The sequence below is a fragment of the Physcomitrium patens genome, chromosome 25 (assembly GCF_059467195.1).
Source record: "Physcomitrium patens ecotype Gransden chromosome 25, ASM5946719v1, whole genome shotgun sequence".
Taxonomy (NCBI): domain Eukaryota; kingdom Viridiplantae; phylum Streptophyta; class Bryopsida; order Funariales; family Funariaceae; genus Physcomitrium; species Physcomitrium patens.
This window is the reverse complement of record NC_143434.1, coordinates 15,264,596-15,336,684: the sequence shown is the minus strand read 5'-3', so window position 1 is coordinate 15,336,684 and position 72,089 is coordinate 15,264,596. Positions and strand designations below refer to the sequence as shown.

The 72,089-nt window shown below is 33.7% G+C and overlaps 5 protein-coding genes across 23 annotated transcripts; 3 read left to right on the top strand and 2 right to left on the bottom strand.

Annotated features, from left to right (window-relative positions):
* The first annotated feature begins 14,526 nt into the window (after window positions 1–14,526).
* LOC112277433 (UDP-galactose/UDP-glucose transporter 7) lies at window positions 14,527–18,833 on the top strand. Of its 2 annotated transcripts, XM_090247451.1 has the most exons (9): window positions 14,530–14,684; window positions 14,860–14,990; window positions 15,152–15,210; window positions 15,407–16,207; window positions 16,508–16,671; window positions 16,856–17,180; window positions 17,389–17,511; window positions 17,706–17,968; window positions 18,217–18,833. In XM_090247451.1, exons 4-9 carry the CDS (start codon window positions 16,168–16,170, stop codon window positions 18,397–18,399), a joined length of 1,098 nt encoding a protein of 365 aa, XP_090103577.1. In that variant the 5' UTR covers window positions 14,530–14,684; window positions 14,860–14,990; window positions 15,152–15,210; window positions 15,407–16,167; the 3' UTR covers window positions 18,400–18,833. The 2 variants fall into 2 exon arrangements, with proteins under 2 accessions (XP_024365493.1, XP_090103577.1); XM_024509725.3 differs by having other exon boundaries at window positions 14,527–15,210.
* Window positions 18,834–20,070: 1,237 nt separating this feature from the next.
* LOC112277432 (uncharacterized) lies at window positions 20,071–22,668 on the top strand. 2 transcript variants are annotated; one of them, XM_024509723.3, is made up of 3 exons: window positions 20,071–20,333; window positions 20,629–21,596; window positions 21,707–22,668. In XM_024509723.3, exons 2-3 carry the CDS (start codon window positions 20,661–20,663, stop codon window positions 22,097–22,099), a joined length of 1,329 nt encoding a protein of 442 aa, XP_024365491.1. In that variant the 5' UTR covers window positions 20,071–20,333; window positions 20,629–20,660; the 3' UTR covers window positions 22,100–22,668. The 2 variants fall into 2 exon arrangements, with proteins under 2 accessions (XP_024365491.1, XP_024365492.1); XM_024509724.3 differs by having other exon boundaries at window positions 20,167–20,333; window positions 20,590–21,596.
* Window positions 22,669–31,717: 9,049 nt separating this feature from the next.
* Window positions 31,718–34,915, bottom strand: LOC112277272 (uncharacterized). The gene has a single exon (XM_024509405.3). The coding sequence runs from the start codon at window positions 33,603–33,605 to the stop codon at window positions 32,034–32,036; it is 1,572 nt and encodes a 523-aa protein (XP_024365173.1). The 5' UTR covers window positions 33,606–34,915; the 3' UTR covers window positions 31,718–32,033.
* Window positions 34,916–42,013: 7,098 nt separating this feature from the next.
* On the bottom strand, window positions 42,014–46,935 carry LOC112277148 (lipase). 8 transcript variants are annotated; one of them, XM_024509172.3, is made up of 11 exons: window positions 46,272–46,935; window positions 45,637–45,737; window positions 45,377–45,444; window positions 45,055–45,120; window positions 44,832–44,879; window positions 44,479–44,546; window positions 44,263–44,335; window positions 43,808–43,969; window positions 43,304–43,498; window positions 42,992–43,080; window positions 42,014–42,784 (listed from the first exon to the last, which is right to left on the bottom strand). In XM_024509172.3, exons 2-11 carry the CDS (start codon window positions 45,722–45,724, stop codon window positions 42,616–42,618), a joined length of 1,026 nt encoding a protein of 341 aa, XP_024364940.1. In that variant the 5' UTR covers window positions 45,725–45,737; window positions 46,272–46,935; the 3' UTR covers window positions 42,014–42,615. The 8 variants fall into 8 exon arrangements, with proteins under 8 accessions (XP_024364940.1, XP_090103710.1, XP_090103712.1 ...); XM_090247584.1 differs by having other exon boundaries at window positions 42,996–43,080; window positions 46,272–46,869; XM_090247586.1 differs by lacking the exon at window positions 45,055–45,120 and adding an exon at window positions 45,204–45,272 and having other exon boundaries at window positions 46,272–46,762.
* A 6,844-nt stretch (window positions 46,936–53,779) lies between these two features.
* Window positions 53,780–58,725, top strand: LOC112277459 (uncharacterized). 10 transcript variants are annotated; one of them, XM_090247326.1, is made up of 12 exons: window positions 53,780–53,902; window positions 54,007–54,093; window positions 54,417–54,571; window positions 54,873–55,745; window positions 55,932–56,065; window positions 56,401–56,446; window positions 56,656–56,705; window positions 56,998–57,039; window positions 57,276–57,395; window positions 57,530–57,611; window positions 57,865–57,936; window positions 58,125–58,725. In XM_090247326.1, exons 4-12 carry the CDS (start codon window positions 55,056–55,058, stop codon window positions 58,179–58,181), a joined length of 1,293 nt encoding a protein of 430 aa, XP_090103452.1. In that variant the 5' UTR covers window positions 53,780–53,902; window positions 54,007–54,093; window positions 54,417–54,571; window positions 54,873–55,055; the 3' UTR covers window positions 58,182–58,725. The 10 variants fall into 10 exon arrangements, with proteins under 10 accessions (XP_090103452.1, XP_090103450.1, XP_090103453.1 ...); XM_090247324.1 differs by having other exon boundaries at window positions 54,007–54,103; window positions 54,403–54,571; XM_090247327.1 differs by having other exon boundaries at window positions 54,007–54,103; window positions 54,403–54,605.
* The last annotated feature ends 13,364 nt before the right edge of the window (window positions 58,726–72,089 follow it).

The following is a 72,089-nucleotide window of genomic DNA, read 5'->3' as shown; positions in this document are numbered from 1 at the left end:
AAATTAAAGATCATAATAGCTTAATAATATTTAATATTAAAAAAATTCTATCCAACTCACATATGTTAGGGTTATTGTGGCTAAAAAAATATAACCTTCAAATAAATTAGGCTTCTTATAATTTTTATTTTTTGTAGTTTAATCTAAAATTTTGCCAGTCAAATAGAAATCCATAAGTTAAATACAACCAAATAATTCTTAGTAGGTACAAAAGCTTTTATGTATGTAATAAAAAAAGAAATAACTTTTGTTATATAAATACCATACTTATTTTTTTTAAAGAAAAGACTTCAAGTTGCATTCTAAGCTACTATAAAGATTATTAAGATATTTTTTATAAAAAAAAATATAGATATTCTTTCAAAGTATTGTCTCTATGATTGTTCCATTGATTTTTAAGATGGAACTCATATACCATTCAGGCCAATCCATAATTTATCACAAAATAAGTTGATTACATTTAAAAAATACATTGATAAGAACTTAGCCAAAATATAAGCAAAAATTTCTATCTTAAATATAGCCAAAATTTCTATGTTATTTTAAATTTCTTATAGAAATTTTTGTTATATTTATAATAAAAATAAATAAATAAATAAATAATCTTTACAAATATGTATTGGCTATTAAGGACTCAATAAAATCACCTTCAAAAATAGCTATCTTTTATCTTTAATTATAAGATTACTTAATCAACTCCAAAAAGTAAAGATTAATATAAAAAAAAATCTATAAAAAGATTACAACATAATATGCATCAAATAAGGAGATGTTTAGAAGACTATGTTTTGAACCAATTATGAGCATTTTAAATATAATGTCATGCCTCTTCAACTTAAAAATGCACCAATTATAATTTAACATCTATTAAATGATGTCTTTCTTAATTTTCTTAATGATTTTGTTACCTATTATTTAAATTATATTTTAATCTATTCTAAAAACATAAAAGAGTATAAACTTTATATTTTTTGCATGTTACAAAAATTTAAAGATATAGGATTATATGCCAAGATAAAAATTTTAAAAAATAAAAATAAAAATAAAAAATATGTATTTTGCACTATTTAAGTTGATTTCTTAGGATATATCACTTCAAATGATGGCCTTATGATAGATCCTAAAAAGATCCAAATTATCATAAATTAAAAGATTTCAAAAGCAATCAAAGATGTGAAATACTTTTTAGAATTTTCCAATTATTATCAGATCTTTATTAAGAATTTTTCTCAAGTTGTGGATTTTCTTACATATTTGACATATAAAGACAAACTTGAATGGAATAGAGAAGCTGAAGCATCTTTTAAAGCCTTAAAGATAATATTTATTTTTGCATCAATCTTATATTGTATGAATTTTTTTAATGTATTTTTTATGAAAACAAATGTATCAGACTTTGCTTTGAATGTAGTATTATTACAAATAAAAGTGGATGATTATCTCTTCTAAGTAGCTTTTTAATTTAAAAAAATTCCAATAACTAAGATTAACTATGATATCCATAATAAAGTACTTCTTACAATCATGGATTCATTTCAAGAATGGCATCATTATTTAAAAGGTGCTTTTAGTCCAATTATTATATATCATAAAAACCTTGAATATTTCATGAAAATATGTATTTTGAATTATTGCAAAACTTATTAGAATATTTTTTTTATCAATATTTGATTTTAAAATCACATATTGACTCAAAATAAAAATAAGGTTTATTAAATTATTTTTTAAAATAATTTTATATTACACCAAAAGAAAAAAATAAAAATTTTGATCAATAAAAAATAATTCTCTTGAATTTGAGATATTTTCATCTTTAAGCAATAAAATCAACATCAATTGCTAATTCAACCTTTGTCAAGCAAGTTTAATTAAGTATGTCTTTTGATCTTCTTATTTCTAATATTAAGAATAATTTTTTTCAATTTCATAAAACTTCTAAGTTTGAGTTTTAAAATAATCTATTTTATTTTAATGAACATTTAAATACTTCAAAAGATAAAGCATAATTACGTATTCTTTATGTTCTTCATGAATTTTTAATTGTTAAACATGTGAGTGTAAATTTTCACTCCTCAATCCAAGTTATAAGATGGCCTTAATTAAGAGTTTCTTGTAATTGTTGGTGTGAAGTGAAATAAAAAAATAACAAGAAACAAAGAAGAACAACCACAAAGCAATTGAAATAAATGATATGAAGCAATTACAACACTCAAAACTAAGTTACAGTTTGTTCACTATGTTTTCACCTAATAAAAAGTAAAATTAAAAATTATATATTTAGATAGGTTATTTTATTATCTTTTCAATGATATTAGAAATATGTAAATCCGAATTACTATGAATAAGTTATGAAGTTTTAAAGATATGAAGTATTAAAGATATGAAGTAAATAATTAAAAAATGAAGTGAAAATATTTAACCTCAAAGATAACTTGCTTATAGATCAAGGATTCGAGCCTCACCAGGGCTCACATGTAGTATATAAGGATGTCTAAGAAAGGCCATGAGGCCTTAGTCTTATCCTCCTAACTACCTTCAAGGTGCTACAACCCATATGGAACTTGTGCACTCCCCTTCCTACAAGGACTACACTAGCTGTTGGGCCTCCTATTTTCTATTAGAAGGACCAATATTTTTGCAATTTTGACCTCACCATGATGTTCAAAAATACCCAATTAGCTTGAGAACCTCGTGTGGCCTTCAAATCTTGCTCCATTTCTTCATAAAGGCTTCCAAAGTGGTAAAACTCATTTTTATCAAGAGCTTGAAAATTATTCTAAAAATTCCTAAAAATCTCTAAATAAATTCTAAATAAATTCTGAAAGATTCAATAATATTTCTATAATTATAATATCCATTTAAAGCTACATTTTCCTACCTTTATTATTTTTGATAATAATAAAAATAAATTTAAATCTACTATAATTCCTATTTTTTATATCAATAATTAAATTGACATGAGGTTCTTTCTCATGCTTCTTCTAACTACTAATATTTATAGTTTTTATAAGTAGTACATATATATATATATATATAGAAGACCAATATAAATATTGGTCTTAATAATAATTCTTAATATTCAACAATAAATAAAAATACTAAACCATCAAAGATAATTGCCTCTAAGACTTACTAAGACTCCATTTCCACTACTAATATTCTAATTTTCTATTTTTCTAAGGATTTCTACACTACTCACTATATATTGTGATTTAAAGTATTCTAAATGCATATTTTTATTCTAAAACTATAAGTGAGTCAATTTGATGACTCACAAAATACTTTAATTATGAGAAGAGTTTGGAGCTAATATTGAAAGATTTTTGGTGGCCTCAAATGCACAAGGCAATCAAAGACTTTATACAATTATGTGACATTTGTTCAAAATCAGAAACTCCTCGTCATCAATTTCATAGATTTTTTTAGCCATTACCTATTCCAAAGCAACTATAATATTCTTATTCCATAGATTTTATCTTAGATCTTCCAATTTCAAGTTTTTATAATTCTATATGCATAATAATGGATCATTTTATCAAGATGGTATATTTTGTACTATATACAAAATCTATCATTAATAAAAATAAAAATAAAAATAAAAATAAGATTTTTATGATATTATCTATTATTATAATAGATTGTTCAATGATATTATATTAGATAGAAAGACTCAATTTGTATCAAGATTTTAAAAAATTCTTTTTAATACTTTAAAAATAGATATAAAATTATCTTCGATATTTCAACTTTAAATTAATGGATAAATGGATCTTGTAAATCGAGTTTTGGAATAATATTTGAGGTGTATTATTAACTACCAACAGGATGATTATACAATTTTTTAATCATTGAGAAAATTTGCTTATAATAATATAATATATTCTATATAATAAATATTTTTTTTAATAATTATGATTTCATCTAGAACTTGATGATTTTGACTTTTCAAAAGTTGATAATTATATAGTGAAAGATTTCAAAAATTATTTATTTGAGTTATATACAACAATGAAGGTATAATTAAAAGAAGCTCAAGAACAAAAAAAGACCAAAGCGGATGCCTATTGCAAGGAGCAACCTTAATTCTATGTTGGCAATAAAGTATGATTATTTTTTTGTAATATTAAGACTAGTTGCTTTTGTGATAAGTTAGATTATCATAGGCTTAGAACATTTTTTATTTATAAACAAATCAATCTAGTTCCTTATTGATTATATCTATCAAAGTCTATGAAGATCAATCATATATTTTATGTATTTCTTCTTGAGCCATATAAGATAGTAAATATTATGGAAAGAAGTTAAATATTATCTCTTCTTATACATGTAGATAATAATCAAGAGTCTAAGGTAGAAAAAAATTTAGATTTAAGGTAGAACCAAAATAACTTGGAATATTTTTTTCATTGATATGGATATGATTTTATTAAAATTAAGAACAAATTTTAATGGTCCTATAAATGTTTCAAAGAAGGAAGTTACAAAGGCCTCAATAATGATCAAATAACAAGGTCGTCTTTCTACTTTGAAATAAGATACTATCAATGATTAAGAAGACCTATCAACTATCATCAAAGGGAACAAAAATTAGAGTATGTAGCAAACACGATGTTGGGATAGAGAGAATTTGTTTCAAGCAAGCATTGGGCTCATGACTCTCACTAATTGCTCAATCAAGTCTTGAGATAAGAAAGACCAAGTTCATATATATATATATATATTATAATTTTAGGAACAATTACACCAAATATATAAGTCTTAAGTTTCCAAAAAAATCCAAAATATGATAAAAAAAAAAAAAAAAAAAAAAAAAAAACTCTAAATCCTTGTATATCCTTATGGGATATTATTCTCCAACTTCAGAAACTCATATCTTCCAATTGGACCATCCAAACACAATCAAATTTTACATGAAGTATTAATGTACTTCTAACAACTATCACAAAAAATTTCAATTGTAAATTCATTGTGGAACTTAAGATATCACCAAAATCCTAACAATAGCTTTAAATCCTAGTTTTTATACACCCTCGTGCAAATTTCTTCATATCTCACAAACTAAACACTCAAATGCCACAAATTTTATATGTATAGCTTCTTAACACAATAATCCACCTTTTTTAAAAGGTTTGAATCAAAAATTCGTCTAAAAACTTAAGATATAACTCCTGTTACTATGAACAAAACCACTTAGTTATTGCGTTTGATTTGGATGTACTAACTTTAACTCTTTATAATTTCTTCATCCAAACTCCAAATTCATCAAACAGTATATGAAAATTATAGTTGAAGAAGTGTTCTCTCCAATCCTAGTCGCCGATCTATCATTGCTCTCCATAAATGTATATTATGCCCCAAAGAGTGATAATAGGTATGAAATTGATACCTTAACTTTGAGCACTAATAATTCCTTCATAAAAACTCCAAATCATACAAAATTTGCATCCAATCCATATTCAAAAATCTAAACTTGATGACTCTAGCCTCCAAAATTCAAATGACTTTGAAAAAGAAATCCTAATCCCTAATAAGGCCTTGGACAGCCTCCTTGAAGTCCATCGAGCATAGCCTTCGACCAATAGAAATAAAGATCTCCATTCCTTGCCTTCATCCAACCATGCCTTGCTTTCATCCCACCCAATAAGCCTCCTACTAGTTAAGATTTTTTTCTTTAGGCTCTAATCTCCTCTCAAGGCTTCATACTAAATATTTAGGTCTTATAATTTTTTTTAATGCTATAATTAAAATAGATAAAATTCAAAATAAAGTTTTTTATATCTAATCTCTTTAAATTAATCTATTAACCATTCTAACATACATCAAGACTTATGAACATATTATATGTCTTAACTAATTTTTACATACTATAAGCAATTACATTACGACAACAATTCATTGCATCTTGAACTTTTTCAACATATGATGTCCATTCCTTGTCGAACTTGTGCTTAAAAGGAAGGATAATATCACAAGCATATATATTTATTTAAATAAGAGATATTAGGTAGAAGATAAATATAAGTAGATTTGATATTATCTTATGGTGAAGCTTCTTAAAAACTTTATAGATATGTATTTGACTTTATACATGTTTATAGTTGATTGGTAGACTAGAAACTTAGCCATCAAGTTAATCATGTGTTGTATGCATGAGTAGCTTGTACTACAAGCTAACAATGTGGTACTATTGTATTACCTAAAATCTACTTGAGAATGTATTAGACAACTTGCCATAGAAGAAAAAATAGAACTTACAATAAGATGATTCTAACAACTCTAATAAAATCTTAAACAAACTTCAATTAAATTATAAAAAATTTAATCAATCTTTAATTAAATCCAAAAAAAATCATGAATTTATAAAAGAAACATTAAAAAATTATAAATTAATTTTAATAAAATATATTAAATAAAATAAATCTGAAAGAAATATCATAAATAAAAATTCTAATTGAATCTTAATCAAATTCTAATATAATGCTTAACAAATCCTAATGAAATACTAAAATAATCTCAATCAAACTTTAATGAAATCCTAAATTTTAAATAAATCCTATGAAATCCTAAATAAATCTTAATCAAATCTAAAAAAAATCTAATCAAAGCTTAAATCCTAATCTTAAACCGAATTCTAATGAAATCCTAAAAAATTCCTAATCAAATCTTTAAAAAATTCTAATTAAACCTTAAATAAATCCTAATCAAATCCTAAATAAATCCTAATCAAATCTTAGATAAATTTTAATTAAATTTTAGTCAAATCCTAAATCCTAATTAAATCTTTAAAAAATCCTAAATCTTAATTTAAATCCTAAAAAAATCTTTAATCTTAATCAAATTCTAATCAAATTATAATTAAGTCTTAGATCCTAAATCAATCCTAATCAATCTTTAATCAAATCTTAAATCTTAATCCCACACCAAATTCCAATAAAATCCTAAATCCTAATTAAATCCTATCAAATCCTAAATAAATCTAAGAAAATTATAAGTAAATTTCAATCAATTACTATAGCTATTTGAAACCTCAATAAATATTAATTAAATCATAGATCTTAAATAAAAATTTATCTAAACTTTAATTAATAAGTAATTAATAATTATATAAAATTTATAAATAATCAAATTTATTAATTAGAAGAATAGCTCTCAAAATCTCTTAGTCATTAATTGCCTCTTTTTTAGACTTGAATGTTGATCCTTCAACACTTATTTCTCCTTGAATCATTTAATTATTCCAAAAAATGAATTATAAATAGATATTCAAGTTCTAATTATTCTTATTAAATTTTTCTTCAATCCAACTAAATAATATTTTTGGATCTTGGAATCACATACTAACCATAAATTTTTAATTTTTAAGATCATAACCTACAAAAAATCTTCTATACTTCAATCTGAATACTTGATTGATCTCAAATTTTTTACACACATTTATAACAAATATAACAAAAAAGTGCTTAATTTTCATTCATTTACATCTTACAAAACTTAAGAAATTCTCAAATTTATAATCATATTTCTAATTTTTAAAATTTAAACCTACAAAGTATATTACAAACTTTGAAAATTCTTCAAAATTCTAATATTAATCCAATGCTCAAATCTATTCTCAAATCATGTTCTTTAATTTGCAATAAAACCTTATTCTTTAAAACATCTCTTTTCATCTCTTATCAAAAAATTCTCATATCCAACTTTCAAACCATTTTTTGTCAATTTATATAATGGCCTCACTTCTTCTACTAGGCAGAAAGCCATTATTCATTCTATCATTGTAACTCCACTTTATAATAGCCTCTAGTAAAAATCTTTTAAATGGTTAAGATCTTCAAATTTTTTTTATATCTTTAGTAAATGGTGTTCCATCAAACTCTCTCAATTTTTTTCATGATTTGCATAAATCATTATAAATTAAATTGCCTTCTTTTTATCTTGACTTTTTATCCTTATATAGGCTGAATCATCATCTATAATCTTTGTTTCTATTTTTATAGCAATAATATATGATTTTTATAATATAATAGAATATATAGACATATCTTATACAAAGAAATTTTGTTCATGATTAACATCTCTTATCATCACTTTAATATTTGGACAAGTTCCATATAAATCTTTGTTTGAATTATTTTTTGATCTTATCATCTATCTATGTTTAATATTAATAGGCCAATTTTTCTTTTTATATAACTCTTTTGACATTAAATTGATTTTGGAACCATGAATAATTAATACTATAATAGGTTCTTCTAACTCTCCTAATTTTATTAGAATTTTCATAATAGCCCTTGCTCAATGATTTCAAAAATAATGACTAAAAGCTTGAATCACATTTCTTCTCTTATTAATCTAATTCATGAAACATCTCTAAAATTTTGCATTTCATCATTTTTGTCTATACTGCTTCTCATTGTCTTTGCTCTTTGTACATTTGATATCATAGTATCTCCTATATATTATCTTTTTTTCTTTATTGAATTAATAATAACTTCATAAAATTCATGCTTTGTAATTTTTAAAATTTTACTAATTATAAATTCAACCTTTCTATTTAAAATCCATTCTTCTAATATCTTCTTCAAATTGAGCAACCTTAATATCCGATTGTAATTTATAAGTAAGAGCCTTTGCTTTGTCTTTCACAATTTTTTTTTGTAGAAATATTCTCTATTTCTTCTTCATGCATAGGATTCTTTTGTTGTCATAATTTTTCACGTCTTATAGTTCTTCTTGATGGTCCTCCATTATTTTTATTTTTATTTTTATTTTTTATATTAATGTTTCATATTAACTCCTTGCAATATAAGCATAAATCAATAATCCATCTATTAGATCATCTTACCCAGTAATTTATCAAATTTTATTTCCAATACATTTTAAATCATCTCTAGTAAATTTTTTCTTTTCAGCAGAAGTCATTGTATTTACTACAAAGAATTAGATTCTCCTGAAAACTCAAGATGTATGCTTAAACATTTGCAAGGATTTGCTTCCATCCAATATGTTCATGCTTTATTGCTTGAGATTTTAAATAATTTTTTTGTAAGTACCTTCATTCCTTATTTGTCAAAGTTTGTATCAAATTTTTTTCACTGTCTTTTAAATATATCATAACATCTTTAAAAAAACAACTCTTTTGTATAATGCCTCTATAAAATCTTCACATTCTCTTCTTAAATGATCCATGCTATTACATCACATGCACCTATGCACTACATCTTTCATTGGTTCCAACTTCTGTCTTATTGATATTCTTAATGATAAACTCTTCTTCTCAAGTTTTATAAATTTTATTAGTAAATTTTTCATCCTTCATATGATTTCATTAATTTTTATTTATTCTTTATTTGATATAATTCTTAAAGATTGAATCATAGACATAGGATGGTTAATAGGCATTTTTACCTTAGATGTTTGCAATAGTCTTTTATTATCCATCCTATCATTTCTTGTATCTCTCTTTCCAAGTAATCCTATTACCTCTTCTACTTCCTTCTAATTTGTTATCAATCTTTCTTCTTCTTCTTTATTTTCAAGAAAAATTTCCAACTTCTCTTGCAACTCTCTATGAGCCACTTGAAGAAATAAATCTCCTTTGCTTGGATCTAATAATTGTCTTTTTTTCTTTAATAAATGAAAATATTAGCTTTCAAACTCTTTTAATTATTTTGTTGCATGAAGATCCTTCTTAGATCTTTCAATCTATTCAAAAAATGACTTTTTTGTAACTTGATCACTATCTTCTAAGAAAAATTTATCCTTCAATGCTAGAAAAAATTTCTCCTATGAACCTCTAAAATGTCCTATAATAAATTTTACTTGATTTCTTATCTTTGGTACAAAGGCTAATCTAAATAATTGAACTATCTCTTTCCTAGAAAGACAATTCAATTCTATTTTTTTTACATAACATCTTAAATATTTTATAATATTTTTTCCTTCAAATTATTCAATCTTATCTACAACCGCTTGTAATGCTTTGTTTGTCATATCGTCTTTGTAATTTTTAACTTGTTGTTATTGCATAAATAGAACAAAAGCCTCAAACATACTTGTAGGATTAGAATCAAAATATATACCTTATTTTCTATTTATAGCTCTACTTTCAACTCTACTTAAAGTATCAATTAAAGTACCACCTAAAGCCTTCCTTCTGTTCTCTTATTTTTTTTTATAATTCAAATAAACCAAAAAAAATTCAAACACCTTCGACCTCAAGCTTTTGATGTTGGATTCACCAAATTATGTTGTATTACATGAAGTTTGCTTAAGAATGTATTGGATAGTTGATTGTGGAAGAAAAAATAGAACTTACAATAAGATGACTTTAATAACTCTTATAGAATTCTAAACAAACTTCAATTAAACTATAACAATATTAATCAATTTTTAATTAAATTAAAAAAAGTCTCAATAATTTATAAAAAAAAATCAAAAAAATTATAAATTAATCTTAATAAAATATATATAATAAAGAAATATTTAAAAAATATCAAAAATAAAAATTCTAATTGAATTCTAATCAAAATTTAATATAATCATGAATCCTAATTCTAAACCAAATCTTAATTAAATCCTAAATAAATTCTAATGAAATCCTAAGTAAATCCTAAATTCTAATCTTAGACCAAATTCTAATCAAATCTTAAATCTTAATCCTAAATCAAATCCTAATGAAACCTTAAATCTTAATTAAATTCTATCAAATCTTTAAAATAACTTAATAAAATTTTAGGCAAGTCTTAATCAAATCTTGAGCAAATCCTAAATCCTATTGTTAGACCAAATCCTAATAAAAATCTCAAGTATATTTCAATTAATTACTATAGCTATTTGAAATCTCAATAAATATTAATTGAACTATAGATCTTGACTAAAATTTTACTTCGATTTCAATCAACAAGCAATTAACAAGCATACAAAATTTAAGAAGAATTGGATTTATCAATTACGAAAAAAGCTTCCAAAATCTCTTGATTGTTGGCTACCTTTCTTCTCCAACTTGAATGTTGATCTTTCAACATTAAATTTTCTATAGATATTTCAGTCCTAATTGCTATCACCAAATTTTACTTCAATCCAAGCAGCAGATATTGCTAGATCTTAGAATCACACATTGACTCTGAATCTCAAATTTCTGTGACTATAATCTATAAAAATCCTCATGTGCTTCAATCTAATTTCTCAATTGACTTCAAATTTTTTAAAGACATTTACAACAAGTACAACAACAAATTGCTTAATTTTCACTAATACATATCTTAAAAAACTCAAGAAATCCTCAAATTTGTAAATGTATTTATATTTTTAAAAATCTAAATCCACCAAGTACATTATTAACTTTGAAAATCTTTCAAACTTCTAATATTAATCCAAATGATATGAAATCAATACACAAAAATCTCACCTCAAGTCTCCTCTCAAATTCTATTTTCTAATTTGCAATAGAACCTTGAAGTCACCATAAGTACATAGTTTTGTGCCTTGGGATCTGATTTTGATCTAGATTGACAGTTGGTCCTCTCTAGGTATCAATTTTTAGTAATTTGAGGTAATTTTTATTTTAACATATTATTAATTCTTTTTTAAATATACTTATATCAATTTTTTATGTCATTTACTTTGATTTGGCTCATTTATTCTTCTATAAAATAAATAGAAGTTCCTTCTATAAAAGGCAGTATTAAGACTAAATTTTTTACTACCTTTTTATCATTTATTTTTATTATTCTACTACATCTTTCTACTAGGCTCTTCTATAATGACTAGATATTTTTATTTTTCACTATGTAGTCATGTTACTATATGACAATGTACATATAGGAAACTTGTCTTACAAGTTAAAACATGTGTCTTGCAAATTAAACATGTCTTGGAGATTTTACAGGATGTCGCTATGTAGCTTCTAGTTGAATAGTATATATGAAGGCAAGAATAAAGTCTTTTTCATTCTTTTCAACACCTTTCTAATCTTTCGTCTTATTTTAAGACTTTCTAATCTTCTTGTTTTTAACAATAGCTATTCTAATTTAATATATTACCATTTTTGAGTGATTTTTTAACGTTTTTAAGTGACGTAAAAGTATATTGAGATTTTTTTCTTTGAGATTTATATCCTTCACACAAAAAATATATAATTTTTTGAATCTATTTGAAAATCATCATTTGAGATGATACACTATAAATATTTCACTTATAATAGAAAAAAAATTAAAAACTTAAATTATTACTTTTATGAAAATAAATTATTAAATATTTAATTTAAATATTTATTAAAAATAGATTCAAAAAATAATTTATATCTTTAAATATTGAATGATTATAATATGTAGAATTTAATATCTTATTTTTTATCATTTTAATGGCTTTAGAATCTATTAATTACTTATTATTATTATTAAATGAATATTTATGAAGTAATTATTTTATAATTATTTATCATTATTAAAATAATTATCTATATATAATAATAAATATATTTATTTTTAATTATAGTTTTTATAAAGATTTGATTATATTAAATAAGTTGTATTTATTATTATTCTTTAATATTTTAAAAAAAAACAATTAAATTAAAGAATGTGATTTTTTATTATAATTTTTATTGTTTAAAAATTTTAACAATTTTTTTGCATATTTTGGATTTATTATTTCTAAATTAGATATTAAAAAAATAAAATATATTATAAATTTTAAATTATAAGGCTTTATCCAAATTTTCATTTAATTATACTATTCTATCATAAGTTTGTTTTACAAAAAATTTAATTCATGAAGAATTTATATAAAGCCAAAGTACATTATAACATCTACACTCTTTTGATAATGTAGATATATATACATACTAATTTAGAGTCTCTTTTGTCAAATAAAATAATTATAATTGTTTACATATCTAAATCTTAAAATTTTATGTATGTATAGATGCATGAAAAAATAATTTATTCTATTGATTTTAATAGTAAATAATAAAATAAAATATATTTAAAATAAATAAAAGTTAATTCTATCAATATAAATATTTACAAATTTGAATTTGTTTAATTAAAGATTAGTAATGAATATTTTTTGTTTGTTTGATAATATTTTGTAGCATTGAAATTTACTTTGAGGAGTATAATATATTTTATATTTAAAATATGAGCTTCAAGACCTCTAATCTATAGATTTTTGTCTAAAAGGTTATTAAAGCAAACAAACAAAACTTAGTGAACTTTAAATAGTAAAACCTGCTACTGTGAAAAATACAAGTAAATTAAGAATTCTTAAAAATTGACGACTAATTAAACCACTATTAATTTTTAGTTAATATCATATTGCTAAGAAAATTCATTATAGTGTGTTTTAAATAATTCTGATAAAATATATTAATTTCTTAAATCTAAAACTTTACAAACTTTTTTCAAACTATAGTTCAAAATATAAAAATACTGTTTTTTCACAGAGAAGGAGTCCATCTGTTGTGTAGTGCTCAAGGTATAAGCACAGTACATTGCAATAGTTTAATCACACAACTAACAGCTTTTGAACTGCTTCTTAGGTTGTAAATAAAAAATAAAACAATAAATCACATGATGTTGAAATGAATACAAATACGAAATAACGGTGGAGCTTCTTGTATATAGTATGAGCCACATTGTATTGGAAGTTTTTAGTGTCGTGGGTATTATGAATGATTTATTTTTTTAAAAGAATCCCATCAATCGCCTTAGGTATTTAGATGTGACAAAAATAATGAATAGGCCTTATGTTTTTCAAACCCCTTAAAAACGAATATTGAAATGATGTGCAGAAAGTGAAGTTTTAAAGCATTGGACTCTTTTGAAAAGAAAGTAAAAGATGAAAGCAAAGTTTACACTGGTTTAGTGTTTATTTTCATCATAGATTCATACATATTACCTAAGAAGAGTGAAAATTTTAAGTAATTAATTACCTGAATGTTTACTTAACTATAGAATTAAAAGATCACACCAGTGTTTATATGTTGGATAAACTAATGACTTTAAAAAAAAGGCATATCAAAAAAAATTCATACATCAAAATAATTATTTTAATAATTAGTATTTTTTTAATTAAGTAAGTAATAATTTAGTTACTTGCCTATCTATTTTCATTTACAATCCAAATAACATATTATCATGATTAAATTCTTCATGCACTTTCTTAGAACATAATCTATCTAAACACAAATACAACACATAAAAAACTAAGATTTAAATATTTAACCATATTTAACCATATTCTATTATATTGAAAAAGAAAAAAATCACATATACAAACTTTGATCTATATTCAAAATTTGTAAGTATCTCTTTCTTTTGTTTCCTAATGTGATGAAGAAAAGCTCAGGATGAAGGATGAATGAACGCCATCAGCGGCTGGACGACGAATGAAAAACATCCATCGGCGCGATAACGAATGAAATATCATTTGATGGATGGATGAGACACACGTGAGCGTGTCGGGGGGGGGGGGGGAGGGGTTTTGCGAGCAGGCGGTGGTGCCGCGCGCGCCACAATTTGCGAGGAGAGGCCGTGGTGCCGCGCGCCGCATGGTGCTGAGCTCGATGCAGCCTCTCCGAGGCAATGTCGAAACGGACCGAATTCTCGCGAAGTGCCCATTTCGCCAAGGAACGCTCCACCTTCACTGTGCAGCTCTTGTTTGAAGCCTCTCATGAAGTGGTACTCGCCTGGCTAGGGTTAATAATTCAGACCCATAGGATTGACTGGGCGCTGAGCGTTTGAATTCGAGCCTCTGGTTTTGCGCTTCGAGCTTCCTTTGTGGAGGTGTTCAGTGTCGTGTGGTTGTTGTTCTCGTGCTCGCATATCCAGGCAAATTGAATTGTGGTTTCTACAGTGGTGTGAGTGCAGACCTGGTTTTGTAGTGCTTGGGCTCTGTCCTTGCGATTGGAGGATTGCCTTTTTATTGTGAGTCAGATCCAGTACCGTAGAGGCGTAGTTAGTATATCGGTGCAGCTTTACAATCATGTGAGATATTCTTTGTGCAACCTCATGTTCTAGAGTTGGAATTTGATTTTCGTCCAATGACGATCAGTTTTGCTACTTTTGCAAAAAGTCTTGAATCACACGCCGATTGTATAATCTGGAGATTTTGTTTCTGATTTTTTTATCTTTTAAGCGTAAAACAGCCCGCACATGGAGTTTGTTAAGTTTTCGCATCAGAAAGTTTACAAGATGGTTGCAGAAGGTGAGTGACTGCAGGGCAAGCTCTGAATTGTGTTGTTGGTAATGAGATCGTCGAGTTTTAGTCAAGGTTTTTGGTTCAGGATGCTGGGATTACTTGTTTACCTTTTGGGTTCTGGGTTTTGATAATCGTGTTGTGTGTGATTTACTCTAGTGTAGAGATTCTGAGGGCGGGTGGTTTCGTCTCGTGAATATGTCAGGGTGAAGGCAAGGACATTGAGCAGGGAGAATGATTCTTTACGGAAGCCAGTTGCGGCGGTAACAGCGGTGCTGAGTTTTGTCATTGGAAGTTTTGCACTGAATTGTGTTTTGCTACTGATCTTCTGGAAAAGGAGAATGGAATGACGGAGATATGCGAACGTTGTTGAAGCTGGTAGATAGTCTGAGGTTGTCTTCGACGGCTCGAAACCTGGTGCTGTGTTGGAAAAGAGATGTTGCTCGGAGAGGTTTTGGGTTTCCTTTTGACGTAGTTGCAAGTGTTCCACGCGTGTGATGGAGCTTGGGGATTCTCGAATGCCTATGTCCAGTTTTTTTGCGGTGTCTTGGTGGAGCTTTGGACATCCGTTACTGTAACTGCTGCGGGCCTTCTTGGCACCCGACAATGAACAGTGTTCGTCTTCCAGTCAGCTTGGAGTTTCGAATCCTGGATTTGGGAGCTTCCTCCAAGGCATGACTGGGATTTCTAACGATGCATTGACCAACTAGCGAGTCGTTGAATCCAGACTGTCTTTTCAATGCCAACATAACGTCATGCAGCTCTTTCGTGAAGATGAATCTGCCTAAGATTCTACGTGTGAGATGATTTGGTTCCAGGTGCTGCAGTTGGAAATACCGTGTCCTTGAAAACCGCTTCTCTTTTGTTTCAAGTCATGAGGCGCTTCTACTCGTGACATTCTTCGCGAGCTGTTGACTCATAGCTTGCTTAAAATTCTGGATACCACTTTTTGGTGATCAATTTGAGATGGATTTGCAGAGAGTTTCGCGGAAATCTTTTTCCTCAGGTCCGTATTGTTGTTGCACTGAACTTGCCACACATTATATGAGCTTGACTTCGCAGTTACCTGAGCCTGCCTGCTTATGTTTATTATTTGATGGGACCAGTCGTTAGGATGTAATATTGAAATTAGTATCTCTTTAGCGGTTGGAAGTGTCAGTGAATAGTTAGATTTTCCATGTGCTATTTCCGGTCAGAGTTTTGAAAGGTGGAGGGGGATGTTTGAAGTCTACGGATTATTACAGTTGTGGAGTTTTATTTATATATTGTTTAAATCGTTTTGTTTGTTTCTTTTGCTGGTTCTCAGAAATCGAAGGAGAGAGGATGCGATTTCGGGATGTGGAAGCGAAGGACGTGCCACTGCACGAGAATGCCGACCACATTAGGTCATTGTATTCCCAGCAAATAATGAGCGCTGCTTCTGCTACCGCTTATGGCTTAATAGGACTACTTATGGGATTTGTCAATAAGGTACTCATTGGACACATTTTAATGCTCTTTGCATGTGGTGATTTCTTATCACATTTGATGAAAATGGTGCATGATTTTCAATAGGTTCTATGTTTTACTGAGGAGTTGGATCAAATAGGTAATCAGATATCTATTGTTTGGGGTGACTATGAAGTTTATGAAATCATTTTTCCTTTTGATGCAGGCAGTTCTTTTACAATGGCCTTATCCAAACTCGTTTCTTGCACTACAAATGGTTGCATCTATTGTGATTGTCTACGCATTCAAAGCTTGGGGCCTGACAACTGTACAGCCATTGCACGTAAAAGCTGCTAAAGCACTTCTGCCTGTTGTTTTTTTTTACAACACAAACGTTGGGTTTGCTTTAGCAGCGGTGAGAGCCTTGAGTATTCCCGTGTATCATGTCTTGAAGCGATTGACACCAGTAATGGTTTTGGTGGGTAAATCTTTCATGGGTGGTGCCATTCCTTCCAAGCAGATTACGTTGTCCGTGCTTACTGTTGTTTCAGGTTAGATTCGGCAGCCGATTTCTTTAGTTACTCACTTTTTTTTTTTACTAATTTCTTTCTTGAAGAAAGCTGGAACCTTGTAGCTTATGAGGCAGGATAGCTTGCGTTCGTTTATACGATCTCAGCAGAAGATAGATATTTGAAGATCCTTTTTGCATTGAAGGACACTCTTAGGAGTGTATTGACTGAGTGAATTTTCCCTGCACAGGTTGCATAATGGCTGGCTTTGGTGATTTAAGTTTCGATTTGAGTGGCTACTCTGCGGCACTCATTAGCTGCGCTTTGCAAACCAGTTACTTGCTTTTAGTAGAGAGAACTGGCACCGAGAAAGGTCAGTGATTCATTGTCTTCGAGTTTATGTGAATGTTAACGAATTGTTATATGTCGGAAAGTGTCTCAATATATTCCCAATGAGGGTGTAGTGCTGCTCAAGCAAATCTGAATTCTTTTATGATCTCGGTCGAAGTGAGAGGATTAGACTTCTCATACTGCATCTGCTCATGTATTGTCATCACTTCTATGCAGGGTTCAATTCAATGGAACTGCTTCTGTACAACGGAATACTCTCGTTACCGGTGTTACTCATCATCATATTAGGTACAGGGGAGGTTTGGGATTCATTTGAGAGCATGAGGATCCAATCACGGGAGTCTCTTGCATTCCTACCTCTGCTGCTTGTATCTTTACTCATGGGTTCATTGTTAAACTACTGCTTGTTTCTATGCACCCTCTGCAATTCGGCACTCACGACAACCATTGTGGGCACTTTAAGGAGTGTTTTGGGCACGGTTAGTCTTCTATTCACGTAGAAACCAGTTTTGTTGTGAAATTTGTTCTGTTCGTTCGTCTTCTGCGATGCCAACATGTCTTCCTGTACCATCTGGCTTTTTCTCAAAAAGAGTCATTTTTTTTGTTGCCTCAAAGTACCGTCAACATACTTCACGTCATAATCCGAATAAATCTATGTGTGTAATCTCAAATGTTCAGAACACAGCTTCTGGAGAGCTGATAAGTGTATCTGTTGTGTCGACTACAGGTTCTGGGGTTTTTTGTCTTTGGCGGGGTTAAGGGCACCATTTTTATCTTTTTGGGCGTTTTATTCAACACGTTAGGTGGTGTCTGGTACACATTAATCAAGTTTAAGGAGAAGCATAAGGAGAAGCAGTCCAAGGAGCAATATCGTATCTTGGAGGCGAGTAGTAGTTTCAAAGGAGGCTGAATCAAGTATCATGATCAGATACTTCATATTTCTGTGACGCAGTTGTGTCTCTTACAAACACTCTGATGCATGACCTTGCTGGTTTCTAACTTGAAGCCCTTCATCCAGGATGTGATGATAGTTTTGATAGAATATTCTTCTATCATTCTATTTTATTTTGCAGCACCTTCTTGAGGTTGATGAGGCCAAATACCCGTGAATAGCCAGTTGGTGTAGATTTGAGTGGTCAGAACCTGTATATTTATGGTGTCTGAAGGATCCAAATGTATTCGAGCAGGAACCTGTAATGTTAGTTGTAGTTGAAGATTTTTAGATCCTAGTTCATATTTTAGACGTCATTTATTCAGTTAGCCCCGCAGGAAAAATTCTTTGAGACCCTTCATTGGTCATCAGCAACGTCTGTTTCATTTAAGCAAAACTATCCATTGCACCGAGTATTTGTCTCCGATGCATTCAGAAACTCTGAGCTTTGTGAATATTAAATCAGTAGGCAACCTTTTCCTTTGTCTTGTGCTGACGAGTTGAACAGCCAAAATTCTCACTTCTATTTTCTCGGAGCTCGATGAAACTTTCAGCGGGATCTGTGAAAGAATACTTGATGATTTTTTGAAGATATTTTTATATTATCAACAAGGGAACACTCTTACTACATTCTGCATATGTTCAAACCATCATGCTACGAACTTTAAAAGAAGCCAAATACATGAGTGCTTTGAGCAGTCTGATACTTTACTGGTTTGCTTCTAATACGATCTATCACACAGCCTTGGTACATCACATAAAACATAGAGATGTACCGAAGAGTTAATGGAACATTTTCAGTGCTCATCTTTGTACTCAGTTGAGATATAGAGGTTCATAACAGATGTTCTAAAAGCCTACATAGCAAGACCTTCCATAAGCTTGTGGACATGAAAGTACGGTTGAGTGAAAAAGTAGCCGTTGAAATTGTACTTGGTGATGGTTGTGACTCCCAATTCAAATCCATGTCAACCATCAAATGCTTCTGACCCTTAAAGTCTTTTGAAAATCAAGTTTTTCGACAACTGCACAAAGAGAATTGTTGTTATTTTTAGGATGGAATTGAATCGCACTATGTGGCAGTTGAAAAACGATTAATTGAAAGACAGTATTGGTTTCGCATAATCAGAGCTTGTGCTCACGATCTTTGAATTTGACTAGAGATTATCTGGTGGTCTCTACTATTTGGTTGAAATCTCGGCCCGCTTTGAAGGTAGTAGACTTTTCCACAAAACCTCGAAAAGACTCATACCCAGGTCCAAGATGACCTAGAACTACCCAAAAATGGCAAGTGGTACCAGAAAAGCGCTCACACATTGGGCCAAAAACATTAAAATTCAAGACTTAACAGTGAAATCCCCACCTTTCAGGATGAATCTAGCACATGGGTACCCGTGCCTGCTATTAGGAAAAACAAAAAACACTAAACAAACAAACAAACAAACAAACAAACAAACAACGCATGTTAGAATGAAAAGAAAACGAGGTGAGAACCAGGAGAGTGAAGCAGCAGCGTCGGTGGCATGACGAGTGGGAAAAGTGGACAAGTGCCGCATGAATCTGACCTCGAACCGTAAGCAGCATTCTTCCCGTATGCTCCTCATATGGGTACCATTTAAGTCGGCGTTGCATGCCTCCAGTTCAGCCCTCGGATCACCCCATGTCTAGATCTGCATCGACGGCCTGCTTGCGCGCTGCTTCTTGCTGTAGGGCTTTCACCCGCTTTCGCAGGGTCTTTTCCCCCTTCGCCGAGAGCCAGAGGTGCTCGAAGCTCTCCTTCGCCTGGTTTCTGTTGTTACTGTGGATTCAGTAATAGGACCCATTTCTTGGTTTTGAGTGCTGTGGGACATCCAGCTGCGTTTCCTGCGATTGCTGGAGCTTGCCCATCTGGTTCTGGGGCTGATTGGATCAAGGTGAAGCCTTTCCCTTCAATATATATATTTTGTTCGATGTAGTTGAGAGTGTGTTGAGAATGCGTTTCTCGCGTGACGATTCGATATTTTACTTGGGGTGAGCGTGTTGAGATGATTTCCTCCTCTCAAGAAATTCTGTTTTGATTGTTGACTTGTTGGTTTGTTGTTGGTTCCGATGTATAAATCTCTCGAAGTTGGGTAGTGCGTTTTTGCAGCCTGATGTTTTGCGCTTTGGGGGAGTGGCTCTTGTTTGCAGTGGTTTTGTGGTGCTGAAACTGCCCTGATCTCTATGCAGTGGGTAGAAATTAGGAGCATAGCGCTCCGTTTATGTTTTCGGATTCCATTGAGATGGCCGTGAAGGGGTTGAAGATGGCGATCCCAAGAGCCCTCGTGATGATCATCCTCCTCGGCTTGATTGTTAGCATCGGGTCAGTTGTTAGGGCAGACGATGGTATTTCCCCTTCAGAAGAGAATGTCAACGAAATTGTTTCTCTGAAATCTGAGCTCCTCCTCCTCGAGAAGGATTTGAAGACTAAGGAGGCGATTTTGAACGACAAGGAGTTGAAGATCAGCGAATTGGAGCGAGAGTTGAAGAACCTTCGCTCTCACAAGGATGAATCCCAAGACCATGGGCTCATGCAACAGAAGATACAAACAGCCGAGTCTAAGGCGCGTGAATTGCAGGACCAGTTACAGTCTCTCCAAGAGGAATCCCGCAGGCTTAGAGAGGAGGCACGATTACACGCTGAAAAGGCAAAGTCTCAAGAAGAGACTGCAACTTTGCACATGACGGACAAAGAGAAAGTCATCAAGTCGTTGGAAGACCAGAGGATCCGTCTCCAGAGGGCTGAGCGTGGTCTCCAGATCGCCGAGGCTGCCATGCTGAAGGCAAGAGCCGAAGCAGAGGAGAAGTCGAAGAAGCTCGATAAGATTCACCGGGCGTGGTTGCCCTTATGGGCTGCCACTCACGCAGAGATTCTCCAGAAAATTGCCTCCTCTCGTTGGTCTACTCGCGGAGAGCCTGTGGTGAAGAGCCTCCAGAGATCAGCGTCTTCCAAAGCCGCTGATGCCCATGAATTCATCAAGCCCCATCTCGAAACTTTCCAGACCAAAGTGAACCCTGTGATTAGACAAACATGGCAGCAGGCCACTGAAGCTGTTGCTCCTCACCTTGAAACTGTGAAGAAGACGGGCATCCAAACTCGCAAGTATATTGCTCCACATGTGGAGACAGTCCAGAAGACTCTCAATCCTTACGTGAAGGTACGAGTCTTCATTGTATCAGCAATTAATCCTGTTTTTATTGTGCTGTTTATTTTAATCTAGTTCAGTGCATGGTATAAGGTCATAACTTGGCATTAGCTTCATTGCAGTCTGCCAAAGAGAAGAGCAAGCCCTACGTCGAAAAGCTTTCGACTTATGCAGCTCCCCATTTGGAGCGAGTGAACACCATAGCAGGCCCGCACTACCGCCAAGCTCTCACAGCAGCCAACAACTACCACGAGCAAGTGCAGAGCTACTTGAAGGAGCTATTGGAGCAGTACGAGTTTGTGTCGCAATTCGTGACGAAGGAGTCCATTTGGTTTTTGGCCGCTGCGGTTCTCGCTCTTCCTTTCATGCTAGCTTTCATGTTCCTCAAAAGGCTTTTCGCACCCAAGCAGGTCGTGCAACACAAGAGGCACCGCAGCTCCCACAACGGCACCTCTTCCTCTAACAAGAAGCCCCGGAGGTCCAGGCAAACAGACAAGCTGGTGGAGAAGAGGTAGCTATCGGTTAAACCTCAACTCTCCATGCCATGTTTATGCACACAGGCAATCCATCTCCCACTGTTCCATTGCTACCTCCCTGGCATCTGGAATCAAAAGCCAGATCCTGGGAGCTGGTTAACATAGCTATTCCGGAGCAGAGACAGAGCGGATCCTTAAGCCTTCAAATGTAGCATGCGCACCTCTCTCCACACTCTACTCCAGTTCGATTATCATGTAAGAGAAAAAGATGGAGCTGCTTATGTCAATTGTTGATACATGGCCCTTGTTATTTGCGGAGAGCTTCATCAAATGTCTTTGAACATTAAATTTCCTGAATTTCAAGGAACAGAGGTTTGTATGAGCTCCCCATTTTTCACTCACTGATTTCTCAGCAGTTTAGTGGGCACCCACAAATTTGCATTAGATTATGGTTTCAGACCCTACACAGAAGCTTGGTTTTCTGCACATACAGGTACAGATAGGTTTGTAAGAGTTAGTGTAGAAAGTGCTGTGAACTGCAGTTGACATCGGCAACTCTTTTTTATCTTTCTGAATATCTGTGACAGCATGAGGAGCATTTAAGCGATTGTCTTTCTATGAATTGGCGACTTTGTGTTCGATTTTTGATTTGTGTGAAGCTAGCGTTGAGGCTTCTTTTAGGGTTTCTGTGTGGCTTGTGCCTTTTAGGCGCAAGTCATGGGAGTTCTTTGGACTTCAAGCTGTTGAAAACAGTAGAAAATGTGCTTGGGTGATGAGTTTCAATGGCTGGATGTCCAGTGTCTGCACCCACTACAGCGAGTCTCTCTTTCGTTTTTCCCTTCTTGGTATGAAAAAATAATCTAAAACTGCTAAATTTTACTGACAACAGAATATTTTTGTTCATATTTAGTCTTGAACAAGTTATTAGAATTAAAGATAAACTTATTACATCAGACATTTTTCAAATCTTAACAGTGTATTTGAATAAGATTGTTGGAAGCATATTATGTTTAAAATAGTATTTAAAAGGGAAAATATCATTTATACCCTTCAAATATGTTGAAATATGAAGAATACAAGAATATTTTTGACAATAGCAAATCTATATCACTTCTTTGATAATATCAAATCTACTCTTAATACATCACAACTATTCTTTTTCAAGCGCAACTTGGCTCAGACTGCATGCCAAGTAGAAATCAATGGGCCTTCTTGGGCACTTTTTGGCACAGAAACTACTGTTGAGCGGCTGTGGCTGTGACAGATAGTTTTTGACTCTTAAAAAACTTGTAGGTAGATGCTTCAAAATGTCACAGTGGTATATATGATATTTTTCTTAACCTCAGTTTCTTTTGCTTGTGATATTCAATTTCCAAGCTTCAAGCTATGAAAACAACTCACAAAATTCTCCCTTCGGCTTTTCTCATCTATAAAGCACAAATAAATATACCAAAACATTCCAAAGTTTATTGATCTTTTTTGCACTTGTCGATTTGAATTTTATAATCCAATTCTATTGCAGCATCATTAATAGATCATGTGAAGAGTGAGCAGGGATCAATTTCTTTCAATCGTGGATTTAATGCATTCCACATTTGTAGCAAGTTTATCGAGTTGCTCATATGTCAACTACATCAGCATCTTATTCTCTTGATCCAAGTTTGTTGAGTTGATGTCTTGATATTTTTATGACTTATATAATAGGAACACTTGCAAGCACAATTTGTAATGAATTATTTAAATTATGACTTGTGATACAAAAATTGATACAATATTTTCCACGGAAATAACATGCAATGTCTTGATAAGGTCACGTTGGTATTGGAAATGTCATGTGATTTCAAAAAAATAAAATTGTTCTAGATAAAAACACTCTTTATTGAGTTCAAGTCAAGTTCTTTATTATTGAATAAACCAAGTTTATGCACAAAATCATTCTCAAGTAATTCATTACAAACCAATATGCTTAAAATGCTATAGAGGGACATAACATGGATTACGAGAACATTGTTACTCAAAAAGATCACAATGGACTCTAGACCTGCATTTCTCGATAGTTTCTGCCGCATTATTCTATATGTGATATTAATCTACTAACTGCAAGCACATTTGAGGTATGTATTTTTTTTAATTTCTCATGTGAAATTGCATGTGCTCATAGATCCTACATTAATTCGAGTAGCTACTTTCAATTGCCACCAAGAGTGAACCTTGAAGGATGTCTATGGGCATGTCAACATCCTTAACAAGAGATAATGTTTTTACCATCTTATTTTTTAGTTGCTAGGTGTGGCAAGCAAGGAGCAATGTGCCAAGTCATTTGGTAGTCTAGCATCATTTATTATTAGTTGCAGGCTCATTCTTGGTTCTATTGCATTTCAGCCAAGATCACCTCTCAACTGCAAAAAACTTAGCAAATAATTGAAAGATAATGTACTCTCTGAAGCAATTCTCACTTGTGTCATCTTGATACGTTGCTTTGCTTCAAAGAATAACCTATTCACCACCATAGATAAGGTGTAAATTAACCAAGTATTGGTGCAAATTGGAAGAAAGAAGTTGGACTGAAGGGTGGCATATTGAATGTGCATGGGATGGATGATTATGGTGTAGAGGAGATTGATGAATTGCATCAAGGGATTGTTTGATGCAGCCTTGAGAAATGGTGAAGGTGGAGGTGTAGTATGGAAAAGGTCATCCAAGTGAAGACGTTGTATAATAGCTTGTAGAGAAATGCGAGGGAGTGGCACAAGTGTTCATGTCATCAAGACAATTAAAGGTAGCAAGTGCTTCCTAGCAACAATTTCCTATGCCAAAAAGTACCAAAGAAGGTAGTTAATTTCTTTGCAACATATAAGTTGGACCTTACTTGCATTTTAAAAAATAGTTGTGATATCTTATTAGGTTGAAGGATAGATTTGATGTTATTACAAAAGTAAGTAATAGATTTGTTATTATCAAGATTATAAGGATATTCTTAATATTTTAACATATTTTAGGGATATATATATATATATATATATATAGATATGATATTTCTCCTAAAGTTTTTAATAATAAAGAAGAAAAAACTTTAGCTACTAAATACAAATAATAAAGACAAAAACCAAATGGTTATTGATTGTAATATAATGAAAAGAGAAGAATAGTACACACATCTAACCTTCAGATTGGTATAAGATTGTATTGCTTTTATTTGGTCAAATTACCATGCATAGTATAAAAAAATAATAATTGAATTTAAGAAAACCAATATAAAATGCTCCAAAAAAGTTTCAAGGTGTATGAAGGTTAAAAAATTCTATATCTATAATACATTTCAAATACCTTCAAATTGGAAGAATCAACTTTAATGCAAAAAGGTATTCCAATTGAAGTACATTTATAGAAAATACATTGAACATAACACTAAGTATTATAACTTTTATACAAATTTTATATTAATATGAAACCAAATTTTATTTAAATATAATATAAGATCACACTTACTTCTATATTTTTGAGCTTATAAATTTATGCTGCAATAAAGTTCAACTTCACATATTCAATGATCTTTGGCTTTTGGATAATAAGATAGTAATGTATTATTTTAATGCTAAAAAAACATTAGACATGGAGATGATAAATCTTCTAGTTTCTTTACTATATTCAAAACAACTTGCTCATGACATCTTTTACATCCATCAATTACACATGCTCCACTCTACATCTACAAATCCTACTTCACATACATTCTATCATACATATACACTACAATTCCTTATATCTAATCCAACTTCTACATCATTGTACCATTCAAGACTCTAATGTGTAAAGAATCAAATTACCACTCCCTCATACAATCTACAAACGTCATGTATCATCTCAACTTTCACCATACTTCTATTGATGTCCATAAAACAAACATGTAAATGAACTACAATACCATTATTTTATATTTGCTCAAATAAGACACTTCACTTATTAATCTATACACAAGTCAAGAAGTTGAATCACAAGGTCAAAGTTGACATGACATATAAGAAAGAAAATATATGCACATCATAATAACCATTTTCTTAACTTGTCACTCTCATCACTACGTCTAAAAAAATATCACATGTACTTCTAATCTATGGATTAGTTTTGTTGTCCAAGCCTTTACCACATATTCAATGTTGATACATATATTCTATAATTCATTTATGCTTTATTAGTCAAGATACTCTACCAACACATTTAGCCAAATAAAAATACATAAATATTCAAATTTAATTACCATAGTAAAGCTCTACACATATAAAGCTCATCAAACCTAAAAGATAAAGTTTGTGATAACATACCTAAAGTATTTTCTATAGAAAATAACTTAAAGTCTATGCCAAGAATAATAGTATAAACTATGCATAATATATTAATTATTTTGTTTTAAAAAATACTTATCTTGTTCAAAATAAAATCTTCCAAAAAAATAATTTTAGACTTGATAGGTCAAGCTTGATTAAATTCACAATAATATCGAGTTATAAAAAAAAATAGCTGAGATGATGAAAATATTGAAGCCTTTGAAAAAGATAGGAAAATATCAAAAATAAATTGTAGCACTATAAATGAAATGCAAAATATTAGATGTAGTTCATAAAAAGAGTAAAGAGAGATGCATAAACTACTCAAAAGCAAAGAAGATGCCTCAACAAAATAATGAAGATGTCTTCAAGCCTATCTTTAAGCACCTTCAAATACATCTATTAAGCTTACTTTGAATGTGAAGTAAGTGATGTAAAGGATTTATATATAAAATCAATTAGGCTTAGATTTTTTGAGCCCAAATTCACCACTCAATAAAACTAATGCCATACAACAAGTTCAAAAGGTGGAATAAGACAGCTTCCAATTGTGGAATTGTTAAGTTGATTTAAATCTTAGTATTAATAATTCAATTAAATTTAAGCCTTCCAAGCAATGATTACCAAAATAAATAAATAAATAAATAATGAAATTACTATGATCTTCAAGGCTATTTGCAGGATGCCTACTTAAATTTCAATGGATTCTTCAAGTTCATTTATATAATCTGTGATTACTAATTTTTATGTGATTAAAAACGTATAATTAATCAAAGTAGATAAATAATTATTTAATTGAAACTTATAAATTATTATTCCTTAAATCACTAATGGTGAAAGTAATTGATTAAATTATTACCACTAATTCATAGTAAAAGTAAAAAAATCTTAAAAGTTGAGTTAAGAATAAAAGTTAAAATTTGGAAGTTGAAAGTTAAAAGTAAAAGTAAAAGTTAAAAGTTAAAAGTTGAAGTTAAAAATTAAAATATAAAAATTTGAAATATGGAAGTTACAAATTATTGTAAAATAAAAGTAAAAGTGGGGCTGAAGAGAGATAAAAGCCAAGGCACCTTGACAACATCCAAGAATTGAGGGCAGCAACCCATTTCTACTCCAAAATTTTCCAAAATTTATGATTAACTCCAAATTGAATGATTTTTAGTTTATTGCAAATTTAACTTGAAGGCGTTCTTTCTCTAATAATTTTAAATTCAATCTAGTACCTAAGCCGCGAGAAATGCTCCTTCAAAGTTGAGTGACCAAGACTGCCATGGTAGGCTATCTCCCTTCACTTGAAAATTAACCAAAAATTCAATTCGTCTTTTAATTCAATGAAATTTATGCCATTAGAAGTTCAGCTTGAAGATTCATTTACTGTAAAAATTTCACAATAATCCAATTAGAAGATACTGAGAAATTCTTTTTCAAAGGTGGTTGATCTAAACTGCCAAGGCAGCCGACCCCTGCGCGTTCAAAATTCCACCAAAAAAATTCTCTTACTTTAAAACAAGCAATCCTTATCTTGTTGGAAAACTAACACCAAAGGCTACAATCACAAAAAAAATCGCATTGAAACACAAAAAATTGGATGACTGATTAAAGGAAATCCGAGACTCTTGAATCCTTGGGATATTTGAGAGGTCGAGGGAGCTATCTATTACAAGGACCATTATTCACTACTCAAGATTCATGCATACACAACCACAAGTATAGAATGAGATTAAAAATCAATAAACAAAATTAAGATTAGAGTTAAGGCCAAAATTTGGCATAACTCGACTCTTCATCAAAAGAGGAAAGAAAAAGGGCTTGGAGAACCAAGCTACTCTTATAAAATTGAGTGGTGGGTTGTAGAAGGGCGGCCACATCTCCACCCTTTAACTCTAAGACCCCTAATGTAAATCTATGGTCTTAATTCATACAAGAGCCAATTTCGTTACCAATGTTGATAACTCTTGTAAGTGGACAAGAAAGCACCTTTTGATAAATCTAACTTCACCATTGTATTCAAAACACCTTTTCATATTAAAATCAACTATTCACATGCCTCAATCCATATTCAATTGCAATTTTTATGAAAGTTTTTACTTACAAGGATCTTGGTAATTCTTATAAAATCCTTCAAAATAAGAATTTTATTGCTCCACTTGTATTTAGAAGAAGAGGGTGCCGATCTTGTTTTGTTCACTCCAAGGAGTGAATCCGGTGCCACCATTGCATTAAAAAGGCTTCCATTAATTAGAAGAACCACTATGTCGCTTAAATTTGTTGAATTGGAGGAAATTTCAAAATTGTCATTGCTAAACTTTACTAAATCTTTTAGAAAATTATGATTCTAACTCATTCTAAATCATGTGAAATGATTATAGGTGAACTTATAGGCTTTTAGACAACCCTCATAGTAGTAACTAACAATCTCTAAATTATTAAAACTAACTAAGTTTCTATTCTAATTTTCTAACTCTTATCATTTTGATCGTAGTTAATTTAATTCAAGGAATTAGGCTATAATTTATACCATCAAAGGTTGTAATCCTAAAAATTCAATAAAACTAAATTCCACTTATATAAATCCTAACCTAACATGTTTAATCATCATTAAATAAGAAAATAATAAAAATTTAAATTTTAGAGCATAATTGAGAGTTAACAGATTTCTAAGGTTACCATATACATCTACATTAAGCAGTCAATCTATTCAAGTTGTCAATCCATCCATATTAAAGGAAATATTAAGTACTACATGTATAATGACATAAGCTCTAAAAATCCTAAACCTCTCAATTGAATGTATTATTGTTAATACTGTTATTTTATTTTTTTTCTTGTCTTTAAAGTCACAAAATATTAAGTGTATGTATGTAAGAACCTTCCTTCTTTTCAACTAATTGTAGCTCACATGCATATTTTTGTTAACAACTGAGGCATATACATCAATTATAAAAGAATCTATAGTATTATATTTTCATTGATCAATTAATTAAATATGAGTCTTAAGTAAAATCTTTATTTTTAATCATTGATAAAACAAAAATAAATTAAATTTGAAACTTGAGCACTTTGGATTTACTAGTTATTGCTTCTAAAGTATTGAGGTTGATTCTATCTAGATTGTGCATATTATAGAGTTAAATTAATTATATAAGTATGCTTGTCAAATATGATATCTTGGTAAAGTCTTAATTTCAATGTAAGTTTGTTGGACTTTGTGGATTTTTATCAAATGTACAAGAAAATTAAGACATTTAGCATTAATTATTGTGTATTTTGATATCAACAATCTATAGAACATTTTCTTCTTAGAAAGTTCTCAATGATGGTATTGGTAGTTGTATTTGTACACCATATGGAGATTGTAGCCTTTCTAAAGATTTAGAATTTATTTATTGTTAATCAATTGCTTATGGTTGTATCATCATAAAATACTATATTTCTAAAGAATGCTTTTCTTTTAAAGATCCATAAGTAAGAAAAATGCAGTTGCATTAGATAATACTAATTGCAATAAAATGAGTTGTAGGTTTGAAAATCCTAAACATTAGAAAGTAACATGCAATTGAAGATTGAATCTAATTCTACTAAGGTTGCTAATGTGTTAAAATACTATTGTAGTCAATTAAAGGATTATTTAAATAACTATAGCATCTTTCTTCTATATATAATGTCTAGAAGTATAAGAAAGATAGGAATAGATCATAAATTGGGCACAGGTTGTAGAATTAAAAAATGAAGCTCCTTAAATTGTAGAATTAGGATTTTATTCTTCATTTAATTTATAAAATTTTACATTTTCTTATTAATTGCACAAAAACAAGGTTATAAGTTTATGACATAAAAACAACATCTATACCAACAATATTATCCTGGTGTATATTTTTTCATTCATTCTTGAGTGTGTGTGTGTATGTATATATATATATATATATATATATATGAACGAGTTTCGACCACCTGTCAAGAGCTGGACGAAACACAACCCTAAAGCGAGCTCTAATCCAGCGACGACCATCCGTCCGGATTGGCGACAAGCGTCAAAGTGCCCCCCCCCCCCCCACAAACGGGCAGAGGGAACGAGGCCCCAAGGAGCAAGGAATGCAGGGAGCGAGAGAGGGCGATGGCGCAGGCGGCGCAAGCGGCGCAATCAGCCCTGGTTGCAAGAGAGTGCCAGAGATCACCGGCAGGAGCGTGCCATTGGTAGCCCGGCTTTCAGGAGAATACCCAGTTGACCTGCCGTTCATTTGCCTGATGACCCTCCTGCTCGTGTTGAATAGCCTGCCATTGTGGCTCCTCCAGTCCTGGAATCGGCAGAATGGGCTGATTTATCATTGATGAGCATGCTATCCCCTTCCCAAAAGAGGTGAGATGCTTTGGCACTTTCACGCCTCGGATGGTCGCCTCCTCCCCCCAATTATTCTGGACAGATTTATTGTCCAACATACTGCTGCCGCGATCCCTCGGCCCTTCAGACAGGTGCCAGTGCTTTGCAGTGCGCTGTGTGTGTGTTTGTGTGCTTGTAGTTATTTTAATTATTTTGTCAATTGTTTCTTTTTTTTGTTTCTCATGCCTGCTCCAACGGAAACATTAGTTTGGGTCGGATTGAAAAGGTCACTGGCGACTTTTAGGAAGATCTTCGAACTGCGCTGGTGTGGAGACGCTCACGTTTCGCTGCAAAAGGTCTGCTATCAGTTTTGTAACTGCATCCACCATTCCCTAGGAGATTACGACGAATTTCCAGGTGGCAATTCCTGGATAAGACTGAATTTTACGGATTCATTGTGTGTGGAGTTTACGTCGACATTAACCTCGTGTTGATACGTGAGAATATATATGCTTCTTCTGAGAAGGGTAGAGACTTGCTCTCTATGAAGGAGGAATTAAATGTAGCTGAATATAGTGTTGAGTGGTGCACTGGCACATATGGTTACTTTAGCTTATTATCTTCAATTAATTATCCTTTGACGAATACATCCATAACAAGCATACATACTACCTGTAATCATATAAGATTACAAGATTACAAGTAGTATGTATTTTTGAATCATACATACTAGTATTCTTTGAACTAACGGAATGTATATCAGCTTGCAAATTCTCATACGGGTGACCACAGCGAGTGAATCAGGTAGTGTAACACATAATGCACTGAAATTAAGCGAGGGAGAGTAGGAGGCCTAACGTGCTGCGCTATACGAAACAAGAGAGTGGTATCTCATTCGTGAGACGCTATGGTTGAATCAATCTGTATCCGATGCACACGGATGGAAGCACCGAGAAAGCGACTGAGTTCACGGACTGAAATATACATTATGACAATAGCTAGATACTGAAAAACTTGGAAAAAAGCTGCTCGAAATCACAGACGTGATTCGTTTCTCTCTCATTAACTCAGAATTGAGACAACAAATGTCAAAAAGGACCTCATACGTGTTACCAACACGCATATCCGATAGCCGGTTCCAACGTCTACACAAAATATTGTTTTTAAAATATGTTTTATCCATATACAATGGATTCACAAAGAACTACAACTGACCTGAACCCTCATTATCCAAACTGGCCATGACTGTCGCTGAGGTCGAGTTACAAAATTGGATCAACCTATTTATACTGTGATATTCACAAGCAGCCTACCTGTTGATATTTTAACACTAATTCTTTCGTCGAATGCTCGGAGCCACAATGGGTGGTGGTGTCGAAGTGGTGCACGGGGGACATTGACTAATAGACACCAGACAAAGCTTCTGCTTAAAGAGCTGCTGCTGAAGGACCTCCGACAGGATAAGGGGACTCGCTGCTGCCCTTAAAGACAATGTTGTAGATGAATCGCCCTCTAGATTGGTGTTGCGCTTTCGTTTCAGCCCATGGACCATGTTACCCTGGAGGGAGAGAATCTGATCAGTTGGTACAATTGCTGGTCTGTCTTCAAGGGTATTACTTTCGAGAATCTGAACCTGCAGCTGAAGGAATTTTACGTATTCGATTGCTTCATCCAGCATAGTGGCCGTGTCCATCTTGTTGCCTCCCGGAATAAGCTTCTCTAATACCCTTATCCTCTCACTAATTTTCTTCCGCCTATGCCTTGCGGCAACGCTCTGTGGTTCCACTGAGGTTGCTACAGGCTTACCGTTATACGATCTGCCCTCCTCTTGCAAACATGATCGTTGCGAATAGGAAGATCCACTCGCACCTGTGAGAAGAAACGACGATAACTTCCCCTGAAACGAGAGATGCCGACTTGGGATTGTTCTCGACAACGAACTCGGCTGTAAGGAGTCAATCCTCAAACTCGATTTTGAACCAACAGCGTATCGCGCAAGGTCATTCTGGGCTGATCCTTGTCGAAGAGCCTCATCCCATGTTCGCGGACGTTTGAACTTGGGGATATCAGATGATGATGCCACAGAAATAATCTCGTGAGACTCAGAGTCATGTGATAATGCCACAGATGTTTGCAACGAATTCCTGCCGATATCAGTGCGTGATTGATTATAAATCCAAGGTTCTTGAAAAGGGAGGAGTGTCACTGCCTGATCTTGCTTCAGAACATCTTGATGCTGCCTGTGGGGCTGGAAATTGCTGTCGTGAGAGTCTCTAACCAGGGTTACCGAGGAGGATTCATTGAGGTTCGTGAGCGAGTTCTCATAATTGGCCGGAGCACAACCCCCGCTGGTCTCCGACCTCCAGGTCTCTGTAGTCGACAAGCTGTCGCTCCCTGAGGAACTCACTACTTGCAAGCAGTCGCTTGATGTGGGCAAAGTAACTTCAGATTGGACACTGAGTCCATGAAGGATGTTAGGCTGGGTAACTGGATCCACGAAGGATAGATTAGCGTATCCATACTGATCTTGATACAATGTTGAGTACAATTGAACTAATTGAGAAACCTCGTAAGATACTGAAGGATTGTATGGATCGGCATTTAGAGATGACAGCATCTCCATCTGCCCTAAGGTGCTGTAGCCTGCATGACTGTACTGCAAACTATGCTGAAGGCAGCTCTCAGCCTGCCAAAAATTCAGCGGCTCCCCGCCAATCTGCTCATTCAAAAGCTGAGCGTGATCTGTAGCCGACCATGATATTGGCGTTTGAGCACAGTGACTTGGTATGAGCTGCTGGTAAGCCGGAGTAAAAGAATTGCAACCGTGGACGCGACTGTCATCAGAGAACGGAGCGTCAAGAGGCATGATCCCACCATGCACATGATGCATATCTCCCATCATTTTAAATGCGGCACCTCAAGTCAAGAGTTGGAAATATATCTGGTTTTTGGAAACCTGCAGAAGTTTCTCGGCAATGACTTCACCTGGTGCAGCGAGGTTGCCAGGCTCAGGCCTGTGCCAAAAAATATGAGAGAAAGGTTCTTCACTTCCAGCAGTGCCGATGTTAGGAGGGATGAATTGAGAAAACGATCGAGCAGGCGTCTCTGCTCGTCCAAGCCGAGGCTCTCAGAATGCTCAAGAGTAGGAGCACTGAAGTTGAGGTAGACGATCAAAGGTGTAGCAGGATAGTATCACGATGATAACTTCAGGACCAGGAGAATCGGGTGGAAGAAAGAAGAGTAACTGTGAATCACCATTTACGCTGCAATGGAGGCAGAAACGGTAACAGCTTTCTTCGAAAAGAAATTCGATGGAAGCAAGCAACGGGTGAGAAGGCTGTAGTAGCAGACACTCAAAGCTATCGCTGACAGCCAAACAAGAAACCCACGACGCAACAGAGACTGCCCGTAGATGGGATCGAGCAGGTCGCTGCAGACGGACCCAAGCCACTCACAACCAGGGCATCAAGGCATTACACTATTGACAAAAGAGAGAGAGCTCGCAAGGAGATCCTGGATCTTACACCTCACACCGAAAGTCCATCCGACTAAACGAAAGCCCTGACAACCTTCCAATACAGCAACTCCAGAGAATTAAGAGAGTCGGCATTCTAGATCACGGAAGAATTTCGCAGCTACCAGCATTACACCGCACAGACGAAGATTGCACTGCTAACTTCGTGCAAATTTTCCAGAAGGGTGCCACATGCCAGACTCGCCGACCTAACGAACTAAATCAACCCGTAACCTCTACACAGCGTTCACGTCCCAATCAACTATTCCCTTCAAGATCGCAATCCTACAAGGACCCAAATTAAGCACGGCTGCAACATCCGCCTCGCAGCGAAAATTCCAATCCCCTCATTCTGTACCCTCGACACAATCACTAATCAGTCTCCCATCGACACAGAGATCGTATCCTGCGCATGTTCATGTATCGCTTTCAACATCGCAGCGCGTCTTCTTGTGTACCTCACCAAATTAAAAAACCATGCCCGCAAAGTACTCGGCCCCAAAAATATCCGTCGTTCGACCCCAATCAGCGCAGTCGAAGAAGATCCAGAAAGAAATTCGCAAGACGCGACACGAAAACCAGCCCACCCTGAGGACGGAAGCGCGCAGCCAGTCGGTCGTAGGAATGAATCCCAGGGGCGCGCGAACTCTGAAATAGTGCTCATAATCCACCGCAGCATACAGCACACATCTGCGCGGAGACAAAGCCCGAAGACGAATGCATCGATCTCGGCGGAGCGCGACGAAAGCTCCTGCGCGGATGAACGAAATTTGAATATAGGGTACGATATCGTCCACTTCTGCCTCTTCTTCTTCTTCTTCTTCTTCGTCGGTTTTCAGATTTTATTAATCAATTACGAGATCAACTAAGATTGATCGCGTACCGATCCCGCTTTACGCTTCGAACGAGGCTCCTATCTCCAGAACGGTTCCGTCCAGAATTGTCGTTGAGGTCGGAACTCCTGCTGCAAGCACAGACTCGCCCCTCCCTATCTACCAATCCCTCACATCTACTCTTTCCTTTGTTGCAAATGTTGGTTTCGTGGAGTTCTGATGTTGGATCTATGAGACTCGTGCGATTTCGGAGTAGTGGTGGAATGCGAAGGAATCTCCAGCCAAAGAGCGCATTACTGATGCGGGGTTTTTGTGAATGCTCTGTCAGTGCCTGGAGCAACAAGTTTTGGTGTTTTCTGCTTTTGGGCCTCTCTCACTACGTTGTTTTGCAGGTTTAATTCATTGCAGGGGTTTTCTTTTTTAAAAAAGTATGAATTAAACTAAAGTTAAAGCTTGCTGCCTAATTTGGCACTTAAAGCAGGGAAAGAAATGCACAGGCACACTCGGCGAGAGGGCGAGGTTCGGTGTCCCTGGACTCACTCTCTTGTACCCCGATACTGGAACCTCCATACTGCGCCGTCGTCCAATAATCCAGGTCTTCGTCGGGGGCTTCGTCCAGCGGTCGGAAACTCTGAGGTGGACTGGGGTGACTGGAGTGGCTGTTATGAATAGCCGTGTGAACCGTTGAGGGTCTCGAAATAAGTAACCCTTTCAATCCCCATATGGTACCCACGGGCATACCCGAGATTTTTTATTTTTTTACTGGGGAGTGAGGTGGTAAATCCCCCCCCCCCCGGGGAGGAAAGTTCCTGCGCTATTGATGCACGGCTGTACATGGCTGTACACGGCTGGGCTTTTAATATGTTCGGAAACTGTCAGATGAATGCGAGTAACTGTGGCTGTTTGGCCCCCTTAAATGAACCAAGCAAATCACCTCGGTATTATAACTCGCACTGCGCTTTCTTTTTGTCATTACTTTGCCCAATTCAAAAAACAAACCCCAAGTCTCTCTTTGTCAATTTCCGTTCTCTTGTTTGAGAGAGATAAATTTACCATACTTGTAAAAAAATCAATGTCGTAAGAATTACTGTGTGGTAAGTAAAATACGACGTAAGGAATGAAGATAGGATGAATAGGGCTGTTCTCAATTTCTGCGCATATGACTTCATCGAAATAGATCACCTTGTAACGAATGAAGCGGTTCGCCATTCTTCATCTAAAATTCCATGGTTTTCCCACGTGTCAGCATGGAGGGATTCATTCCCCCCACAACGCCAACATCCATAAAAATATCAGATAGCTATGCAGGCAGCTGGCGTGCGCCAGGTGGCAATACGAGATTGGACATTGCCAACTCGGATATTTGGCGGGTGTGGCCCACTGCTCGTCGAGAAGATTGTGGGTGTCTGTCACGGAAGCGGAATTTCAATAGAGAACTGTTGGATCGAGTTTATGGTTATAGTGACCATGGACGAATGGGGAAATTGGCCATTTGGATGACGGTGTGACATTCGTCTTACCTACATTTGGCGCATTGATTCTCCTCGATGCTGTGTGTCAAGATCAAACCTATCCACATCCATATCAACTATATTTATATTAATATTCCATCGTAATTACAGTCCATTTACAACAATTACATGCACAAAAAATACCTTTCAAAACCAGAATAAATCAATAATTTTAAAGTTTATATCTAGGTTGTATTTGTAATTATTACATGTAACTGAATGAAGGCAAAAAGATTGTATAAGAACACACATGAAGATCAATATGTCACCACCACTTTGTAAAGTGAATGCGGTGGGGGGATGAAATTGTTTATTTCTCATTGGCAACATGAGAACCAGTTTTTTCATGGGGGATAGTTAGCCCTTTCAAGGAGTTACTGATCTTTTGTTGCACACAATGCATACCTGGGCCCTATCTAGAAGCTACTAGAAAGAAACCAACTTCAAGCAATGAAGGCAGCAAAGGCTGTTAGCCCCTCGCATTTACACACATACTTAAAATCTGGGAAGTTTAGATCAGGCTTGAGTGGTACTAATTTTCTTGTTAGAGGGAGAAATGAGATTTAGGGTTCAATGGTAGATGGAAGCCATGAAGGAGGGGGGGAATAAAGTAAACAATAAAAATAGTACACTTGGGATTTGCTTGTCCTTTCTCCACAAGAACTTAAGGTCTCTCTTGGGTGGCAATGTGTGTTTGCTGTTCAAAAACTTTAGACTTTTTGCTCTGTTTTTATTACTATTACTATTACTATTATTTTTTTACTTTTGCTGTTTTTGAGGGCTGGGCTGTGGTTCATATGATTGCCCCCCCCCCTTCGCTGTGTTTGGGCAGTCCTTGTGGGTACTTGGGTTTGTATCCTTGTACTTGGCTTGAAACAGATAAGGACTCGATCATGGGGGCTTGCCCTTGATATTTCTAGGGTTGGTACCCAGGCTTGGGTCTTGGCTTGGCTTTGTGGTGGTTCTGGCAATCCAGATTAGCCTGTCAATGGAACCTACTTTGGTTTCAAAGTGTGTAACTCATGAAACTTCAAAGCCATTGCAACTTAGGGTTTCAAGAAAATCATCTAACTGTAATTGTTTTCACTGGAGCAAAACATGTACCTACTATTACTAGAATGTAACAGAATGTGGTGACTGAAAATTCAGCAAGAAAAATGATAATAGGAATGTGGTTTGAACAAGAGCTGTGTTATAGAGTATGTAGGCTTTTGGGTAGAAGGCCCCTTGTCTTATTGAATTAATATCAGCTCGTCCAGACACACATTACCAAATTCTTTGGTGGGTGTCTCCTTTTTGGCTTTAAGCGAGGCCTAAAAACTGATATATTTTCCATGTAATCTCCCGCAATCCTGTGCATACACTTGTATTGTTTTTGTTGTTGTAGAGACCACAGACAGTTTTATTTTGTTGATTTCGCAAAATGTTTTGTGCTTCCATCCATTTCAATCAGTCAAGTTTTTAATAGAAGTAGCAAGGACTACAAATATATTCTGGTTCTGGATTCTCATTCCAACACAAATTTAATTGCTAACTGCTCTGGAGGGCCCCATTAAATGAGAACCAGCCAAAGGGAAAGATGTCCATTGTGGAGACAAGACAGTACTTGCAGCATTACTTTTCACTTTTCAAAAACTAACTTTCTCATATACTTTTTCAGTTGTCTTAGGAAAGGACAACACACAAAGCAGAATTCTCCAACTTTTTTCTCCCCCATTGCAATTTCGACATGCAAATTTTTAAAGACTGTTTTGTGGACCAATTGATCCACTTTGCTTAACATTATGAACAGTATCATTGATACGGAAAAAGATATGGTTTAAATTCTCTAATGATCTGGGTTCATTTATTGATGACAAGTTACAAAGCCAAATGAAATGGGTGAGTGACAGAAGGAGGGAGAGAAAGTTTCACAGAAGGTCCTTCTTTATTTTTTATTTTTTATTTTATTTATTTTTGATGCCTTCTTTGCCTTCATGAATCCTCAACAAAAAAGATTACATGGGTTCTGTGCATTAGCATTTGGCTCTCTAACTGTCCATTGAAGATGGGGCTTGGAATGCTGATGGTTAGAGCTTCAATTGTACAGCTCTTCAATGCCCCACTTCCCTCCCACTAAATGATTGAGAAGAATCACCATGCCATGCCATGCTTGTGCCCTTTTTTGTGGATTAGGGTTAGGGTTAGGGTTTTTTCTTTTTGACTTTTCTCTTTCTTCTCTCCCTCTAACCCTATTACCTTAATCCTTGGTCCCATTATGCTCAGAGTCACTTGATGTCATTGAAGGGTACCCATATTTTTTAACCCCTATTTTAAAAACTTTGAGCAGCTTTTGGTATACCATATTCCATTTTCAGTTCACTAAGATCCTCTCAAAGGTTTTTTTCATTAAAATTTCCTACTATAATGTCTTTTATGTACAATGTCAACACAAGGTGAAATGCATGCCATATATTCACACTATATGCAAATAAAGACCACTATTTTCCACCAGACACGGATGAACAGATACAATGGAATGCAAAATGATGAATGAATGAATGATTGCAACAACAATACATGAAAACACTCCATTCCATTCAGATAAAAAAGGAAGGCTAATATTGGCATTTTTATTAGTTTTTATTTTTCATAACTTCCCTTCCCTTTTGTCCTATGGAACTACTCATGAGTTAGAGCGGAAGGGGGGAGCAACAAAACCCAGTTTGAAAGGTACACAGTAAGGCTAAGGCAAAGGGAAGGCAACAAAGCAGCAGCAGCACTCCTGCATGTGTGTGTGAGTCTCCTACTCATGGAAGCAAAGGCCTCTATTATCCAGGTACCCTTGCAAAGCAGCTCTAATTGTCTGAGATGTAAGGGAAGATCTACAAGGGCTTCTTCTTCTTCTACTTCTTCACAAACAAACACACAATATCCCTCCCTGTGTGTGTGTGTGTGTGCCCCCATGTGCACAGAAAAACACAACCAAACTCTGCCTGCTCCACTTGGGCACATGTGTGGAATGGTCTTTAACAGCATGTCAAATTCCTCTCACAGTTACAGCACATGATTGATGTGGGTCTTACTCAAATGCAAAGGGTAAGAAAAACCATATGTTGTTAATAAAGAAAAAAGTGCATTCTAGAAGTATATATATATATATATTCCTTAGTCTTTAATTACATTTACTTGCTAATTGGTATCAAGATGATGAAGTTTTAATTTGTAAATTTAGTAATATATATATATATATATATATATATACATTTCCTTAATTAGCTAATAATGTGTTGTCAATTGCCTATGTGCATACTAAAATGATATTAGGTAAGAAATGTGTGAATGTACATGATTCATATAGGTGTTTTCACAAATTGAATGTTTAAGTCATAAAAAGATGCTGATTTTTGTTTGCTATATTGGAATTTTAAAATAAGATTAGGTTTTATCTGGGGTGTTTTCTTTTTAAGGATAGAAACTTTAATAATTCAAAAAACAAAATCCAAATTTATCAATGCAATTGAATTAGAATATATTCACAATTTCTAATTTTTCAAAAAATTTATATGATTGTTGAGTATTTCTGGATTTTGGAAAAGAAAACTGACTGTTTTACTTGATGACTAATTTTTAATTTTATTTAAATTATATTCATTTTAGTTACTTTTACAACATTCTTTATTATTGAGGTAAACAACTGTAGATTTATGTAGTTTTCACATCAATCCTGTCAAGCGCTTGTTGGATGAGATTAAAAATTTATCTGTAGAGAACGATGCTGTTTAGTCAATTTCAACATTTACAAAAATTCCATAACTTTGTACTATGAAAAACATGAGCGCTTTTGGTTTGAATTTAATTTTCTGAAATTAAGTAAAATTTAAGAAATGGTTTTCTTTGAGAACAGTAACAATTTACAGTAACAGGTATTGATTTTTTTATTATTTAAAACATAAGTTTTACATTATGTGTTCAAAATTTATTAAAATATCCAATAGTACATATGCAACTATCTTTGGTTTTGAAATGGAAACAATCTTTTTTATGATAAGAGGTTTGGAGTTTGGAGTTTGGAGTTTCTTAAGAGTTTTCAGAAAAAGCTTTAATAACTTTATGAATTTATAAAAACAGCTGTAGAGCAAATAGTCAAAATAAAATTCAAAATATCCTTCTATATGTGTTCTTAAAAAAATAAAATAAAATAACATGAAATAAAAATCAAATGATGATTATGTAATGGAATGCAATTTTGCTCCTAATTTATGAAATTGATGATCATAAAATTTGAATGGTATGGAACATGAAAATTCAATCAATTATAGATTGAAGTTTTGCATAATGTGGGAGCTAATATCCATGTGTGTGCCAACTTCATCACACAAAAAGCACTACATAAAATTCATATAAAATAGTGCTCTTTAACTTGCTTTACCAACATTTGGTTTTAAAGTTTGGGATACTATAGATGGCAAAGAAAAACTTGTATTTGTTCATACACATTCTTATAAGAAATATTCTACATTCAAGTTTGAACCTTGCCAACTCATTTCATCCACCCTAGGCCTAAAATAATCCATCTTTTGTCATGTGGGTCATGTACATAAATTACCCACAAATCCATTACTTTGTAGTAATGGAATTAGTACTCTACATAGGGTGGACTTTTAACCAAAGTCTCTTTTTATGCTCCATGTCCTCAAGTCACAACATGATGTGCCATGCATCCCATTCTCCTCCCCACCTTTCCATTTTTTTAATATTAAAGAATGAGAAGGACCTTGAAAAAAGAAAAAAGAGGAATGAGAATATATAGATTTAGAATTTCCCAAGTACAAGGTATTTTTCCAACTCATATTTTCACTTTTTTCTATTGACCTTGTGGAAAAAGGTCAACTGGAGAGTACTTTGATTCACATCAATTGGTTTAGCTCAAATGGGTTGTAAGCCATATCTTTTACCAAGCACTTTGTACATCAAGCATAAATGGATACATAAGGGAAAAAAGACAGAGTAGAAGGGGTCAAGTTTAATTGAGCTTTATGTTCCATGGACACCAAGCAAACCGAGCCTGAATCCTACTTAAAACCTTAACCCTAATTCCTATGAAAGCAGTTGGGGAGAAGCTTTTTTTTGTTGCTGGTTGGCGTTGTTGTTGTTGTTGTTGTCGTCTTCACTTTGTTGCTCTTTTTCTCCAGCATTGGCTTCCTCAAACGTGGTCATCACTTGCATATGATTAGGTTGCAACAAAGTGCTGAGTTAGGGGAGGCTGAAATGGCCATAGATCCCGAGTACCAGCTGCTTTAGAGGGATCTGGATTAGAGTCATTTCTTTCTAGATTTGAGGTGGTTTGAATCCTCGGGGGATTTGGGGCCACTGGGTACATTGTCCTGGTGAGGTACAAGATAATTCACCAAGGAGGAAGGAGAAAAGAAAAAATGATGTGAAAAGGAAAGAACAGAACAGAGGATGAAGCTTTGAGTGGAAAAATGTATCTCAATTCTTTCGTCAAACTAGAGTACAATTGCGGATGGAACCGCTCTTTTTCTGACAAGGAAACCAAGAATGTGTAACTACTACCAACACTAACTATGAGGCCTCCTTGCACTGGAATCTGAATGCACGGGCCTGGATACATTTCATATTCCTTGGAATATAGCTCTTTTACCAACAGTTCCCATCAAATCGACACAATAAAAGAATTATGCACAGCAAATGAGATTTTTCCCCAACGCTTCAGCCCCACAGAAAGATCATTGCAACAATAAGCAACTTCACCTCCTGTACGTAGTAGAGCTCCCGAGGTCTGCTTCCTGCAATGGCCTGTGAGGGTAGCCATGTTCTTCCTTTTGAGAGTTGCAAACCAACTCAGGGCCTGGATACATGTTTTACACATTACCTCGATGACAACGGTGCTTTGGAATTGAGCCGTAGTTGTCTTCGTACAAGGCGTCTCTGCTGGCAGTTTATGGCGAGCAATTCAGAAAACAGAAGCTGCCAGAGAGCCATCTCGTGCATAACTAAGTCGATCCTTCCTGCCCGTAGTCTCGCATGAAAATCGGTACTTCAATAACATCATCATTGAGCACTGATTTTGCTAGTTTTACAAAAACCCAACGTTTGACCGGAGTAAGGTGTACTGAAGTTAGTGGAGCTGCTACTTCGTAAAGCCGATAACTCATCTTCAGTTCTCAAATAAACACCATAATAATTTAGGTGGTCTGCTATGCTATTGCCAGCGACAGATCTGCCATGATAAATCGAAGAATGAGTGCCGTCACATTTTCGAGGAAATCTTCTTTTTTGCTAATTTTCTTTTTACTTTTAAAAGATCATGAAATAGGTCTTTTTCTCAAGGTAGTCAAAAGCCTTTAACCAACACCATATGTCAACAATCTGCAACATGTGCCTAACACACAATCAAGGCTAGTAATCAAATGATGTAGGTGTAGACCTACTGCAGGATGGATCCTCGCCAGAACCGTTACAAACTCGTTCAAACTCTAACTGCAGACGTCCTAGTGTGACTCTGAAGATCCAGACCTGCACCAGTACGAAGCAGAATCTAAGTTGAAGAAGTTCATCCCACTAATGAGACCCACATGGTTTGTTTCAACACTGTGGAAAAGCTAATTAGAGCATCTTTAGAAACAAAGAAAAGTCAAATCCTCCTTGAAGGCCACAAAAAAGATGATCCGACAGGCATGACCAATAACACCCATCCCATCTACAGAAAACACCATGGCGCAAAAGAACATCGAAGTACCTCTGTAGCAAAGTGGTGGTAAGTCTTTTCTCCGATCAGTGGATAATAAGGAGGCAGATGAGGCACTATGTCATTAGCATGCGTTACACGAATTGTCAAAGGAACATACTTATTATAATACACCGAAAAGCCATAATTTCCTACTCGAGGCTGCCCAAATGTGAAGACCTCAATATTCTTTAACCCAAAATTCGCCTGGAAAAACAGAACCCACGGAATCAATAATGCTAAAGATGAAGATGGTGAAGACCTTTAAACAAAACTTTAATGTGCCTTTTTGTGAAAGTCCATGATAACGCCAATTTGATTAGCTCCCGATGATCGAAAAGACGAGTACAAACTACTTTCAGTATTCCCTTATCTGAACAGATTGGAAGTAATACCACTGTAGAACATATTCCTAAACTGACGCAGCACATGCTATATCATTGTTGCATGACTGCTTGCCTCAAACTAGGAAGCTTAAAATTGAATGGGATCTCCCATGATGGTTAGCAAACACACCGAAAGATCAAGTGCACAGAAAGTAGCCATTGCCCCTCCCATCGAATGCCCCGTGACCATAATACCAAGGTCACTTCTGGATTGTTGAATGGCATGTGCTGCATCTACAACTCGCTCTCGTAATGTTGTATTATGATAGGCTGCATAGAATCCTCTGTGTACCTGCAAACCAAAAAAAACATACGAAGGCACAAAAAGGAAGAAGTAAGTACTCGGCTCTATGTTTAAAAGTACACCTGGAAATTACAAAGGTGAGGACCGACGATGCACTGCTTCTCTTAATGTCATGTGCCCTAAATAAACCAGAAGGAGCTAAACTAATTATAACACATGGTCAAGTATGCATCTTGCACGCAAGTAACACCGAATTATTTCAACCACCAAGCTAATCATAAGATGAAGTTCGAAAGATAAAGTAGATGCACTGCTATTGAACTAAAACACTACTTGCTTACCAGTGCATCGGTGCCTCCTGGATAATTTAGATCCAGCTCTCTAAAATATAAGTCCTCTGCCCAATTCTGCATGCTGCGCGTTACGGTTGTAAGGCCAATGAACAAAGTCACTTTCGCACAATTCTTTCCGAAGACATTTAATAACAAATCCCAGCTCAACATGATATCAAATAGCAACCACAAGTCATGAAACTAGAATAAATAAGTAAATTTCACCTAGATTCCTGAGTTCCACGAAAAGCAATTACGATCGCCTTCAAATCTTCGGCTATTCCAACAAAAGCCTGCACAGAAAACGAAATTCGCCATGTTAGTTAGACACCATAAAGCCACGACGAAAACAAATGCAAATCCAGGTGACGGTATTTACACAGGTGCTCAATGTTTCTCCCATGTTTATTGTGAACATGTGATGGTTATCCATGCTTTTATATAGCTTAATTCTTAGCTTGAATGACAACAAACCAAAAGCGTGGAGAAATTGGAAGCTCGGTACAGATTTCTGAGCATTTAAAGAAGATGCAAATTAGAACTAAAGGGCGCATCAGTTTAACTGCAAGAGTATATACCTGAAGGCAATGCTGAACATCGACAATAAGTGAATGCATCTTGAAACCCTGCGCCGATAGAAGTATATCAATGTATAAAGCACGCAGAGATTCAAAATAAGGACCATGTCATTTACACTCGTCCACAAGATGAGAAAAAATCCACGTACATGTGCATACTAGTGTCGATAGGTATAGCAGGTAATTAGTAGAATCAGGACCTGCTCAGCAGATATTCACGTACCTTCGTCAAACCATTGCAACGAGAACATGTCCATGATAGAATTGATGTCTCGTCTACTATATAGACCTAGAATGAGAACCAACCATAAGTTTCATATTCGACAACAGCTAGAGATTGTCGAAGATTTCATTGTGAACAAAGAAATATACCTAATTAATCCTTGTAGGGATTTCACTGTATGGTGTAGCAGGTACTATTACAAGTCCACTCCTTAAAACCTTCATATGTAACGAGAACAAAAAAAATTCAACACATCAGCAAAAAAAAAAAGAAAAAAAAAAAAAAATCTAAAAGGACAAGGTCTATGACAGTAGAAATGTACCGCAGATGCGTACTCCACAAGGATAAGGGCTCGCGTCCTATTATATTCACAAAGAGTAGACTTGTGATCTGCAGATAAAAGACTGCATTTTCTTACACTTCTCGTTCTACCCATTATGATAAAATCCATTCGCTCATCATAATTTGACCCAATCATCATATGGGTTTCACGGCTATGATACAATAAAACCATCACAAAAGCAATTCAACATACATCATGCGAGAGGGCCTGAAGTAAGCTTGGCAATTGAGAAGACAAACCTATTTCAAAAGATGCTGCATACGTCAGAAATGATAAAAACAACATGATGGCTCCAAAACAGAACTGCTTATTTCGATTGTAATCCATTCCTTGGGCATATCTGTAAATCCACTTTAAAAAGTAAACCATACCGAAGTCTTGAGCAGACATACCTAACAGCTGAAGTGCGTCAACTGTTAAGTTGCCCGGCGACATAGAAATAAAGAACTTAGTGACGTACAGTGAGATAAGCGGACAGAGACTTGCGCTTCGCAAAATACTGTTGATTCGTTCACATCTTTCCCAGGATTAGGTGTTGTCTGATTATTGAATTACATAAATCGTTGGCGTTGCTAATCTCGAAAAATGCTCACCCTGTGGTGATCCGTTTGATTCTAAACGTCTTCATTTAGAAACGTGATGCTCGCTTCTATTTTAAAATATTAACCGTTGAAATTGACTTGAGTAAAGGCAGCCACAGATGATAGACCAACTCTTGTGAAAGAATTTATACTCGGAGAATTGAGATCCAGACCAATCGAAAAGAATTATGGTCGATGAAACATCTATGTAGACGAAATCGAAATCCTCAAAAAATCTCACGAGCAAGTTGCATCAGAAGACAAGCGCATGATTTAACTAAGTTTCCACTGACCTGTCAGTGACCCACTCAGAACTCACAGAAGAGTTCTTGACCACCTGAACTTTCACATCGTCAGGCGCTGAATTAGCAGGGAGCTCCAAGCACCCTCTCGTGCTAGTCACCCACACTCGTGTTGACTATTCGCCGCTTCTGCCAACTCCACCGCTCACGAGCGTCCTCGCTAGTCCATGTCACTACACGTGACAGACTGCAGTGTAGAATTTTAAACTCCTTGGCCACTGAACACCCGTGCCATACCAACACAAAGCACGGCACACTCGACCACAAAACCACCTTCTACAGCACTAAACCTCGACATGTGAATCGAATTTGACGCTCCAAACAGGCATAATCACCTTGACCCAACTCTGCAAACCTCGGGAAAACTGTAAATAATGGAATGCCAGATCCAGAGGAACAATTTTGCGAGGGGGAAACGAGAATCTAGACTCGCGCACAGAGTGTGAGACTGAAACCAACAACCGTAACGGTGGGACCGGACGGAATGGCTTCTCAGTGACTCTGTGAATTGACACGCCTTTTTTTTCCCCTACAACTGGGCTGTTTGTTGCGAAGCGAGAATCGCAGCAGCCGTGGAGGCTACACAATTGAATTGGATTAGTGGGGAGGATCCGAATGTGGACTTGTTGACGAAAGCTTGCCATTGCATTGCGGCACGGCAAGAACTCTTTCCCAGCGCCGTAACGTTCACGATTATCGTTTTATTTCGGTAGAATTCGTTCGTCGTCGTCGTATCAGGTTCGTTCGTCCTTCGTTTGGTTCGCTTTCGTTCTTTCAGGATCGAGAAAATGGACGAGGTTGGTATTGTTGATCATGTTTTTGTTGTCAAAGTGTCTGCATGAGAAACTGTTCATCATTTTTATTTGTGGATTATTTGTATCGTAACCACATTGATTTTTATTTATTTATTTATTTTTCTTCATGGATTCGTACTTCTTCATCTTTACATCTTCTATTAGGTAGGATTAACTTTAAGTCTTTTTGGTCATTTTTTGTATGATTATTATTATTATTGTTATTCTCATATAAAGGTTGCACTGTTGTAATAATCTCTTCAAATTTATCCAATTTTTTATCTATTCAAAATATATAAAAAAATCAACTACAAACACAAAGCATCTTATTTCTACTCCTCTACAAAGTTTTAGTTCTATGTACACTCTTTCTACTTCTTGAGTCCTTATTTTGACTGAATTTTTTTAAATAGAAAAATAAATAAATATAATTTAAAATAAATAAATAAATGAGTAAAAAAATTAAATTATTATAATATCATAAGTTGGAGTCAAAATTAAAGATGTTGCTTAAATTTTTTAATAATAGTAATTAGTAGTCATTTTTTTGCCTCTTTTAGCAAAGATAGTTAAAAATTTGAAATTATCTAATTTATTTTGGTAATGATGTTAAGTTTGAATATCTCTACATATACAAATAGTCAAAGATGTGAAGTTATATAACTTATTTGGCCATAATATCAACCTTGAGCATTTGCTCATATCAAAGATATTTATAGTTTTTTTATTATTAATTTATTTAGTAATTTTTTAAAATTTAAGTATCTTATTTTATTAAAGATAGTAAAAGATGTGAAGTTGTTTCATTCATTTGGCAATGATATTAAGCTTAAGAATCCCTCAAAATTAAAAAGTAATTACAAATTTAAAATGCTAAAATAAAATAGAAATAATGTCAAGCTTGAATACTTCTACATATGAAAAGTAGTCAAATATAATATATTATCTAATTCATCTAGCAATAATATTTAAGTAGACTACTACAATATATAAAAAAATAGTCAAAGATGTAAAGTTGTATAATACATTTGACCAAAATATCAAGCATAAGCATCACAATATATTAAAAGTAATGAAAGAAATCATATTCTCCAATTTATTTAGCAATAATGTCAAGCTGGAGCACTTTATTAAATTAAAGGTAATCAAAGAAAGATATTATATACTCCATATCATTTGATAATGATGTTAAGTTGGGGCATCTTATTAAATTAAAAATAATCAAAGATGCAAAGTTGTCAAATTCTTTTTACAATAATGTCAAGCTTTTGTATCAACTCAAATCTATAGAAGCAAAAGTTTTTAAAATTATACCATATTATTAATATACAAAAAGAATTGATGTTGTGAGGTTGTCCAAATTATTTGGCAATGATGGTAAGCTTCAATAATTGTGCTTAATATAATAAAGCAAAGAAATGAGATTTTTCATTTTACTTAATAAGAATGTTAAGATTTAGATAATAAAAACGTTGGATTTTTTTTGATATTTTGGATATAATGTTAAGCTTTTATAATTTATCATATCAAAGGTAATAAAAGATAAGATATTGTCTAATTCATTTGGCAAAGATGTCAATCTTGTGTAATAACTTATATCAAAGATAGTTAAAGATGTGAGATTTCTAATACATTTGGCAACAATGCCAAGCTTACGCACCTACTTGTATTGTGATTTTTTAAAGAAAAATGACTTTCTATTAATATTGATAATAATTTTAGTCTTTGGCTACCTTTTAAATTAAATATTTTCAAAGAAGTTATATATTCATTTTTATTTGATAGCATAATTAAATTCAAACTTCTTTCTAAGTTAAGTTCTAATAACATAGAAATTTTAAAAAAAATTCTATGAATTATTTGTTTTTGAATAATATGACATTTAAGATATAATTTGTTTTCCAAACATCTTTTATAATACAGCATGTACATTTTTTTTTTTTACTAATTCCTCTTTTAATTTACAATCACAAGCAATATCTAATAGAAAATTTTTGATCTAAGAAAATATTTTATTAATACAAAATTCTGATGAGTATCTTTATAGTAGTCTTTGGTGCATACACACTAACAAACATTGAAACTCAAAAATTGCAGTGATGAAAAATAAACATCTTAATTATATTATTAACACAATTAAACTCATAAAAGATTAGAATTTCTATATTAGTGGTGTACTTAATATACATATAAATCTAATTATAATATAATATTATTTTAAAATAATAGTAATCTTATATTAATACACATCTAAAAACAATTAAATGACATAATGTATCCAAAATCTTATTCTTCTTTGTAAATTTAAAATTGCTCAAGCTTTCTTTTAATATATTTTAAATCCCATAATTATTTTTCTTTATATTTCCATCCAATTTTCTCCTAATTTTTAACTTTTGTAAAATTTCTCTCAACATGTCAATTACTATATATATATATATATATATATATATTTGTTTAAATCTTATAGTATTTAGACTCAATGGTTGGCTATTTCAAGTTTATATAATTTTTTTTTGTCACCCTCAACAAGTTCATTAAGTAAATTTTCTTGACCACAAGAATGGAAAATAAAAAACTTCAAATGTATTTCTTTATTAAGTTTTTTAATATTTAGTTTAAAATTTTTTCACCACAATGTTTTATTGCTTTGGATCTTGAATTTTTGTAATCAATGTGCTGAAATTTCTAGCAAATATGTCATCCATGAACACAACATCTTCAATTTGACTTTGATTCTTCACATTGTTAAAGATCAAGATGGTTTTTTTTCTTAAACAAGAATGATTTAAAAAAAATAAAAAAATAAAAAAATGAGATTCTTTATTATCCTTTGGTTTTGATTTGACATAATTTTTTTATAAAATATTAAAAGAAATTGTATAAAAATCACTATTACTTTTAATGCACTCAACAAAACATAAGTATTACACATGTGCTTCATATGATTCAATGCGGCTTTTGCTATTGTGGTCTTGCCAATTCCATTTATTTCAAGTAGATAGAATGACTTTAATTTATTTTTAAAAAAAAATCTTATTTTTTATTGATATTTTTTTCTACCAAATATCTTTATTTAGATAAATTAACCTTCAATTAAAAATTCTACTATAAATTAATAAGAAAAAGACTAATCCATGCATTACATGTATACATAATCTTATTAACTTGAGCTTATAATATGGCATGTAAACAAGTTAATTTAACATATGTATTTTAAAGTAGGAGTCTTATCAATGGAAATTTATTATGTATTTATTAAAAACTAATATTTTTATGATAATTTTTTGTTGATTCTCCGAATGTAGTGTGTTTCACCTTTTAATTCTAACAAAAAACTTATACTTTGATGAATTCAATATTTTTAAAATATTTAAAATTTTCGTGGTTGCAAAGAATTTAAGTTTCAATATTTTTTTATAGGTTTAGTTGATTCATCATAATTTAAAGAAAAATTTGAACTTTTCTTTTAATTTTTTTTTTAATAAAACTTTTATCAATATAGTATTATGAAATGAATCTTTTTTGAAAAACTTTTAAAACATATAATTACAAAAAAATAAACATCTACTTTAAAATAACACATTTTTATTGTTTAAAATTCAATTATCAACACTTCAAAAGTCATATATTTAATACTAATATAAGTAATATTGTTCTTTGTAGTTTTTAGATTGCTTCTAACTTCAATCACTTTTAGAATAGAATGTCAAAAAATATTATTCTTTAATTTTTTTTCTATAATATTAACCAAAATATTTTCACACTTTAGATTGGTGCAATGTGTATTTCATGTAAGTAAGACGTTCCTTTTGCAATTTTATGCAAAATATCAATGAAAAAAATTTAAGATATATTTTTTTCTTTTAATATATTTCTTAAATTTATTTTAGTTAATTCTATATTTAAATATAAATAATATTTTTTTATTGTTGTTACAAAAGATTTACTAATTTCATTGACATTACCTTTTATTGAAAAGTAATATGCTATTAAGTTAGATGGCATAAATTGACTAAAAAATGCTCAATTCTTTGTTTAAAAAAATCATAATATCTAACATCTATATTTACAGTTGCATACAAAACTCTCAACTAACATGATTTGTAAACTTATCAATTAAATCCAAGTTCTTCTTTTATGGATTTTATCATTTTAAGACTTGTCATGTTTGATGATGGTTTCAAATCATCCAATCTTTTAACTTCTATGTAATGTAATTTTTCCAACCTTTGTAATCAATGCTTTGCTAATCTATTATATTCAAAATCCTCTTCTCCATCTGCATAAATCAACCTGTTATGTGAAAATTGAACATTGCCTTCTACTTCATCATGTATTACAACATCAAAAGAAACAAATGTGATGTCTTCAAATTAGTTTAGACGATGCTTTGAAAGTGTATTACTTGCTATATCACAACAATATTTCAAATTCCAAAGTAGTTTTCTAAAATTTTCTTTATTATTCAATTGGAAGATAGATTCTTTAAAAAAAATTATTTTTCTATAATTTTCTAATAGTACATAAGACTTATTTAATATAAGACATAACTCACTTAATAAAAGTCCAAATTCCAATTCATAATTTTTGCAAGTCATTAGGTGGTCAAAAGCTTTTGTAACATATTTAAGTTCTTGCATAAATTTTCTCATTGGTTTCTATTCAACAAATAATCTTTCTTCAATAAAAACTCAATTGCTCTAATATAAATTTTAGATCCTTTTTAAGTATCTCCACAAATAACTTGCATATTTAATATTTTTTTAATATATTTTTTTATAATGCTTGAAGAGCATGGTATAAAAAATTATATATATATATATATATATATATATATATATAATTCTTCATTAATTCCAAAAGATATGCCATAATGATTAATTGCAAATATTTTAATTTTACCTTCTTACCACTTATAGGAAATTACACATCAAGTTCATGTTGCATCTTAATAATATCACCAAATGCTCTTTTATCTACATTCTTCCATAAACCAAAAAAATATTCTTTGCTATACATCGAATCTTTAATTCTAAGATTGAATCTTCAATCTTAATTAATTCTGAAGTTCAATATTTATTCTATTTATTTACTCAAATAATATAATTTCAATCTATAACTTTAATATAAAACATATTAATTATAAATCATAATCCTACATTTTAAATGACTTTGATTTGAAGAAATCTTCATTGCAAACTTTATATACAACTACAAAAATGTTTCAATAATATACAAATATACTCTAAAATATTTATAATAAAAATATACTATTATAACATGAATTTCTTTGAATGCACATACCTTCTATTGGTTGAATAAAAAACCAACTCAAATTACAAAAGAAATCCGACTACTCTATAGCTTGGATATAATCAACCAAATATAACTGAAGTTCTTATTGCAAATTCTAATAAAAATAACTTTTAATGTCCCTTGTTTCTTTCTACATATTTATTCTATCAATTAAGGTATTACAATTATAATTTATTTGTCTATTTAACTCAATCATATTTACATTTTTACAAACTTCTTTCATCTCAAGCATAAAATTACAAATAACATGCATTATACTTTCTAATTATCACAAGAATATCCACAGTTACTAGACTTGGTAATCTTTATCACATTAATTTGTCACCACACTGAGCAATTTCCAACATGCCATATATATATATATATATATATATATATATGATAATAAAATTATTAGTTTTTATTTTAATTTTAAGATCTTTTTACATCTATGCCCTTAATAGGTTCTCTCCATGGTACCACTAATAAGCAAAAGTACATCATTCCATCTTCAAAAATACAAATGCCTCTAAATACAAAAAAAATAAATCTAAAAATTGAATAAAAACTTCAAAACTATTGATGCATATCTTACAAATAATTCTACAACTTGTATTCATATGTATTAAACTAAGAGTCTAAAATTTACAATTATAATAAAAAAATTATGTTATTTTATATTTTTAGAATATTCAATGACCAAAGAAAAAAATTGGATTTTTTCAAAATTCGAAAAAATCTCTTTTAAGATTAATAAAAGAATATTACTTTAAAATTTAACTTATTCAAGTTTCATTATCTTTTTTATCTAATTTTACAAATGTTGTAAATTGTTAGATCATACTATGTCTTGGGCTAATTTTTTTCATTATCTGCATAAAACGCTAATACTAATTATAATAAACTTTTTAAAAACAAAATCCTTATTTCAATTAATATAACACTGTTTGATAGACCAAAACTACATTCATAGTTAAATAAAGATCTAAAGAATACAAAATATAAATATAAATATATAAATGTATATATATGTATTTAATGAAACTTAGAATATTCTTGTGACACAAAAAGAAACACATCAATGTTTTTAACAAAATATCATAAAACCTTAACAAATATCCACATGAACTCAAAAATACAATCCTCAATCCCATCAATCCTCACATGGGCTTGATTGGACCAAAAGCAAAACCACAATACAAACGAGGAGCAGGAAGATGGATGAACGAAATAATGGGGACAGACGAACAGAAAATAAAGATGAATGAAAACAGAATCAAAGTACGATTAATGAAGAATCGGATGAAAGCAGGATGAACGAATGAGCGGTTTCACGGATGGATGATGTATGGGATGAAATGAACGAGCGGTCTCATGGATGGATGTAGAAGCGGAGGAAACCCTGAGACGGGGGTGGGGTGGGGGAGTGCCGTAGGAGGGAGACAGAGAGTGTGGAGGAGGAGGAAGAGAAGACTCACGCTGCGGGCGTCGAGCAGTTGCGTTGCTCTGCTCTGCATCCCCGGGCTCATGGTACGTATAACTCGATTTTGCACTTCTTCGCGGCTTTCTTCTAGTCTTCTTCTTGTGTGTGTTTTCTTTCCCTTTTTTGAACCATTTCTGGTGCGGTGCACAAGGAAGGAAGCAGCTCAACGGGGTTCTGTAATCGAGCTTTACTCCCGATGGCTTTGCGACCAAGATACGAATCTACGGGAGCTTTGATTGTGCTTTCAAGTTTATCCCTGAGCTTATCGGACATACAATTGGATTTGAATTCTATGAAATTAGGTTAAAGTAATGTGAAAGGTGTAGGTGCAGCGGGACCGTTCTGGTGCAGGGATTGGTGAATTTTCATGATTGAGCTAGTTCAGAGCTAGGGTTTACCTTGAGCGCTTTAGTTTAGTTTAGTTTTTTTTTTTTTTTTTTTTTTTTTTTTTTTTTTCTGTATGAGCATTGAAGTCGAGAATTGATTTCGCTGGTTACTATGTTTGCAGTTTTTTTGTTTCACATTAGCTTTAACTAATGAAACTTAGGCTGGAGTTTTCAGAATGGAGCACGATAGGATGGGTAAACACGAATAAACAAATCAAGAAACAAAAAAACAAAAAAAAAAAAGGGGGAAAAAAAAGAAGAAGATTTGTTCCTTTTTCCGAAGTAGCTTGACATGGGGATTTTAAAGCTTGCAAGTGTGTCGGAATTTCGGTAAATATGCTTCATGTTTTTACTGAGACAGAATGTAAGACTTGGAATTTGAAGACTCTGTTCTCTTACGGTATCTGTATCGTAAAGCGTGTTTGAACAACAGATTCATATGCTTTAGTCCGAAGTTTAGAAGATGCAGTAGATTCCTTTCTGCAAGTGATTGCAATGTATTATGGCACTACTATCTCAGCATCCTAGATAGGACGTATCTCATAGTAAATTAAGAGAGAACATTTTATCATCGAACCTGCAGTTCAACTGGTTTTGTACTTAGTTTCAAGCGGATCTTGTACATGTCCAGGGACAGGAGCCGATGACAGATATTGTGAAAGTGGGTCGCTATACCCAAGCCCTTCCTAGCCGCTAAGGACTGCTTCTCATCATCATCATCATCCGTTATCTCTGTTGTAAGAGAGAAAAAATAAAAAATAAAAAAAAAAGAAAAAAAGAAAAAAAGAAAAAAGACAAAGGTGCTAATCAAGCAATGGCGACTGTAGATGAAGAGAGTGATGAGCGTCACCAATCTCGCAGCTTGGAAAGAGGCCGAGGTAGGCGACACAGACGGCACCGTTCGGACAGCCCCTCATCTCCTAAACGGAGGCGCAAGCGCTCTCGATCTTCTAGTGTTGAGGACCGCAAACACAAAAATCCAGCTGGAGAAAGTAATAAACATGGTAGGAAGGGAGATAGAGAAAGTAATAAACTCCAGGAACTCAGTCACAGGGATGTAGAAGGTGATTCGGAACGAGAGGATCTTGAGGACAGGAATGTGGGTGGTTCAAAAGTTGGGAAAGGCAGCGAGGAAGACGATCGTGAAGGTGTTAGGGTTGGGGTTAGAAAGAGCAGCAGGTGTGATCGAAAAGTAGAAAAACATTCCGAAGATACAAGTGATGACGAGGATCCAGATTCTGACGATGATAGTGACAGTGATAGAGGAAGGAAAAAGAGGACAAGATCTAGCGGTCACAAGCATCGTAGTGAGAAAAAGTCCAAGAGTAAGCTTCGGGATGTACGTTCAGGGTCCGAGCAGGATCAGTCTGAGACTGAAGATACATCTGAAGAGAGCTCAGAAGACAGCGAAGATGACTACAAGAGAGCAAAAAGGCGGAAGCGACAGAAACAAAAGGAAAGAGATGAGCGTGAGAGGATGGAGGAACGTAAACGGAAGAGGAAGGTTAATACGCCAGACGTCTCTGTACTTTGTGGAAGTCCTGATTGATCCTCTTCCCAACTTTTAGTTGTTTGCAGTGCATTATATCTATTCGTTCATCTTTTACCATGAAATCCCTTGGCACTGTTTTTTTTCCTCCGAGTAAAATTCAGAAGTTTCTCACGAGTGGAAGCTGATTGTGCGGTGTAGAACCGGAAGTTGAAAGAGAAAGAACGAGAACAAGAGAAGAGAAAGAAAAAGAAAGAGAAAGTGGAGAAACGAGCCAGGGGGCCAATAACTGAGTCATGGGGTAAATACGGGATCATTAAAGAACTCGACATGTGGTTAGTTTTCTTGCTAAAACCTGGTGTGGTTCTTAATATGAGAGGAGGGTGGAAGTGCGTCAAGATTTCTATGAATCTTTAAGTTTTTTTATTTTTATTTTTAAAATATAATAATTTCGGCTTGAGGTCGAAAGCTTAGCCAGCATGTTATCGAATTTCATTAGAAGATACGATATTTTGTAATTGTCCCGGCTTTCGACTTGTCTGCGTGGTTAAATCCAGGGACAAATAGTTTTCATCTGGGAAATCTCTGCCTACTGGTTATCGTTCTTCTTGACGCACTGCAGCAAGGTTTAGAAGGGGATGTTTGATGCATTCAAATTTCTTTTTTGCAGGACAAAGAGGCCGGAGTTTAGTACCTGGTTAGCTGAGGTGAAGAAGGTAATTCCATAGCTCTTAAAATGGTCACGTTGCTCCAGTAATCAACTTTCTTATGCTTTTTAGTTTGATTTTGATTTTTTTTTTTGACATGTCTCGAATACGAGCACCTGTAGAAACTGCATGCCATTTAATAGTAGAGAGAGAATATTTTTATTTCCCTATCGATTTTTATTTGAATTAATTGTTTGTATGGTTGTGATTTGCGACAGGTGAATCTGGAGACCTTGACAAATCGAGAAGAAAAGGACATGTTTAAGCAGTACGTAGCTCGTCAATGATCACATACTCTTTCTCAACTACTTTGCTCTAAATGTTCTTGACAGTAGAAGATGAAACTAGTTTTTAATCCCCTGGATTATCATTTTAACCCAAGAATGCCTTGAGGATACTTAATGTCAGGTCAAATAAGGAATTAGTCTTCTAATTTTACCGAGAAATACGGTGGTAGTTTTATGAGCATGTTCGGTCCTTTGTTGCAAGCTTCATCATTTATTCTCCACTCTACTGAGATTGGTCTAGATCATGTTTTTTTAATTTCATTTTCACTGTAGATACATGGAAGATTACAACACAGCGACTTTTCCTTCCAAGAAGTAAGATTTCGCACTCAAGCCTCATTCGTTTTATGCATCGTTGTAAGGTTTATGAGAAAATCTTGAGAAATGTTTCCTCATGGTCTTGTATTTAATGTCTAAGGACTACTTCAGTAGAGGCATCCTTCCCTTTTCTGTACGTTTTAGCCCTTGGAGTGTCTCGGGGTTAAGTGAAATTTACGTGTCTATGAGGTCGTGTGGTCCTTAAGAAAAGGTATTGATCTTATGTGGTACAGGTATTACAATATTGACATATATCACCGTAGAAAAACAACCAAGCAGAGATTGAAGGGCATGAAGGACATGCTGGCCAAGAAAACCGAACGTACCGAGTTCAATGATGAGGAACAACGGCGGTATGTTTTGATTCATTTATGTAAAGGGAAGTTAGAAGAATGTGCTTGTTGGAACTCAATACATGCTCCTCATTTTTTCTTTACATTAATGTAAGGTTCCAAGAGCTCTTGCTTAAAGTTACTATTGTTCGCAGGCAAGAGCTCATGGCGGAGCGAGCGAAGCAGAAGGAGACAGAATTGGACAAGATTAAACGCACAATGATGGAAACTGGCATGGTACTGTTTATGTTTACATACTTTCCTCTAGCTTCGTGTTAATCATGAATAAGAGTTTTAACTAGTGTAGCAAAGTTCTTAAACGTGCTGCTGGCAGATATGATATTTTTATATGGCTATTCTTAACTTGTCACTTTTGGATACAATGCATCCGCTTGTTTGAAACGAGTGCGTCTCTTGTAGTACTTCGTTGGCGAATTCAATACCTGAATACTGAGAATGGAAGAAACTCGTGTATCAACTTGTTTCACAGGGAAAAGCTATGAGAGAGCAAGCTGTGCTGCGTGAGGAGATGCAGTACCATTATCGGGTGGGCAATGTTGAGGTACTGAAGCTTTGCTACCCTTTTTTGTGTATTTGGAGGGATATCTGGTGCTCTTCTTTTTTAATTAGTGCAAACGTCTTGTGCTATTATAATCTGTCATGCAAGATGCCAAGTTTCTATTTAAACAGAAAAATATCACATGAGTCTCCTTCTTTATCATGTAGCTTCATCTTCTCTCCTTGTTACAGGCTGCTGAGAAGATACAGAGACGTCTTGAGCCAGATGTACCAGGTGCTCTCTATTGATCTGTCTGGCCTACCACGAGAGCAAGAGTCGCTTTGTGGGCAATCCCTCTGAACATTTATGTATGTTCGTGAAGAAAAATATGTTTTTTTCCAATATCGAAGCTTCTCTAGAGTACTGCAATCTGCTCTTGACAGTAATTGGAGTATTGTGTCATTTTCAAGCCTGCTCGTGTATTTACGACTGTATACACTGCATTTCTAGGATTTCTGCTGATCTGGACGTAGAGAACGTAACGAATAGGATTGAATGGGACGATGTTTCTGTTTGAGTTGGTAACACTGTCTCCGAGTGATGTTATTGGCTAGATGACTTTTGTGCTCTTTTCTTGTAGTAGTGAACATGCCAACATTTAATCGGATTTTGATGTTCAAACCGAAACAAACAGTTCAATTCTCTCGGCATCGATACGTGAAGGGCTTGCATAGTTGTAAAGGTGAAACCTTTTGCAATAGGACATGTAGATTTCAGATGAACATGAATTGAAGTGAGCTATAAAAAACTGGTGTAAAAGAAATCTACAGTAATATGTATTTTTTGAAAATATGACATTCTCGTTAGTCTTTAATCAACAGTCATATTTTTTTGGTGATTCTTAAGTTGTCATTGTAAATCAATGTTCAACCATCATGACCAACTATCGTGTCTGAATTTTACTACCTAGTAGTCGTATCCAGTATACTAAGGTTTTGTTTCACATTACGTGTGAAAACATACATTTTTTTCATTTAAGAACTTAGTTTTGAAAAGTAAATTATCCATACATTTCAAGGTTAAATTGTTTATGTATTATTGTAATTATTATAGTTTCTAAGATTTAATTCGTTTCTTGCAATGAGATTTTTTTGATTCTGTACAGTTGAAGTAATGCGTTTTGGTCATAACTTTTCAATTTTAATTTTTAATTAGTCAAATAAATATGTTAGAACAAAAACTTAAGTCGTCAATTTTTATACAAACTATTTATTTAATAATAATCATGTTACATAGTAGTTAGGAGTAAGATAAATAAGAAATGTTTAGAAGGGTGTGTAATTTTTGAAAGATATTGAAACTTAACAAGTGTGGATTCTAGAAGCATGCATGCAATATATTAATCTTATTAAAGTCTTTATTTGATACCTATTTCCTAAAACAAATTTATGATTCAACTTTGATTGATAGTCATATATACTTTTATATTTTAAAATTTTTATTAATATTAGATTTATTGATAAAATTTTATTACATCTTTGTTCATATAATTTATTATTAATAATCATATTAATAATTAAAAAAATATTTAAAAAAAAAAGAAAAAAAGAAAAAATATTAGAGATCATGATATGTATCATAAAATAAAAGAATTATAGCACATGAGGTCCTAAGTTTAAATTCTAATGTATATAAAAGGCCCATTACTATTATTTTTTTAGTATGCAACATATGTTTTATAATTTTGAAGCAAAATATCTTTACTTGGATTTATCACCAGACCACTTTATGTTAGGATTTTTTGAATAATTGCCCTATTTTTCTTAGAATAAAATTGGTAAAATGTCCTAAAATAAGGCTACAATTGTCTTCTTAAGCAATGAAGTTGATCTCATAAGGTATAAGCGCAAGCAGACAGCTAATGTGAAGTTGCTTACAATTCCATTATGCATTGATACTATGACAACATATATGAAGATGTAGCACACTAAGACACAAGCAAAATATCATGTGCTTTCAGATGTTAAGAAGAAGTAGTTCTTTGATTGCACAAATTTCAACATCACTCTTGCAACTCATTTTAATGGCAAGAATGTACTGACATTTATAATCAACTAAGACATTGTCGACATCATTATTGGTGACATATTCTTTAATGTCAATGACAAAGAATCTGTGCCAACACGTGAACAACTACTCAATATCTTTAAGTTCTTCAAAGATGCAAAAGTTAATAGTAATATCTTTGGTGGAGAGTAGGACTTAAACTGGAAAGCATATAATGTTGAAATTAAATATTTACATTTTTTTTTGTCTTATGATTGAATTTATCTCTCGTAGAGCTTTATTCCAAATGGTTGTGTGTTTTGTGGATGTCACCAAAATTGTGTTGCATATGAGTTGTTTTAATGAGTACAATGAAGATTGTACTAATTTGTTTGTCAAAGTGGTCTATGTTGTAAGTCTACATAAGATCATAGAATTTTTGTGCATGCAATGGACATTTTTGGTTGTTCTTAGTATTGGCTCAAACCAAGGCACCTTGTATTTTGACTTTTGAATTCAATTTGAGCATCAAGTGAAGTTGCACAACCTCTACTTTTTTGCTATTCCATTGTCGTGTTGTAGTTTGGCTACCATGTGAAAATAATGCATATATATATATATATATATATATGCATTGTAGTGAGAGCCATGTTATTAGATTTTAGTTAGTTATAAAATGTGATTAGATTACTACTTTGAAGTAGTTAGTTTAAAAGGCTATTATTAAAGTTGATTTTATATTAATAATAGTTTTTATATATTTAGAGCCACCTTTATTAGACATTTGTAACTCTTAAAATCTTATTTTGTTTCTTTTATTTGGTATGTTGGGCACATACTATATAATATATATTAGAAATACAATTAGGAAAGGATTTTCATGTAAAAAGGGATAGTTAGGCCAACTATGTGGACAAATGGAGATAGATGATAAAAATCTCCATTGTAATTGGCCAAAATTTATGTCCAATGGACTTTAAAGAGGCTATCCGAGGCCTTATAATGGATTAAGGTTATTGTGGTTGTCGTTTTACTTATTCTACAAATTTCTTTGAGAATAAACATGTAGAGGGGGGATTCGAACATAGGGAAAGATTAATTGCATGAGCTTACATATTAGGATCACACAATTAATTGTATTCCAAACCACTAAAACACCAAAGAATACTACAATGCTTTCTTCCACTAACAATACTCCTTCACAAACTGATAACAACAATGTGCAATCTTACACTTTCAAAAGACCGCTCAAAACACACAAATTCTATCTAATATCAAAAATAACAATCTTCTACTCCAACCAATTTTGCTTCATACAATTTTTGTAATCACAGACTTCTTCTATCAAAACACACACAACTCTTAATTAACAACAATCAATTTTTTTTTATCTAGAATCAATCTTCTTTAGAATTTGATAACAAACTTCTAATATCTTCTCATAATAATTCAATGTTACAATATTCCAATTACATACTTAATATCTCATAAATCAATCTTTGATTTATTTCGTAGATTTACTTCACAATATTCAGAAAATATCTATTATTCTTTAATTACAAAGAAACAAAGAGAACAAAGAGGTAGAACCAAGCTTATCCCAGCTCATGACTATCACAATCTGGCTCCTCTAATATCTTCTTCAACTTACTTATGCTTTACTTCTAAAATTCCAAATTCTAACCATCATTCCCTACTTAATTATTTTTCACAACTAATTCAATCATCCAACCTACTGAATTGAAAATCCTAGGATTGATTAATCTACTTTATCCATATCTTATAAAAACAAATTTCTATCCATTTTACATAGCTCCACTCCTAACTATGCAGCGTCCTCGCAAACATAGAATTGATACATATTTTAAAAAAAACTACTTAATAAAATTTTACAAAATTGCTATCCCTCTGGCCCACCTAATTGTTCAACTTCTGCATTATCCATTGTTGATTCCACCAATTCTGGTTCCAAATGCAAATCCTCATCCTCCTCTAATCCTTTCATGGGTTCCTTCCTCAACTGGGCTGAAAGGTCTTCATTGTACTCTTCCAATTCATCGACTTGAGCCTCTAATTTTAAGATCTGGACATCTCTCAATTTCAACTGGTGCTGATACTGACTCATTCCTTCTAGAACTTCAAAAATTGGTAATATTGATACTTATGATTGACCACTATTGACTAAATCATCTCCCAATTTTGTCACCTCCGCATTCAAAGCCTCATTTTCAACCCTCAACCGCTCCATTTTACATCTATATTGATTATTCAATATCACTTTCTCTTACACTAGTAACTCTGCTTTTTTCCATTCCGCTTGCAATTGACACTTGACTTTTTCCCATTCCAAATCTCATGTTTGGCAATTCTGGAGTAATTCTTCGTATTGATATTCTATGATTTGTAAGATACATTCTTTTTCTTTTGTCTAAGCTTCATGTTTCTGTAAAAACCTCCACTCCAATGTCAACTTGGACTGTGCATTCTCTTGGATGATCCATTCTTTTTGTGCAATTCTTTTGTTCTACTCCAATATCACCTTTTGGCTTGCCTCCAACTTCTGTTTGTCACAATCTTCTATATCTAATGCTCGTATCATGCAATATATTTACAAAATATACTTCAATAAAATATTCTTAAGGTGTACGCCTTTTGGTAGTCGATCCTGTAGAAACACCAAATGATTGATATCTAATGAAATCAGGATTTTATTCTCCTCCTCCACCATTGAACAAATCGGAACCGATTCCAGTGTAACTTTTGGAATTGCCTCCTATGCCAATGTACGACTGGATTTCCAAATTTCATGCACTACATCTCATGAATTGGTAGTCAGTGCCAATAAATTCCATTCACCTTGTTGAAGTACTACCAATGGTACATTTCTCTCTATTATTGGCATTGCTTGACTCAATGTAAATGCAATCACTGCATACACATAGTTGGAATAGAGCAACGCTGTAAACTTCCCAATTTTATACTTGACTCCTATTTTTGCATGAATACAGGTTATTACATAAGCTGTTAATTGAACATCATCCCCTCAAGCGTCTCTATTGCTGTAAATAATAATCATCTTGACATATACATGGTGTATTGATATAAGCCTAAATGCCTCAACACAAAGCGCAATCATTCCATGAGCTTTGGTATAATTGCCTTATCTGTCTGCCAACCTTAGTTCTTCTCAAACGATGACATTCTATCTTTGAAAAACCTTCGTAGGCTAAAATCGCATGATTCTTTGACCTCCATTGCAAGCTCTCTAATTGGAAGATACAACACCTTTTGTAGGATCTTCTTATCAATACTGATAATGCATCCTTGTATTATGCTCGATCCATCCTCTAAGTCATAATTTACAATATATTCTTCTACTAATACCACATTAATTGAGGACAAGTGTAGAATAGATATTAGTTCATTTTTGTAAGATATTACTAAAATAGATTAATAGTCCATAGAATAGTCAGTTCAGGAGGACGGATGGTTAATTTAGTTATTAAAAGTGGTTAATTACAGGATTATGGTTAGAATCTGGAAATCAGGAACAATTATATAGAAGTTGTAGAAGTTTGTTGGGGTGCCAGACTGTGATAGTCATGAGCCGAGGTAAGCTTGGTGCTACCTCTTTGCCTCTTTGTTTCTTTTTGTTTCTTTGTTGTTGAAGAGTAATGGATAGTTTCTAAATACTGAAAAGTGAGTCTTTGGAATAAATCAGAGATTGATTTATGAGTTATTGATTATGTAATTGGAGTATTGAATGATTGAATTATATGAGAAGTTATTGAAAGATTGATTATGGATGGAAGATTATGATTGTTGTTTATTGAGAGCTGTGTGTGTATTATGACAAAGGAAGTTGGCGATTATAGAAATTTTGTGAATTCAGATTGATTGGAGTGAAGTCTGTTATTTTTGGTGTTGGATGGAAATTATTGTGTTTTGAGCGGTCTTTTGAGAGTGCAAGGTTGCACATTATTGTTATCAGTTTTTGAAGGAGTATTGTTACTGGGAAGAAGCATCATAGTGTTTATTAGTATTTCAGTGGTTTGGAATACAATTAATTGTGTGATCCTAATAAGCAAAACTCATGCACTTAGTCTTTCTCTGTGTTCGAATTCCCTTATACATGTTTATTATGAAAGGAATTATAGAATAAGTAAAACGAAAATCACATTTTAGCGCCACTGCTGGAGATAGACAATAGCATTGAATGTTAGGAATTAACTGCCGGTTTAGTTAGATAGGAGATAAGAAGCAAATTCAATAGAATATAATGAAAGAGTATGGTTATTAAAAATGAGAACTTAACAGTAAAAAAAATACGATAGTTGAAAGAAAGAATAGAGAGATTGCAAGCAAGAAATTTATTGCGTAACAAGCAGGAATGGAAGTTAAAAAGGAATCATCGATAAAGTTGGATTAAACCATGGTTGCATGCCTGTCGGCATATTTGAATATATCCAGAAGCTGATTGACATCAAATATTTCAGCAGTATATACTGTTAGAAAAATTGCCAAGAGCACTCACAAAAAATTTGGTCAATAGACCAGTATTTTCCTTGAGGCCATTAACTACGAGTGAGGAAATCACAGAAGCATTGGATACTTCATTGGATACATTTCCAATAACAAAAGATTCTAATTTTGTCAAAATTGGTTCAGTAGAGTGGCATAAATTACTGGTCAATAAGGACCAATTCAATGTATTTCAAAATCCGTGATTTTCACCACCAATTCAATCGACTAACTTAGTAAGGGACAATAAAAGTAAATTGAAGAAACTTAAAAATTCAAAAAAATCAATTGAGAAAGGTGCCAGTTGTTTTGACAAAAGTTTAAGTGGAACATTTATCTCTTCAATAGTGACAGGTGGTCCAACAGTTCCAATAGCAGTCGAAATGGATGACGTGAGCGATCGCACAATGAGCATGGCTCCATTACTTACTTTTAGGGATTTTTTGGGTGCAATGTTTCAACAAAAGATTAAGTGGAACATTGTTGTGTCGCAGATATATTTCGCAAGTGGCCAAATCACCAAATGCAAGAAGCTTTTGTATTATCCATATTAATCAATGGATTGCACCCACCAGAACTAAAAATGTTTGTAAAAGAGGCTCAACCAAATATGATAATTACATTTCTTAATAGAGCCAAGGTTTGGAAGGAATGCCATTATGATCAATTTTTAACTGCGAATGCCATGATGATTTCAGTTCAAGGCAGCTATCAAAATCTGACTTGGAACGGATCAATGGATAGTTATCTACGGATGTTAGAAATAGTGGCCAATTCTAGTGCCAATATTTAGGGGCTAGTTAATGTCACCCCATTGCAAGCTATACCACCAAACGTGATAACAGTATATGCTCCATATTTTCCATATCAACAACAAGGAGGAGAATTACCATTAATACCAGCTCCAAAAGATTCCAATGAAACCTTGTTATTGAACCTGATCAAGAAAATAGAAGAAATGGTCGTTAATATAGCCAAGGATAAGGAGAAGAGGCACAAGCCTACTAATACTAGGACCAATGTATGGTGTAGTAATTGTAAGGGCCACAGTCATTTGGTAACAGAATGTCCTTCACCCTCACAAATGATGGGTCAATGTATATTTTGTGGAGGAAAGTACTTAACAGCTAATTATTGGAATTGGCAAAAAGCAACAAGAATTCAATAATCAGACCATGATTCCACTGACTTAGTGGATGGTCAATCAAGTTCAAACAAGAAATACGTATGGATGGAATGGAAATCGATCTAATCGATAAAATTGAACATTCAATAACTTTCAAAGTTCTAATTTTAATCAAGGGTCTGCATCAAATCTCCAGAACTATGGGAAGAAGCAGCAAAGGTATCAGTAATATGCTCTATCGACGTCATTGAACCAAGTACCCTCCGTACCAATAGGACAACCAGGATCATTTTCTAATCCTACATGGAACAAACTTAGTAGGTATATATCATTGGAGACACCTACTATACCTAATGGAGATGCAAGAAGACCACTTCGTTATTTCCGTTGCAGACAGATTGGTCATTATGCCAGTGAATGTCCCAATCTCAGAATGAGTGATGATTATGCACTAGTGTATGGAAATTGCAAGCAGTCGGGGCATACTTATCAGCAATATAATGCTCCGTTCAATTTCAAAAATCGAGATTAGCAGATCTAAAACCAAGGAAAGATGAAGGAGATAAATCAAGGTCCTAAAGATTCTTTGATAAATCGGGTGGAATGTGTCCAAGCCGTTCTTATAAGGAGTTAGCAAAAGGAGAAAGGACCAATTCAACATTTGGATGAGCCAATGCGAAGGGCCAATTTGACTCAATTACAGGGACATCCAATCCAGGTCTTGTTAAGGGCGTCTTACATAGTATGAGACTTGACTCAGTTGGACAACTCAATGAGGTTCCGATTATAGAGGCTTCGTTTCTATTTCAAGCTGTTCCGTTCTCTATACAGTTTCGAGAAACGTCATATCCATTGAAAGATCTTCTTGGGGGTGCAAATTCTAAGGAAGCTCCGGCTATTGTTCTAATTTCAAGTCCAAGACAAAAGAATATCTTACCTCTCGGAGTTAAACTCAACCTAATGAAAAAAAAGAGGGTATTAGAAATTATTTTAAATATGGAACCCTATAATATTTTGAAGGATCTGGATACTATTCGGCCTTCTATTTCTATGAAGTAACTTCTAGCGGTCGCATCAGAGTATCGTTTTATATTGAATTCATTGTTAACATGGCATAGGCAACACAATAAGGAAGTTTGTGAAGTCAGTTTGAACCCTGACTCAGGTGCATCAACCATCGATGTTTTGATTGACAATTTTATGATCTTGGGTGTTCAAGTGGATGGTCGTTCCAGCATCAATTTAATGAACACTGATACAATGGATGCTTTAGATTTGAAAAACTTAGTACTCACAACATTGGTGTTAAAGATGGCAGATCATAGCCGGATTAAATCAATGGATATTTTACAAAGTATTCAAACTATAATTATCAATATTGCGTATAAAATCGACTACATCATCTTTTGGTTACAACATTCGACTTTATCGTATCCAATTTTATTGGAATGACCTTGGCTTTATCAAGCAAAGACCTAGAATGATTGGGATCGGGGTACTTTGACAATTGATAAGGTCGGAAATAAAATGGTGTTACAAATGTACCCAATACATTATCACGGGGAGTCTCAATTGCCACCATTTGAATTGATGTCGGACGAAGAGCTTTGCTCTAATGATGACGTAGTAGCACCGATTACAGAGGTGTCCGTGGAAGGAGTCCAACACCCTGGAGTAGTATACCAATGTGGTGGTTCAGGAGAGTACTTCATATACCTGTTGAATTCAAAAATATCTGCTAAAGTTAGTATTGATTGGATGACCAAATATGATGTGAACCATGTCAGTGCCTTGGATACAGGATTTAGTACTTCACACATGTCGGACTTATCGACTGTTTTGAAACCCGTGCGGGAGTTGAAATAGAACATCACCACTGCACCTTTATATCAAACTATCAACTTGGCAACCATAATATAGCCTCGGACAATTAAGGTCTACAAAGGTATTAAAAAATAAGAATTGACATGCTGGATAAAATTTTTCTTGCATCATAAATCCGCTTTTGCTTAGACTTATGATGATCTAAAAGATATCTCCACTGAAGTTTGTGAGCATCGTATCATTTTAGAAGAGAATGCTAAACCGGTACGACAGAGACAACATCACCTTAATCCTAAATATTCTCTCATAGTGAAGGAGGAATTTGATAAGCTTCTTGTGGTTGGTTTTATTTATCTAATACTGAATAGTGAGTAGATTTCTTCAATCGTGATGGTGTCGAAAAAGAACGGAAAAATCTGAATTTATCAAGATTTTCGGAAACTTAATGTGGCCACCAAGAAAGATTACTTCCCATTACCTTTTATGGATAGTATATTGGACGGGATTGTATATTGAACGGGAAAATCTATAGCAAGTCACAAATGTCATTTATTCCTCGATGGATTTTTTGGATATAATCAAGTTCAAATTGCACCAGAAGACCAGCTGAAGACAACCTTTATTATGGATTGGGGCACATTTGCTTATCGTGTGATGCCTTTTGGATTATACAATGCCCCAGCGACGTTTCAGAGAGTGATGACTTAGGCCTTCCAAGACTATCTTTGGATGTTTATGGAGATCTTTTTAGATGATTTTTCTACATTCAATACAAAACAAGATCATCTTAATTGTCTGAGCAAATATTTGGCTCGGTTCGTTAAGTTTGGAATATCGTTTAACTCAGAGAAGTGTCAATTTGGTGTTTTGTTTAGTAAATTATTAGGACATATCATCTCCAACCGTAGTATTGCTAAGGATCTTGACAGCGTGCGGCATATAATGAACTTGTCTAGACCAAAGACAGTCTATGATGTTCGAAGATTTATCAGCCATGTCAATAATTTTTGCCGCTTTATTCGTTCGTTTGCAGTTATTTGTCAACCTTTAAAAAACTTACTGAAGAAACCTCCATCAAATGGGTCTAGTTCCCTCTAGACCATAGAGTGTACTATGGCCTTTGAGGCATTGAAGTCAAAATTGGTCTCTGCACCAATATTGGTGGTACCACATTGGACAAAGTATTTCTATATTTACATTGATGCATCCAATGTGGCTATTGGATCGTTCCTAAGTCAAAAGGATGACCAAGGTGTGGATCATCCTATCTATTGTGCGAGTTGGCAATTGGTGGCTGTCAAACGCAATTATACTACTATTGAACATGAAACGTTGTCGTGTTGTAACATGAGTATACCGTGAAAATATAAAGAAATGAGACTTTTATTAATGTTCAGTTACCTCGAATATTGGGAGCAACGACCAATTCCAGTGCAAATACTGAGAGGCTAGGTTCAGTCAGCCCATTACAGTCAGCCGGGGCATATTGAAATGCTGCATTTGATTCCAATAACGAGAGTCAGCAGAAAGAGAAAGGACCAATTCAACGACGGGTGAACCTGGTTCGAAGAGCCAACTGGATCCAATTCCAAGACATCCAATCCAAGTCCTATTACGGTCCTCTTACCCAATATGAGACCTGACTTGGTCGAGCAACCCAATGCGATCCAATTGCGGGAACATCTAGGTCTTACTACGGGCCTCTTAGCCAATATGAGACCTGAATTGGTCGGGCGACTCAATGTAGTCCCGATTACGTGGCTCCGATTCCGTTTCAGGCTGTTTCGTCCTTTGTGCTGTTTCGGGAACGTCCTTTCGGTAAAAGGATCTCTTAAAGGTAAAAATGGAGGAGAAAGCTCTGACGACGGAGTCAATTTCAGATCCAAGATGGAAGATTGAAGAAATTCAGAGGCTAGGGTTTGAAAGAGGGAGAATTAGAGTTAAAGGGGAGGATAGGTTAAGAAATGAAGGGGGAGAATAAGGTTTGGAGAAGGGTCGGAGAGCTAGCTTCATGCTTCGGGGCGAGGAAAAAAGATAGAGAATTGGATTTTTTTTTCTTCATAGGGTTTTGGGAAGACTGAGGCAATCGTTGCTGAAGTCAGTGTTGTATTGGTGAATCGGAATTTTAATGAAGTGGGTGTGATTACTCTTGACTGTTTTGTGAAATCGAATTACGTCTGTGATGAAGAATTAAAAGGGTGTCTATAGAATTGAGTATGCGGAGTGAATGAAATTTATTGGATTAATCTTACGAGACAGTCACTGGATAGAAGGTCGTGAGTATAAAACGATATCGAAGATTAGCAGTTTGGATTGTTCGGGATTCTCTGTAATGTCTAGAGACCTACTGACTGGGGCAAAAAGGATTTTGGCAAGCAGTCGAAGGACATCCGTATTGATTTACGGTATATTTTTGTAGTTGTTTATATTCCAACAGTCAAAAACCGATAGACTGCTTGAATATTAGCGAATCTCCATACTACCTTCTACAGCCAGACGTCTGGCGCGTTCTCGAGCAGGAAAGCATGTAATACGACATAAAGTGGTGAACCCGATGTGAAAGCTTGAGGTGGAAGGTATTGGATTTCGTTTGATTTTATTTTTATTTTTATGGAAAATGAAAATAAAAATTTTGAAGGATCTTTGGGAGGAGTTTCTGGTGGGGGTTCTTCTAAAGGACAAGGTATGCACATGGATCCGTCTATTGCTAGTTTGTTTCAAGCCTTCTCATTATCAATGCAGCAACAGCAAAGCAATGATCGAAAGGAAGCTTTGGCAACCAAAGCATTGCAAGCAATGGTTAATAAAATTGATCAATTTGATGGAAGGAATATTTCAAGGTATTTAAGATGTTATGTTTGTGAAATGGAATTAAATTGGGTTTCTGAGAAGAAAATGGTTGAATTATTTGGACTTGCCACGATATCGGAAATAAGAGACTATATTACATAGATTACGGATCATTATGGAAATTCATGGAAGGTTTTTTCACATACATTGAAAGACGAATATTTCTTGGAAGATGCTGATCGTGTTACTAAGAAGTTATTTCTGGAATGGATTGAACGGCCTAATAAGAATTTGCAAGCAACAGAGCTACTAAGGGAATTTGAAAGGTAGTACTCTCAATTGTCGAAGGTAGAAAAATTGACATTGGAGCCGAACAAAGTTGATCTATTTCTTCAAGCTGCTGATGGAGAATTACAAGGGAAATTAGAACCCCTTCTTGAAGACAAAGAAGAAGATGAAGGATTGACAACAAAGTGGAAGAACGTTGAAGATGCGGTGGGGTTGCTTACAAAAAGAGAAAGGAGGAAGGATAGGAGTAATATTCCAAAAACAATACAAGCATCCAAAGCTCTTGTACGTACAACACCACCAACAATGCCTACAGTTCAACCTTCGACATCCTTATGAAAGAAAGCAGATATGGGGATGGAAGAAATTATACGAGGAATGCGAGATCTTCAAATCAAATTAGCAAGACTTGAAGAGAATACTTCTACAAAAAATTCGAAGAATGTTTCAAAACAAGGATATGTACAAAGATGCATTTGGTGTGATGATGCTTCACACACTAGAAAAGATTGCAATGAATTTAATAATATGATACGGCAAGGAATTATTTGCTGAAAAGATAGGAAGATAGCATTAAAAGATAGGGAGGATCTTCTTCAAACCAATTTTGGCAAGAAAAGAATGAAAGCATTCGTTCAAGATTACTTAAAAGAGCATGAAAAAGCAGCACGAGAAAGTACAAATTATGGTGCTAGAGTTGATGATGACCTTGGTGGAAGTACGGAAACTAGTGAGTTTTGGGCTTCTGTCGTTTCTACAATGCAAGAAGGGAAATTACCTCGAGAAGCGTTATTGAGGACTGTAGCTACAATACGAGGTGCAACAGGTTGGGAGGATCCTGTTGAGTCTCTTTCAGTTCATGCATATATTGCTAAGAGCCAACATGAAGCTTTGATGGAAGAAAAGAGACGAGGAAATTTTGATGATACGAGAGAAGTAAATTTTTCTAAGAGAAAAACTCGAGGAGACAAGGCTCGGGAGGCAGCTTCACAAGAATTGCCTGTAAAGGATACCTCAGCATCATTGAAAGAGAAAACAAGGGAGACAAAAGATAAGGGCAAATCAATTACTTATAAGCTACTTTCTGACATTGAAGCGGCAACAAATTTGAAAGGGGTGTTGGAAGAATGTATATTAAATCCTAAGGTAGAATTCACATTGAAAGAAGTCTTGGAAATTGCAAAGAAGGAGTTTCATGATGTTATCATTGATAGCATGAAGCGAAAGACGCAATTAATGGGCGAAACTGGAATGAGTCATGCTATTGATGCAAGAATATATAGAGATGAAGAAGAGGTTGATATTGGTTACAAGCAACCAACAAATGAAAAGAATGGGTATAATGAACGAGTACGTTTCAAAGATTATAGTGATAAGGAAATGAAAACCTTGAGCCATTATACTCGAAAGCATTGGACAAGGGCAACTACTGAGGTATTGGTGAAAGTAGGAGATATAGAAGAACCAATTGTTGCTTTAGTCGACCATGGTTCTGAAATAAATCTTATATCTAAAGATCTTTATAAAAAGCAAAAATGGCCAATTGATATGGAACATGGATGGGCAATACGAGCAGCTAATAACACACGAGGCGAATTACATGGAGCTTGTCCAGATGTCA

Coding starts and splice junctions, on each gene's coding strand:
- LOC112277272 (XM_024509405.3), bottom strand. CDS start 33,605: ATGATGGGAGATATGCATCATGTGCATGGTGGGATCATGCCTCTTGAC.
- LOC112277459 (XM_024509821.3), top strand. CDS start 55,056: ATGGCGACTGTAGATGAAGAGAGTGATGAGCGTCACCAATCTCGCAGC. Junction 55,746..55,931: donor AACGTAAACGGAAGAGGAAG/GTTAATACGCCA, acceptor TGTGCGGTGTAG/AACCGGAAGTTGAAAGAGAA. Junction 56,447..56,655: donor GGTTAGCTGAGGTGAAGAAG/GTAATTCCATAG, acceptor GATTTGCGACAG/GTGAATCTGGAGACCTTGAC.
- LOC112277432 (XM_024509723.3), top strand. CDS start 20,661: ATGTTTTCGGATTCCATTGAGATGGCCGTGAAGGGGTTGAAGATGGCG. Junction 21,597..21,706: donor CTCTCAATCCTTACGTGAAG/GTACGAGTCTTC, acceptor GCTTCATTGCAG/TCTGCCAAAGAGAAGAGCAA.
- LOC112277433 (XM_024509725.3), top strand. CDS start 16,168: ATGGATTTGCAGAGAGTTTCGCGGAAATCTTTTTCCTCAG. Junction 17,181..17,388: donor CGTGCTTACTGTTGTTTCAG/GTTAGATTCGGC, acceptor TTCCCTGCACAG/GTTGCATAATGGCTGGCTTT. Junction 17,969..18,216: donor TAAGGAGTGTTTTGGGCACG/GTTAGTCTTCTA, acceptor TGTCGACTACAG/GTTCTGGGGTTTTTTGTCTT.
- LOC112277148 (XM_024509170.3), bottom strand. CDS start 45,832: ATGTCGCCGGGCAACTTAACAGTTGACGCACTTCAGCTGTTAGGTATG. Junction 44,547..44,831: donor ATGTTCAGCATTGCCTTCAG/GTATATACTCTT, acceptor TTTTCTGTGCAG/GCTTTTGTTGGAATAGCCGA. Junction 43,081..43,303: donor ACCACCACTTTGCTACAGAG/GTACTTCGATGT, acceptor GTACTGGTGCAG/GTCTGGATCTTCAGAGTCAC.